The 60,948-nt window shown below is 41.1% G+C and overlaps 1 protein-coding gene and 1 long non-coding RNA gene across 4 annotated transcripts; both read right to left on the reverse strand.

Annotated features, from left to right (window-relative positions):
- Positions 1–30,748: 30,748 nt before the first annotated feature.
- On the reverse strand, positions 30,749–59,960 carry oser1 (oxidative stress responsive serine-rich 1). Of its 2 annotated transcripts, none has more exons than XM_021609102.3 (5): positions 59,539–59,960; positions 48,533–48,704; positions 43,021–43,130; positions 42,731–42,841; positions 30,749–31,857 (listed from the first exon to the last, which is right to left on the reverse strand). In XM_021609102.3, exons 2-5 carry the CDS (start codon positions 48,542–48,544, stop codon positions 31,116–31,118), a joined length of 975 nt encoding a protein of 324 aa, XP_021464777.1. In that variant the 5' UTR covers positions 48,545–48,704; positions 59,539–59,960; the 3' UTR covers positions 30,749–31,115. The 2 variants fall into 2 exon arrangements, with proteins under 2 accessions (XP_021464777.1, XP_021464778.1); XM_021609103.3 differs by having other exon boundaries at positions 59,820–59,949.
- Positions 37,392–40,389, reverse strand: LOC118965284 (uncharacterized). Of its 2 annotated transcripts, XR_016497190.1 has the most exons (3): positions 40,349–40,389; positions 39,608–39,640; positions 37,392–39,261 (listed from the first exon to the last, which is right to left on the reverse strand). It is a non-coding gene; the product is annotated as an uncharacterized LOC118965284 (long non-coding RNA). The 2 variants fall into 2 exon arrangements; XR_005052570.2 differs by lacking the exon at positions 40,349–40,389 and having other exon boundaries at positions 39,608–40,013.
- Positions 59,961–60,948: the final 988 nt, after the last annotated feature.

The raw sequence follows: 60,948 nt of genomic DNA on the forward strand, positions 1-60,948 counted from the left end.
GGGCAATGGACGGCCGTTCTATTGGAAGAGTCACACATAGCACTGTGCCCGTTCATATACGAGTATCAGGAAACCACAATGAGACCATAAGTTAGGAGTGATGGTGTATTGGTACACCATCCAAAGGGTAATTAATGCTCAAAGGGATATTCAATGTCTGCTTAATTTTTTTACCCATCTACCAATAAATGCCTGCTTTCCGAGGCATTGTCAAGCCTCCCTGGTCTTTGTGGTTGACTCAGACCTTACAATTATCTCTGTGTGGTACAGCGACGAGGTAGTCATTCACTGGCACACAGTGAGTCCATGCAACTTATTGTGATTTTGTAAGCACATTTTTAATCCTGAATTATTTAGGCTTGCCATTAACAAAGGGGTTGAATACAGCCCGAGAGCTGGACCAGGAGGTTCTGGTAAAACAAATTGTGGTTAAAACACTATTCAGAATAAATAGATAGTGTTAGTCAAAACATGATTTTAAATGCAGGGTGGAGAGCAGCTCAGTAAGATGCTGAGTTCATGCATTATCAATCATATCACACAAATTAATGTCTAATGAGCTAACAATAGATTATTTAGCTTAATTGACTATGTTGACCAGGTATACTCCTTTGCTTTTCAAGTTCAGGTTTTACTTTCAATTGAGCTCTTCAATTAGGAGGCTGGACACTACCAATCCAACAACCTGTTCTTATTGAACATCACTAAGGCTAAGGGTGGATTCTGGAGTAGCTTCAATAGGCAGAGGAAAGGTTGGTTATGAAATTTGAGGTCTGTGGTGACTTGATAAACTGTACAGGATATTCATGCAGGCACAAACACTGCCCAACTGAGCCCAGTCATAGCTTTGTTTCCCGCCTGCTGCGCACTCCTGCCACCATCACACACGCCTTCCCCCCGTCACACGCATCAGCGACTATTGGACTCACCTGGACTCAATCACAGGTTTATTACCTCCCCTATATTTGTCAGTTCCCCAGCTCTGTTCCCCACTGCTGCATTGATTGTCGTTTGTCTGTGTATCTGTGTGCTGACGCTGTTTCTGTCTTGCTCTTTGTCTGTTCCTAATTAAATGTCAACTCCCCGTACCTGCTTCTCGTCTCCGGCGTTGGTCCTTACAGAATGCAGCAGCCATCATACGAAGCATTGGGGAGTGCTGATGTTCCGGTTGGTGGTGACGTCGGGTCCAGGGGCTGACACTGATGGAACCGGGGGTGCCAAAGCCAGCTCGTCGGGCTATCCCGCCCTGGCTGGCTCGAGGTTTCTTAACCCGGTTGGCTCGGAAGGCGCCCATCCCACGTCAGGCCTCAGCCGGATTGTCAGGTTTTTATGCCCCGCCGGCTCATCAGGCTGCTACGCCTCCGCCGGATCATCGGGCTCCCACACCTCTGCGGGATCGACAGGCTCACTAGGCTCTCACGCCTCGGCTGGCCCGTCAGGCTAACCGAGGTGGAACACTGTTTCTGTCTGTTCCTAATTAAATGTCAACTCCCCGTACCTGTTTCTTGTCTCCGGTGTCAGTCCTTACAGCTTTGCATGCCTTGTCATTCCCTTTTACAGCATTGGCAGACAGTCCCTCTTTAGTCAAGTTCTCCTTTGCAGCATCTTTCTCTTCTCGACTCATCTGTAGGGCAGCCCTCGAAGTGACTCTGCAAGAATTTCCCCTTTGTCTTAGGAATTCAGCATTCTCTGTGCTGCTCTCTCCAACCCCCATTGTCTCACCTCTGAGAAGCAGAGGTTATATCCTGTAGGTCAGATATCGGATTCGAGGTTAATTTGACAGTAACACTATTGTTCAACAGCTTATAAAAAGGTATTGGATTCATTGTTTCTCCTTTTTGTTCCTGAACTGTTGTGGTGAGGTTCGGCATGGCCTTTCAGGCTATGATTTCTCCCTCTCTTACCATGCTTAGAATAATTCCTTGTAATGCTTGTTAATGCTTTGTAACTTAAGCTTTATGCCTTTTATGTCAATCCATCTCAGACATTGCCTATTACTATAACTCAACCATTGTGTTCTTGCATATTGCCGTTTATCTTATGGAGTCAGAATTTTAAAAGGCTAATTTCATAGTCTTATTATGAGTCACATGTGATGTGTATATATATTATACCGTATATACACAACACCTTTCTCTTCTTGCTTCATCTCTCTCTTCTAAGAATTTCCATTTCAACTGTCATCTTAGCCCTTTCACTTTCTGCAACAGGCCTTAGGGAACCCATTGAGTTATCTTCTGGATCATGTTGTGCTTTAACTAGCTCACCTGTCAGTTAGGGAAGTATTATTGGGGCGGCAGGCGAAAGGTTGCTAAATCGAATCCCCGAGCTTACAAAGCAAAAGATCTGTTCTGCCCCTGAACAAGTCAGTTAACCCAATGTTCCTAGGCTGTCATTGTCAAAATAATTTGTTCTTAACTGACTTGCCCTTAAAAAGGGAAAAGCATCATTTGGCTCACAAAAGATGGCAGTACCATTGTCATTGGATGTCCTGGGTAGCCTCTTTCTTTTGGGTGGTGTCAATTGAGGAACCCCTATTGCTCGTTTTGTTGCATTGCCAAAACGGCTGCCTTTTTTTTCACAGCAAGATTCCTATTGGTGGGGAAAAATAAATGTCAGAGTCTGGGTGTAGATGGTCACTTACATGAAACTCTGAAATAATTGACAAACTTCAGTTTTGGTATTTGGAACCAGGGGCGCATCTTTGGTTTTAGGAAGTTGGTCACTTTTATTGTAAATAAGAATGGAATATGTTCAGCGCATAAAATTAACACACCTGCAGGTAGATTTTGGCATTGGCGGGTAAGATGTATTTTTCACTAGCCACTTTGGCAGGTGGTCAGGGCTCCACAGTGCAAGCATTTAATTCGCATTTGTGAATAAAATAGTAAAATATGATCACATTTATAGTAAAATAAATGTTGCAGTAGCTATTTTTCAGCTGTTTTGTTTCATAGCTGGTAAATGTAATCGCACATGGTAAAAGAACCACAAATCCTACATAGCCTATCCCGTCTCGCGCTGCAACACTGCCTGGCTGGGGGCTGTGCACACGTGAGAATCTGAGTCTCAATAATGGCATTAGCGATGTTTAGGCATATGCTGGTGGTCATGTTAATTATAGGACGACTTGAGATACATTATGCATGACTAACAGCACATCTGTGTCAGTCTATTGTTCTGTGGTAGACTTATCTGTAAACGCTGATACATCCTGACAAAATACGATATGAGTGGCCTAATGTAATTTTCTGGACCTTGTAAAGTGTAGAGAATAAACCCATAACTGATCCAAATGGTTGTATAATCAGGGCTTTATTTTGGCATGAAACACAAAAGAATGTTTGATTAGCCCACATCACTGCCTAGACAATCATTGTGTACTAACAATAATACATTCGTCATTGCACTGTGTTGTAGCCTAGGACATAATACCTTTATTTAAAACAATTAAATGAAGGCTTATCTTCCACCGGATAATCTGCTACATAGGCTGAAGAAGTGATGCAGCCTACAACCATGTTGAGTTATTGCAATAGCCTATTAAACTGTTAAATTCGCTATAGACTTCATTTAAAATAGCTAAATAAATAACAACCATGACAGTCAATGGGTTCGATTCCCAGAGCCACGAACAGAAAATTAATGCATGCACAGTGTTTTGGATGAAAGCATCTGCTTAATGTCACTTATTATTTTTGCACACCTAATATTTGTGATACATCGAACATTTCGCTGCATGAAACTTTTGACAGTGGCTATGGGCTGCCTGTCCATTCTGAGAAGACACAAGAAAATAAAACCTTGACCAGATTAGTTATATCACCAACTGTGTAATTTTGCCATAGTGTTTCTTTGTCATAACCCAAGGTTGCATGCCAAATCTTTGATGAACCTGAATATAGACAAGATTCAGACCTCACATCACCAAGTCAACAATAAACTCATATTGTCTCTTTTACAAATCTGTGATTCATAGCAAATGGCAGCATACATGTATTGTCAATTGCCATCAATGATTGCTGAAGTATCCTTAATAGGGAGATAACATTCTCTAAAGGAACCATAAACAGATGATCCAGCAGCGGTGGCCTCTGCTACTCGAGCCGCCTGCCTTGCAGCATGAGCCTGACTTTTCAACGGTCATTGAGAGTCAGTTGGTATCTTTTCTGGCTGGCCTCGACTGTTAACCAACAACTTCAAAATAGGTAATTGTTGCTATTGTATTTGTAGTAGTGTATTTCATCACAGTTGCTAATTAGTTTGACATTGTAGCTAGCTTAATTTCTGGACTGGTCATTGTTGTCAAAGTTTGTTAGCTATCTTAGCCGACTGTGAGAAAAGATGTAGCAAGCTAGCTAAGTCAATATGTTTAGGGCCTAGCCTATGTGATAGCTAGTGTTTGTTTGTGAAACATCCGTAGTCTAGCTAAGACTAGGGAAGTAATCACTCGTTAACATAGCTAGTTTGCTAACAGTCATAGTTAGCTACGCTAGCTAGCTTGCTATGACCAGTGAGTCACAAAGGATTTGCGCAACTCCAACTGGTCTCAAGTGGGGATGGCACAGAGTACTGATTAAACAATGAAAATGGTTTATTTAGTTTAATGTATACTATGGCAGCTAAATGCTGAATTACAGTAACGCATACAATATGTTGTATATGGTCCCGGTGGTTCTGTGTAATGTTAGCTACCTGAATTATTTGGATCTAGCTAGTGGTCAATGACAAAACAAATAATTTTGTGAAACTATTCATGGTTGACCCTATGACCCATTGGCTGTAATCAGCTGCTGTCTTTCATCGAAAAGCAAATCTATAAACAAAGGAAATTAACTATATGTATCATGTAAAACAACATTCTATCGGTTGAATAAGTAGTGTTTCCAGCTGATCCCATTCCTCACTTGAACCCCCAAGTACATGTCTTCTTGTTTGTCTTCCTGCCAGCAGACTCTCTCTCCACCCTCAGCCTCTTTGTCTCTACCTTCCACCACCATGCACCAAATACTCACTGTTCACAGCCAGAAATGTATGTGTAACACAACAGTTATCACTCATAATAACCAGGGATGGGTAGGTTACTTTCTAAATGTAATCAGTTACAAGTTACCTGTCAAATTGTAATCAGTAATTTTAACTTTTGGATTACCCAAACTCAGTAATGTAATCTGATAACATTCTGTTACTTTTAGATTACTTTCCCCTTAAGGGGCATTAGAAGAAGACAAATGTATGTTACCAATTAAACGACATCTATTGCAGGATAAATCCATGTTACAGTTTACATGGCTGGCTATATATACAGTGCCTTGCAAAAGTATTTGGCCCCCTTGAACTTTGCGACCTTTTGCCACATTTCAGGCTTCAAACAAAGATATAAAACTGTATTTTTTTGTGAAGAATCAACAACAAGTGGGACACAATCATGAAGTGGAACGACATTTATTGGATATTTCAAACTTTTTTAACAAATCAAAAACTGAAAAATTGGGCGTGCAAAATTATTCAGCCCCCTTAAGTTAATACTTTGTAGCGCCACCTTTTGCTGCGATTACAGCTGTAAGTCGCTTGGGGTATGTCTCTATCAGTTTTGCACATCGAGAGACTGACATTTTTTTCCCATTCCTCCTTGCAAAACAGCTGGAGCTCAGTGAGGTTGGATGGAGAGCATTTGTGAACAGCAGTTTTCAGTTCTTTCCACAGATTCTCGATTGGATTCAGGTCTGGACTTTGACTTGGCCATTCTAACACCTGGATATGTTTATTTTTAGAGTTTAGAGTTTCTTTTTTTATTTTTACATGGACAGTGCACATTAATCAACGTTTCAGTAAAAGTGCCGGTTTTAGCCAGCCGGCTAATTTTCAACAGCAGTCCCTGGGCAGGTTATTAAAAACAATTACAATATAGACAATAGCAACATAGAACAAGCAAGACATAGCAACATAGGACAAGCAAGACATAGCATACAGACAGAGCAACATAGGACAAGCAAGACGTAGCATACAGACAGAGCAACATAAAACAAAAAGCAGCAAGACAAAATTCATAAAAGTAACAAAGTGTTTTCACACCTCACAAGCTACAGACAACAGACAACATGGAAAGCGGCAACACACAGCTAGGGACCATGTTCACAAATCTGATTGACCTTTAGCCATGTCTTCAAGCATTTTGTGAAAGTGTGATATGTGGTGCAGTTATGTGTGTCTGATGGCAGTGTATTCCAGACATGGGAAGCTCTCACAGAGAATGCAGATTTACTAAAGGTGCTTTTCCTTAGGGGAACTATACAGTCACCTCTCATGGCAGACCTTGTGGATCTGCTGCCATATGTCTGGGTTTTCTGTTTAACAAAAATATTGAGTGGAGGGGGAGCCAGGCCATTAAGGATCTTGAATACAAGACATGCGTCGGTGTATTGCACAAGATTTTCCCAACTCAAGAGCTCATGCTTTCTAAGGATGTGACAATGATGATGGCTATTGGGCTTCCTATCAAGCACTTTGAGAGCCTGTTTGTAGACAGACTGAATAGGTTTTAATGTTGTACAGCAAGCTTGGGCCCAACTAGTCAAGCAGTATGTTAAGTGGGGGAGTATCATAGATTTTGAACCATTCCATTGTAGATTTTGCTTTATGTTTTGGATCATTGTCTTGTTGGAAGACAAATCTCCGTCCCAGTCTCAGGTCTTTTGCAGACTCCATCAGGTTTTCTTCCAGAATGGTCCTGTATTTGGCTCGATCCATCTTCCCATCAATTTTAACCATCTTCCCTGTCCCTGCTGAAGAAAAGCAGGCCCAAACCATGATGCTGCCACCACCATGTTTGACAGTGGGGATGGTGTGTTCAGCTGTGTTGCTTTTACGCCAAACATAACATTTTGCATTGTTGCCAAAAAGTTCAATTCTGGTTTCATCTGACCAGAGCACCTTCTTCCACATGTTTGGTGTGTCTCCCAGGTGGCTTGTGGCAAACTTTAAACGACACTTTTTATGGATATCTTTAAGAATTGGCTTTCTTCTTGCCACTCTTCCATAAAGGCCAGATTTGTGCAATATACGACTGATTGTTGTCCTATGGACAGAGTCTCCCACCTCAGCTGTAGATCTCTGCAGTTCATCCAGAGTGATCATGGGCCTCTTGGCTGCATCTCTGATCAGTCTTCTCCTTGTATGAGCTGAAAGTTTAGAGGGACGGCCAGGTCTTGGTAGATTTGCAGTGGTCTGATACTCCTTCCATTTCAATATTATCGCTTGCACAGTGCTCCTTGGGATGTTTAAAGCTTGGGAAATCTTTTTGTATCCAAATCCGGCTTTAAACTTCTTCACAACAGACTTGCCTGGTGTGTTCCTTGTTCTTCATGATGCTCTCTACGCTTTTGATGGACCTCTGAGACTATCACAGTGCAGGTACATTTATACGGAGACTTGATTACACACAGGTGGATTGTATTTATCATCATTAGTCATTTAGGTCAACATTGGATCATTCAGAGATCCTCACTGAACTTCTGGAGAGAGTTTGCTACACTGAAGGTAAAGGGGCTGAATAATTTTGCACGCCCAATTTTTCAGTTTTTGATTTGTTAAAAAAGTTTACAATATCCAATAAATGTCGTTCCACTTCATGATTGTGTCCCACTTATTGTTGATTCTTCACAAAAAAATACAGTTTTATATCTTTATGTTTGAAGCCTGAAATGTGGCAAAAGGTTGCAAAGTTCAAGGGGGCCGAATACTTTCGCAAGGCACTGTATGCATGTTAAATTTAACTTTATGGGTAAGTTATGTAGGCTTCTTCATCGCTTTCTACTACATATTACGACTAAATGATAGACTTTGTTTTTTAATCTAAAGATATCAGAATTCCAGGCATTCCAATAAATGTTACACCCCTTGATCTTCAACAATAGGACTTGGAAATATGGAAGTATAGATAAGCAAAAATGTTTTCCCTGAGCATGACCCCAAAACTAAGGATTTATTAGCCAGTACTCTGTGTCTGATTTTGTTGTGATGCAGGACTGATGCGCTCCTGGAATGGCATGCTTTTGCCAAGAGTGTGCAAAGCTGTCATCAAGGCGGCTTTGAAGAAAAAAATATTAAATGTTTGATTTGTTTAACACTTTTTTTTGGTTACTACATGATTCCTTATGTGTTATTTCATGGTTTTGAGGTCTCCCGAGTGGCACAGCATCTCAGTGCTGGAGGTGTCACTACAGACCCTGGTTCGATTACAGACTGTTTCACAACCGGACGTGATTGGGAGTCCCATAGGGTGGCGAACAATTGGCCCAGTGTTGTCCAGGTTAGGGTTTGGCAGAGGTAGGCTGTCATAGTAAATACGAATTTGTTCTTAACTGACTTGCCTAGCTAAATAAAGGTTAAATAAATGTCTTCACTATTCTACAATGTAGAAAATAGTAAAAATAAAGAAACCCTTGAATGAGTAGGTGTCAACTTTTGATTGGTAAAGTATTTAGTCAGCCACCAATTGGGCAAGTTCTCCCAATTAAAAAGATGAGGCCTGTAATTTGCATCATTGGTACACTTCAACTATGACAGACAAAATGAGAAAAAAATCCAGAAAATCACATTGTAGGATTTTTTTTTTTTTAATGAATTTATTTGCTAATTATGGTGGAAAATGTGTCAATAACAAAAGTTTATCTCAATACTTTGTTATATACCCTTTGTTGGCAATGACAGAGGTCAAACGTTTTCTGTAAGTCTTCACAAGGTTTTCACACTGTTGCTGGTATTTTGGCCCATTCCTCCATGCAGATGTCCTCTAGAGCAGTGATGTTTTGGGGCTGTTGCTGGGCAACACGGACTTTCAACTCCCTCCAAAGATTTTCTATGGGGTTGAGATCTGGAGACTGGCCACTCCAGGACCTTGAAATGCTTCTTACGAAGCCACTCCTTCGTTGCCCGGGCGGTGTGTTTGGGATCATTGTCATGCTGAAAGACCCAGCCATGTTTCATCTTCAATGTCCTTGCTGATGGAAGGAGGTTTTCACTCAAAATCTCACGATACATGGCCCCATTCATTCTTTCCTTTACACGGATCAGTCGTCCTGGTCCCTTTGCAGAAAAACAGCCCCAAAGCATGATGTTTCCACCCCCATGCTTCACAGTAGGTATGGTGTTCTTTGGATGAAACTCAGAATTCTTTGTCCTCCAAACACGACGAGTAGAGTTTTTACCAAAAAGTTATATTTTGGTTTCATCTGACCATATGACATTCTCCCAATCTTCTTCTGGATCATCCAAATTCTCTCTAGCAAACTTCAGACGGGCCCGGACATGTACTGGCTTAAGCAGGGGGACACGTCTGGCACTGCAGGATTTGACTCCCTGGCGGCGTAGTATGTTACTGATGGTAGGCCCTGCTCTCTGCACGTCATTCACTAGGTCCCCCCGTGTGGTTCTGGGATTTTTGCATACCGTTCTTGTCGTCATTTTGACCCCACGAGGTGAGATCTTGCGTGGAGCCCCAGATCGAGGGAGATTATCAGTGGTCTTGTATTTCTTCCATTTCCTAATAATTGCTCCCACAGTTGATTTCTTCAAACCAAGCTGCTTACCTATTGCAGATTCAGTCTTCCCAGCCTGGTGCAGGTCTACAATTTTGTTTCTGGTGTCCTTTGACAGCTCTTTGGTCTTGGCCATAGTGGAGTTTGGAGTGTGACTGTTTGAGGTTGTGGACAGGTGTCTTTTATACTGATAACAAGTTCAAACAGGTGCCATTAATAGAGGTGTAACGAGTGGAGGACAGAGGAGCCTCTTAGAGGTCTGTGAGAGCCAGATATCTTGTTTGTAGGTGACCAAATACTTATTTTCCACCATAATTTGCAAATAAATTCATTAATCCTACAATGTGATTTTCTGGATATTTTTTTCTCATTTTGTCTGTCATAGTTGAAGTGTACCTATGATGAAAATTACAGGCCTCATATTTTTAAGTGGGATAACTTGCACAATTGGTGGCTGACTAAATACTTTTTTCCCCACTGTATATTATGACTACATTTTGAAGTTTTTGTTTGGCATTTGTTATTTTTTTGTGTTTTTTGCAGTTAGAGCACACTAAATGTTTTCTGGAAGTAAGGCAAAGTTGTAATGTAATGGCGACTGTGCTTCTATCTAAAAGTGCAGCAATGGAAGAGTGTGATAAGGAATTGAAAGTATTTAAATCAAAGAATGGAACAAAACGAGCAAAAGTTGTAGTAGAAGACAAGGACTGGTCAAATTTCTTAATGGACTATGTTTTTTGAACAAGGAGATTCATTTGGGAAATCCATTTGTAATATCGAGGACTGTGAATAAACCAGTGAGAAAGGTGGATGAAGAACAGAAGTATGCGCTGGATCTGGCAAAATAATCCATGTGTTGATCTTCGAAGCAGGGCGCCTGCCAAAGGAGTTATAGCTGGAGTGTTGTTGGATATAGATGATGAGTACAACTTCGTCAGAAAATCCCAGGAGTGGTGAGTGCACGTCGCCTGACCCGTATGGTAAATGGAAGGAAGGAGAAGCCTGTCAACATTGTTATTTGAGGAGACTGGATATGTGAGGTATGTGATGAAAGCATGTGTGTCCAAACCATTACAGTATGGAATATGTAAAGGATATGGTAACATGTCAAATGTTTGCTGACGGGAGAGGTATTATATTGAAGAATCTGTGAATGGAAAATGTTGCAACTGTAGTGGGGATCAGACTACGGACTTCCTTGAAGGTTGCGCAGCGGATCTCCTATGTGGAGGCCGGTGAAGAGTCGAAGGAACAAGAGGCAGCATTGTTGAAGATATAGCGGTGGATGCATTGCAACCTGTTGCTAGTGTTTCAAGTCAAATCGGGTGATCTGGATACACTCATTTTGAAGATGGATTTTGGGACACTTATAGCCACAGTGATTCATTGTACAGCACAAGTGTCTAAGAAGTACAAGAATCTGGGTATTATATCTGCAGCCGAGAAGTTTTTGGGGCTCAAAGACTTCACGACAGAAGTATTACAAGGACTACGAATTGTCCCGCCCTCACAGGAGGCTTCTGAGCCTGTGTTGGGACCTGACTAGAATGAGGTTTTTACTGAAAGCAGGTTGATTTTGTTTAGTTAATACATTTTTTGGTAGTTTGTATGATATTTTATTTATTTTTACCCAAATGGTTTTCCTTTTTGGAATCCTTCTTATCCACCTGCACAGTAGGTGGCGGAATGCACATATAATTGTTACGAACGTCATTATACCATAGAAGGAGCGATTACTTATTTTCATGCAAGTTGTTTTCACAGAAAAATACTGCATCAAACATCTTAGATGTAAATTTGAGCGACTAAGTTCTCTTCAGCAAAAACTCAAATGTCATAATTTTGATATCTTAGATTAGTACTTTGAAGAAGTGTACTGGCTATATACTGGCTACGGCATCTCAAAATGGACAAACTACTATTGCCACTTTTTTTTCTCGTTTTTCGAGCAACGTTTTTTTAAGGGAGTATGCGAGCACAATTGTTCGGTTTGGTTTGCCGAATGAGAAACAAGATTCTCTGGCCAACACCTTGGCCTGAATGCCAAGGGTAACGTCTGGAGAGAACCTGGCACCATTCCTACTGTGAAGCATGGTAGTGGCAGCATTATGCTGTGGGGATATTTTTTAGCAGCAGGGACTGGGAGCCTAGTTCGGATCGAGGGAAAGATGAACGGAGCAAAGTACAGAGAGCTCCTTGATGAAAAACTTGTCCAGAGCTCTCAGGACCTTAGACTGGGGTGACGGTTCACCTTCCAACAGGACGACAACCACAAGCACACAGCTAAGACGATCCAGAAGTGGCTTCGGGACAAGTCTCTGAATGTCCTTGAGTGGCCCATTCAGAGTCCAGACTTGAGCCTGATCGAACATCTCTGGAGAGACCTGAAAATAGCTGTACAGCGACGCTCCCCATCCAACCTGGCAGAGCTTGAGAGGATCTGTAGAGAATGGGAGAAAATCTCCAAATTCAGGTGTGCCATGCCCAAGAAGACTTGAGGTTGTAATCGCTGCCAAAGGTGCTTCAACAAAGTACTGAGTAATGGGTCTGAATACTTACGTAAATGTGATAGAATAAGGCTGTAACGTAACAAAATGTGGAAAAAGTCAACAGGTCTGAACACATTCCGAATGCACTGTATATACAAAGAAATATCAATAGAAAACAGTTCAAACAAAACTAAGTGCAGCCAGTTTGCAGTCTTTCCAGCTTCAGATCTCTTGTGGCATGTCTTGTGGGGTATGCATGGGTGTCTGAGCTGTGAGACAGTAGTTCAAACAGACAGCTCGGTGCATTCAACATGTCAATACCTCTCATAAACACAAGTAGTGATTAAATCAATCTCTCCTCAACTTTGAGCCAGGAGAGATTGGCATGCATATTGTTAATGTTAGCTCTCTGTGTACATGCAAGGGCTGACCTGTTCTGAGCCAATTGCAATTCTCCTAAGTCCCTTTTGTGGCACCTGACCACACAACTGAAATGTAGTCCAGGTGCGACAACTGGGGCCTGTAGGAACTGCCTTGTTGATAGTGCTGTTAAGAAGGTAGAGCAGCACCTTTATTACCGACCCCCCTCAGCTCCCAGCTGTGCCTTGGACACCATTTGTGAATTGATCGCCCCCCATCTAGCTTCAGAGTTTGTTCTGTTAGGTGACCTAAACTGGGATATGCTTAACACCTCGGCAGTCCTACAATCTAAGCTGGATGCCCTCAATCTCACACAAATCATCAAGGAACCCACCAGGTACAACCCTAAATCTGTAAACAAGGGCACCCTCATAGACGTCATCCTGACCAACTGGCCCTCCAAATACACCTCCGCTGTCTTCAACCAGGATCTCAGCGATCACTGCCTCATTGCCTGTATCCGTTACGGAGCCGCAGTCAAACGACCACCCCTCATCACTGTCAAACGCTCCCTAAAACACTTCTGTGAGCAGGCCTTTCTAATCGACCTGGCCCGGGTATCCTGGAAGGACATTGACCTCATCCCGTCAGTTGAGGATGCCTGGTCATTCTTTAAAAGTAACTTCCTCACCATTTTAGATAAGCATGCTCCGTTCAAAAAATCCAGAACTAAGAACAGATACAGCCCTTGGTTCACCCCAGACCTGACTGCCCTCGACCAGCACAAAAATATCCTGTGGCGGACTGCAATAGCATCGAATAGTCCCCGCGATATGCAACTGTTCAGGGAAGTCAGGAACCAATACACGCAGTCAGTCAGGAAAGCTAAGGCCAGCTTCTTCAGGCAGAAGTTTGCATCCTGTAGCTCCAACTCCAAAAAGTTCTGGGACACTGTGAAGTCCATGGAGAACAAGAGCACCTCCTCCCAGCTGCCCACTGCACTGAGGCTAGGTAACACGGTCACCACCAATAAATCCATGATTATCGAAAACTTCAACAAGCATTTCTCAACAGCTGGCCATGCCTTCCGCCTGGCTACTCCAACCTCAGCCAACAGCTCCCCCCCCCCCCCCCCCCCCCCCCGCAGCTACTCGCCCAAGCCTCTCCAGGTTCTCCTTTACCCAAATCCAGATAGCAGATGTTCTGAAAGGGCTGCAAAACCTGGACCCGTACAAATCAGCTGGGCTTGACAATCTGGACCCTCTATTTCTGAAACTATCCGCCGCCATTGTCGCAACCCCTATTACCAGCCTGTTCAACCTCTCTTTCATATCGTCTGAGATCCCCAAGGATTGGAAAGCTGCCGCAGTCATCCCCCTCTTCAAAGGGGTAGACACCCTGGACCCAAACTGTTACAGACCTATATCCATCCTGCCCTGCCTATCTAAGGTCTTCGAAAGCCAAGTCAACAAACAGGTCACTGACCATCTCGAATCCCACCGTACCTTCTCCGCTGTGCAATCTGGTTTCCGAGCCGGTCACGGGTGCACCTCAGCCACGCTCAAGGTACTAAACGATATCATAACCGCCATCGATAAAAGACAGTACTGTGCAGCCGTCTTCATCGACCTTGCCAAGGCTTTCGACACTGTCAATCACCATATTCTTATCGGCAGACTCAGTAGCCTCGGTTTTGCGGATGACTGCCTTGCCTGGTTCACCAATTACTTTGCAGACAGAGTTCAGTGTGTCAAATCGGAGGGCATGCTGTCCGGACCTCTGGCAGTCTCTATGGGGGTGCCACAGGGTTCAATCCTCGGGCCGACTCTCTCCTTCCAGACTCATATCAAACATCTCCAATCGAAAATCAAATCAAGAATCGGCTTTCTATCCCGCAACAGAGCCTCCTTCACTCACGCCGCCAAACTTACCCTAGTAAAACTGACTATCCTACCGATCCTCGATTTCGGCGATGTCATCTACAAAATTGCTTCCAACACTCTACTCAGCAAACTGGATGCAGTTTATCACAGTGCCATCCGTTTTGTCACTACCTTATACCACCCACCACTGCAACTTGTATGCTCTAGTCGGCTGGCCCTCGCTACATATTCGTCGCCAGACCCACTGGCTCCAGGTCATCTACAAGTCCATGCTAGGTAAAGCTCCGCCTTATCTCAGTTCACTGGTCACGATGGCAACACCCATCCGTAGCACGCGCTCCAGCAGGTGTATCTCACTGATCATCCTTAAAGCCAACACCTCATTTGGCCGCCTTTCGTTCCAGTTCTCTGCTGCCTGTGACTGGAACGAATTGCAAAAATCGCTGAAGCTGGAGACTTATCTCCCTCACCAACTTCAAACATCTGCTATCTGAGCAGTTAACCGATCGCTGCAGCTGTACATAGTCTATCGGTAAATAGCCCACCCATTTTTACCTACCTCATCCCCATACTGTTTTTATTTATTTACTTTTCTGCTCTTTTGCACACCAATATCTCTACCTGTACATGACCATCTGATCATTTATCACTCCAGTGTTATTAATCTGCAAAATTGTAATTATTCGCCTACCTCCTCATGCCTTTTTGCACACAATGTATATAGACTCCGCCTTTTTTTTCTTTATTTCTACTGTGTTATTGACTTGTTAATTGTTTACTTACTCCATGTGTAACTTTGTGTTGTTTTTTCACACTGCTATGCTTTATCTTGGCCAGGCCGCAGTTGCAAATGAGAACTTGTTCTCAACTAGCCTACCTGGTTAAATAAAGGTGAAATAAAAAAATGGAAAGACCTCTTCCCATTTTAGCTACTGTTGTATCAATATGTTTTGACCATGACAGTTTCCAATCCAGGATTACTCCAAGCACTTTAGTCACCTCAACAATTTCCACATGATTTATTCCAAGTTGTTGAGGTTTAGGGTTTAGTGAATTCGTTTTCCCAAATAAAATGCTTTTAGTTTTAGAAATATTTGTACTAACGTATTCCTTGCCACCCACTCTGAAACCAACTATAGCTCTTAAGCGTTGCAGTCATTTCAGTCGCTGTAGTAGCTGACGTGTATAGTGTTGAGTCATTTACTCAACGCCAATGGCATGTCGTTAGTAATGATGGAAAAAAGTAAGGGACCTAGACAGCTGCTCTGGGGAATTTCTGATTCTACCTGGATTATGTTGGAGAGGCTTCCATTAAAGAACCTTCTGTGTTCTGTTACCTGTCTAACTCTTTATCCACAATATAGCAGGGGGGGGTAAAGCCGTAACCCATGTTTTTCCAGTAGCAGACTATGATCGATAATGTCAAAAGCAGCACTGAAGTATATATACAATACTATATATACAATACCAGTCAAAAGTTTGGACACGCCTACTCATTCCAGGGCTTTCCTTTTATTTTTTACATTGTAGAATAATAGTGAAGACATCAAAACTATGAAATAACACACATGGAATAATTTAGTTACCAAAAGTGTTAAACAAATCAAAATATACACTGCTCAAAAAAATAAAGGGAACACTAAAATTACACATCCTAGATCTGAATGAATGAAATATTCTTATTAACCTTTCTGATCTCCCCATCCCGGATCCGGGTTCGTGAATACAGACTCAAGCTCATTACCATAACGCAACGTTAACTATTCATGAAAATCGCAAATGAAATGAAATAAATATGCTAGCTCTCAAGCTTAGCCTTTTGTTAACAACACTGTCATCTCAGATTTTCAAAATATGCTTCTCAACCATTGCAAAACAATCATTTGTGTAACAGTATTGATGGCTAACGTAGCATTTAGCATTAGCATTCAGCTGGCAACATTTACACAAAAAAACAGAAAAGCATTCAAAAAAATCATTTACCTTTGAAGAACTTCAGATGTTTTCATTGAGGAGACTCTCAGATAGCAAATGTTCAGTTTTTCCTGAAAGATTATTTGTTTAGGACAAATCGCTCCGTTTTCTGCGTCACGTTTAGCTATGAAAAAACCCCTGTATCCAGGATTGTGTAAATCTATCAGCAAGCTCATTAGCATAACACAACGTTAACTATTTATGAAAATCGCAAATGAAATGAAATAAATATGCCATCTCTCAAGCTTAGCCTTTTGTAAACAACACTGTCATCTCAGATTTTCAAAATATGCTACTCAACCATAGGAAAACAATCATTTGTGTAAAAGTAGCTAGCTAGAGTTAGCATTTCGCGTTAGCATTTAGCGTTAGCATTAGCGTTAGCATCCAGCACGCAACATTAACAAAAACATAAAAGCCTTCAAATAAAATCATTTACCTTTGAAGAACTTCTGATGTTTTCAATGAGGATACTCTCAGTTAGATAGCAGATGCTCAGTTTTTCCAAAAAGATTCCTTGTGTATTAGAAATAGCTCCGTTTTATACATCACATTTGGCTACCAAAAAAAATCCATAAATTCAGTCCTCAAAACGCAAACTTTTTTCCAAATTAACTCCATAATATCGACTGAAAACATGGCAAACGTTGTTTAGAATCAATCCTCAAGGTGTTTTTCACATATCTCTTCATTGATACATCGTTCTTGGAAACATGCTTTCTCTCCTGAATCCCAGGAGAAAATGCCTGCACCTGAAGATTACGCACAAATTTAGACAAAGGACACCGGGCGGACCTCTGGAAAATGTAGTCTCTTATGGCCAATCTTCCAATGATATGCCTACAAATACGTCACAATGCTGCTAAGACCTTGGGCGAACGACAGAAAGTGTAGGCTCATTCCTTGCGCAATCACAGCCATATAAGGAGAGAATGGAAAACAGAGCTTCAGAAATTCTGCTAATTCCTGGGTGATGCATCATCTTGGTTTCGCCTGTAGAATGAGTTCTGGGGCACTTACAGACAAAATCTTTGCAGATTCTGAAACTTCAGAGTGTTTTCTTTCCAAAACTGTCAAGAATATGCATAGTCGAGCATCTTTTCGTGACAAAATATCGCGCTTAAAACGGGAACGTTTTTTATCCAAAAATGAAATAGCGCCCCTAGAGCTCTAAGAGGTTAAATACTTTTTTCTTTACATAGTTGAATGTGCTGACAACAAAATCACAAACAAATTATCAATGGAAATCACATTTATCAACCCATGGAGGTCTGGATTTGGAGTCGCACTCAAAATTAAAGTGGAAAACCACACTACAGGCTGATCCAACTTTGATGTAATGTCCTTAAAAAAAGTCTAAATGAGGCTCAGTAGTGTGTGTGTGTGGCCTCCACGTGCCTGTATGACCTCCCTACAACGCCTGGGCATGCTCCTGATGAGGTGGCGGATGGTCTCCTGAGGGATCTCCGCCCAGACCTGGACTAAAGCATCCGCCAACTCCTGGACAGTCTGTGGTGCAACGTGGCGTTGGTGGATGGAGCGAGACATGATGTCCCAGATGTGCTCAATTGGATTCAGGTCTGGGGAACGGGCGGTCCAGTCCATAGCAGCAATGCCTTCTTCTTGCAGGAACTGCTGACACTCCAGCCACATGAGGTCTAGCATTGTCTTGCATTAGGAGGAACCCAGGGCCAACCGCACCAGCATATGGTCTCACAAGGGGTCTGAGGATCTCATTTCGGTACCTAATGGCAGTCAGGCTACCTCTGGCGAGCACATGGAGGGCTGTGCGGCCCCCCAAAGAAATGCCAGCCCACACCATGACTGACCCACCGCCAAACCGGTCATGCTGGAGGATGTTGCAGGCAGCAGAACGTTCTCCACGGCGTCTCCAGACTCGTCTGTCACATGTGCTCAGTGTGAACCTGCTTTCATCTGTGGAGAGCACAGGGCGCCAGTGGCGAATTTGCCAATCTTGGTGTTCTCTGGCAAATGCCAAACGTCCTGCACGGTGTTGGGCTGTAAGCACAACCCCCACCTGTGGACGTCGGGCCCTCATACCACCCTCATGGAGTCTGTTTCTGACCGTTTGACATTTGTGGCCGGCTGGAGGTCATTTTGCAGGGCTCTGGCAGTGCTCCTCCTGCTCCTCCTTGCACAAAGGTGGAGGTAGAGGTCCTGCTGCTAGGTTGTTGCCCTCCTACGGCCTCCTCCACGTCTCCTGATGTAATGGCCTGTCTCCTGGTAGCGCCTCCATGCTTTGGACACTACGCTGACAGACACAGCAAACATTCTTGCCACAGCTCGCATTGATGTTCCATCCTGGATGAGCTGCACTACCTGAGCCACTTGTGTGGGTTGTAGACTCAGTCTCATGCTACCATTAGAGTGAAAGCACCGCCAGCATTCAAAAGTGACCAAAACATCAGCCAGGAAGCATAGGAACTGTGAAGTGGTCTGTGGTCACCACCTGCTGAACCCCTCCTTTTATTGGGGGTGTCTTGCTAATTGCCTATAATTTCAACCTGTTGTCTATTCCATTTGCACAACAGCATGTGAAATTTATTGTCAATCAGTGTGGTCAGTGGACAGTTTGATTTCACAGAAGTGTGATTGACTTGGTGTTACATTGTGTTGTTTAAGTGTTCCCTTTATTTTTTTGAGCAGTGTATTTATATTTGAGATTCAAACTCTAAAACGTCTTTACCTATCACATCTATAAACAGTCAACTTGTTAATCATTACCATGTTTCATATCATCATGCTGAACAGCCGTATTTATGATTTAGCACTACATAAATTGGTTTCATTATTTACTAGCTAATTAAATGGGAACACATTAGAAACATACACACACTGCACTGGTTATTGACTGGAGACACAATACGCTGAAAACAAGTCCCTAGTGGAATGACAACAACATTGATGCTTGTTAAAGAAGAGATGGGGAGAGACTTAACATTGGTACATTCAGAAACTACTCTCACATACAGTAACCACATACTTTGCACACGAATTGCTGCCCGCTTTGAGTAAGAAATGCCTGGGTTCGCTGGGGATCGAGAGGTGAACAGTGCAGCCTTGGAAAGGAGGTTGGGGCCTCCTGAGTGGTAGTGGTCAAAGGCACTGCATCGCAGAGCTAGCTTTGACACTAGAGATTCTGGGTTCGAGTCCAGGCTCTGTCACAGCCGGCCGCGACCAGGAGACCCATGGGGCGTCGCACAATTGGCCCAGCGTCGTCCGGGTTAGGGGAGGGTTTGGCCGGCAGGGATGTCCTTCTCCAATCGCGCACAAGAGACTCCTGTGGCGGGCCGAGCGCAGTGCATGCTGACACGGTCACCAGGTGTACGGTGTTTCCTCCGACACATTGGTGTGGCTGGCTTCCGGGTTAAGTGGGCATTGTGTCAAGAAGCAGTGCGGTTGGGTTGTGTTTCGGAGGACTCATGGCTCTCGACCTTTGCCTCCCGAGTCTCGTCGCTGCAATTCCCGTACGGACAAGACTAACTACCAATTGCATACCACGAAATTGGGAAGACATTTGTAAGGCTCTGATTGTTCGAAATGGTTCCAACAAGTCTTCTATTGTTGTCCTTCTTTATGCAGTGCCTTGCAAAAGTATTAATCTCCTTGGCGTTTTTCCTAGTTGTTGCATTACAACCTGTAATTTAAATGGATTTTTATTTGGATTTCATGTAATGGACAAACACAAAATAGTCCAAAGTGAAATTGTAATTTTTTAAACGGAAAAGTGGTGCGTGCATATGTATTCACCCCCTTTGCTATGAAGCCCCTGAATAAGATCTGGTGCAACCAATTACCTTCAGAAGTCACAAAATTTGTTAGATTGCACATAGGTGGACTTTATTTAAGTGTCACATGATCTCACCTGTTCTAAAAGGCCCCAGAGTCTGCAACACCACTTAAGCAAGGGGCACCACGAAGACCAAGGAGCTCTCCAAACAGGTCAGGGACAAAGTTGTGGAGAAGTACAAATCAGGGGTGGGTAATAAAAAAAACTTCTGAAACTTTTAACATCCCAACATCTCCATTAAATCCATTATTTAAAAAAATGGAAAGAATACGGCACAACAAACCTGCCAAGAGGGCTGCCCACAAACTCATGGACCAGGTAAGGAGGGCATTAATCAGAGGCAACAAAGAGACCAAAGATAACTCTGAAGGAGCTGCAAAGCTCCAGCGGAGACTGGAGTATCTGTCCATAGGACCACTTTAAGCCGTACACTCCACAGAGTTGGGCTTTACAGAAGAGTGGCCAGAAAAATACATTGCTTTAGAAAAAAAAAGCAACAATTTTTGGTGTTCGCCAAAGGCATGTGGGGGACTCCCCAAACATATGGAAGAAGGTACTCTGGTCAGAGTAAAATGTAGCTTTTTGTCAATCAAGGAAACGCAATCTGGCGCAAACCCAACACCTCTCATCACCCCCACAGTGAATCATGGTTGTGGCAGCATCATGCTGTGGGGATACTTTCATTGGCAGGGACTGGGAAACTAGTCACAATTGAAGGAATGATTGATGGCGCTAAATACAGGGAAAGGGAAACCTGTGTCTTCCCGAAATTTGAGACTGGGACGGAGGTTCACCTTCCAGCAGGACAATGACCCTAAGCATACTGCGAAAGCAACACTCGAGTGGATTAAGGGGAAACATGTAAATGTCTTGGAATGGCTAGACAAAGCCCAGACCTCAATCCAATTGAGAATCTGTGGTACGACTTAAAGATTGCTGTACACCAGCAGAACCCATCCAACTTGAAGGAGCTGGAGTAGTTTTGCCTTGAAGAATGGGCAAAAATCTGTGGTTAGATGTGCCAAGCTTATTGAGACATACTTCAAGAGACTTGCAACTATAATTGCTGCAAAAGGTGGCTCTAGAAAGTATTGACATTTGGGGGTAAATAGTTATGCACGCTCAAGTTCAGTTTTTTTTATTGTCTTATTTCTTGTTTGTTTCACAAAAAAAATATTTTGCATCTTCAAAGTGGTAGGCATGTTGTGTACATTTTAAATGATACAAACCCCCCTAAAATCTATTTTAATTCAAGGTTGTAAGACAACAAAATAGGAAAAATGCCAAGGGGGGTGAATACTTTCGCAAGGCCCTGTAGTTGTCTAGTATCCAGTGACTTGTCATGTAGTCCTGAACAGAATTAGTGGACTTTTCTTTCATTCACTCTTGAGGCTTCTTTGAAGATAGGCTAGCCAGCCGTATCAATGGTTGGAGCAGAGTAACAGGATGGTCCTACTTAAATTCTCTTTCAAAGATACTTTAGCTGTCCTAAGTAATCAGCAGTACCAGTGATTGTCCGGGAGATGAGTTTATCGTCTTCACCTGATGTTGAGATTCAAAGTTCAAAGTACTTTAAATGCGCAGCTGCAGCTTCACGCCTTTGGTCTAATGTGTTTTTTTTTCTTAATCCATCATTTATTCAGATTGCTTGAACGCTGCAGCTCCGGCCAGCTAGTCACTGTGCAAAGTTTGTGGAAAACAATTATCTCTTACAGCTTCTCAAATCACATCCCTCTCTTAACAAAAACACTTTCATCATTGTTCATATTACATGCACAACGCATAGTATGGAAACGTATATGTAGTGGGTATACTATCCAAGTTACAGTATTTCCTTTCTGACATTTTTTTTAATGAAATCACAAAATAACAAACTTACATTAGTAAGTCTGACCATTCCCTATGATCTATGTTAGACATTTTGTTCCAGTATTTGCATTTGAACGCTTCAGAGTTTCAGCTGGAAAAAGTATTGAAAAAGTACATTCCTTTGAATCTTGAGAGCGCAGACCTGATTTACAACAGAGCGTAAGTTGGTCCTCATAAGAGCCAGTTTCATCATAGCGCTTGATGGTTTTTGCGACTGCACTTGAAGAAGCTTTCAAAGTTCTTGTAATTTTCTGGATTGGCTGACCATCATGTCTTAAAGTAATGATGGACTGTCGTTTCTCTTTTCTTATTTGAGCTGTTCTTTCCATAATATGGACTTTTACCAAAAAGGGCTATCTTCTGTATACCCCTCTACCTTGTCACAACACAACTGACTGGCTCAAACACTTTAAGAAGAAAATAATTTGTGGAATTTAACTGAATTTGAATTGTTTGTTGAACCCCCTTATCGACAAGTGTCCCAGGAGCCTAGCTTCACCCTCTCCTCAAGCTAGGTCACTTAAAGCTATTTGTGATGATCTAGGGTGTGCTGATGTCTGGAGAACCTTTCATCCCTCCAACAGAGTTCACCTTTTCTCTGCACCTCATGGATGTCAGACTAGAATAGATTACTTTTTTATGCTCAGGATGTCTTTGCAGTCTGTTTTATCTGCTAATATAGGAAGCATAGTCATATCTGATCATGCTGAGGTGATCCTGGAACTACAACTCAAAGGGGCACCCAATCCATCATGATATTGGAGATGGAATACAACCATTCTTAAAGACCATACACCTACATCATATTTTATTACAGAGTTCAAAGCATTTTTCTCTACCAACTCTCAATCAACAGACAACACCTTGCTCCTTTGGGAAACGTGTACAGCGTACACCAGGGTTCTGATTGTCATACACAGCCACTAAGAGGTGGAAAAAAACATGCAAAGCAAAAAAAGTTAAAGGGTGAATTGGCAACTAAAGAGAAGGACTACATTCAAATTCCCACTCCTGCCCTTTATAAAGCAAATATCAGTCCTTAGATCAATGATGGACTCTCCTAACACAGGACGCTGAAAAGAAAATGAGATTTGTCAGGCAAAAGCTTTATGAACATGGCAATAAACCAGGAAAATATTTGGTGTACCTAGCTAAAAAGAGAGCAGACAGTCAATTGCTACTATAACTGATTCTGATGGCAACCATTTATATGAACATAAATGGATAAATGAGTCATTTAAGAAATTCTATGCAAATCTTTATGCCTCAGAACTGACAAATTATGCACCCAAACTGATAGAGGACTTATTTTCTAAGATTGAGCTCCAAACTATTTCTGAAGAAAAGCGGTCTCTCCTTAATGCCCCTATTATAGAGGAAGAGATAATGTTTGCAATTGAGAATCTGCAAAATGGTAGGGCCCCAGGAACCAGACGGGTTTAGTAGTGTGTTCTATAAGGAGTTCCATGGACTGATAATTGAGCCATTGCTTGATAAGTTTAACCACTCATTTTCAGAAGACCGCCTCCCTCAAACGCTGAGGGAGCTAACATATCACTTATTCTCAAAAAGGGAAAATGCCCAGTCTTGTTCCTTGTACAAACCTATTGCTCTTCTGAACGTGGATAGAAAATTGCCTTCTAAAATCCTAGCCACATTCACATAATTGTGAAAGGGGACTAAACTGGCTTCATTACGGGCCGTAACTCGTGTAATAATGTCAGGTGGTTTCTTAATGTTATTCAAGACTACCAACGAAGTGCTGTGGATGGTCTTGTGCTCTCCCTAGATGCTGAAAAAGCATTTGACAGTGTGGAGTGGTCCTACCTATTCTTTGCTCAAACTAAATTTGGTCTAGGTGACAACTTTTATAAAATGGGTTAAGGTTCTAAATGATGATCATCATGCAGCTGTCCTTACTAATGGGCTATGGTCAAATAGCTTCACCACACACAGAGGTACTAGACAGTGCTGTCCTTTGTCCCCTGTCCTATTTTGTGCTCTTTAAATAAAACATCTTTATTTAACTAGGCAAGTCAGTTAAGAACAAATTCTTATTTTCAATGACAGCCTAGGAACAGTGGGTTAACTGCCTTGTTCAGGGGCAGAACAACATATTTCTACCTTGTCAGCTCGGGGATTTGATCTTGCAACCTTTCGGTTACAAGTCCAACACTCTAACCACTAGGCTACCTGCTATTATAGAACCACTGGCCCAGTCAATCTGAGTAACACCTGCTATACAGTGTCTGATTGGTGATGTTCATCATAAAATAAGCTTGCTAATTATGTTTTGATATTCATCTCCAGCCCAGAGACTTCCATTACATATCTTGTTAATAGGCTATAATTTAACTAAATCAGAGGCTATGCCACTTGGTAGTCTTCACTCTGTACCTTTCCCCCCCTTTCCTTTTAAATGGCCTCCCTCAGGTTTTACGTATCAGGGTATATCCTAAGTTCCAGCAAATGTACAAAGCCAATTTTGTTCCCTTATTTGATACAAAAAGACAGGATCTGGAGCGCTGGAACTCTCTTCTGATTTCATGATTGGGTAGAATCTCCCTCTTGAAAAGGAACATTTTACCTAGACTACTTCACCCAATCCAAATGATCCCAGTCTTTCTTTCCAATAAGGTAATAACATATTTAAATGGCTGGTTAAGTTCCTTCACATGGAGAAAATGCAAGCCAAGACTTAAGATGTAAATATTGCAGCTGCCAGGCTTGATCTGCCCAATATTAGGCTTCATCAGTGGTGTGCCTGCCTATGTTATATTTCTGACTGGATCCCAAATGACGATGACTCTATTTGGTTAGATATTGAGAGTTCTTTTTCAAAATACCCCTTGCAGGATCTTTTATTTTTCCAAAGCTTCAAGTCAGAAAAAGTTCACTGCAATAATCCCATTACACTTAACACAAAGCAAGGAGATTTGTTAAATTTTTTGGGGGGAAGGTCCAAACTAACCTTTGCTCTTACCTCGATTCTTAACCACCCAGATTTTGTACCACGATTGCTGGATGCTGGCTTTAACATTTTGGCTCAACAGGTTATTCTGTTACGATGTCGCCGAAGAACCATCTACTAGCCACGGCCTGCTAGCTTTTCTGAACGCTGTGTCCCCTGCTCGCCTAGCGTAGTAGTGACTACCGAACAGCACCCTGACTCACCGATTGCTGCCCTTTTGACACTATGATCACCCGGCTACACCACTGATGCCCCCTGGACTGTTTCAATAACACAGTACCTGTTGGCCCCAGCCTCGAACTCAAGTACTGTATGTACCTAACTAACCCACTCTGCCCATTCATCGCCATTTACCCGCTGTTGTCTTAGCTCTCCTGATCAACACCTGCGTTTAATTTATGCCTCTAATGTCAATATGCATTGTCTACTGCTGTCTTGGCTTGTTCTTAGTTTTATTTCTGTAGAGCCCTCAGTCCCACTCAAAATGCCTTAGATAGCTCTTTTGTCCCACCCAACACACATGCAGAGACCTTACCTGGCTTAACTTGTGCCTCTAGAGATGAAACCTCTCTCATCGTCACTCAATGCCTAGGTTTACCTCCACTGTACTCACATCCTACCATACCCTTGTCTGTACATTATGCCCTGAATCTATTCTACCACACCCAGAAATCTGCTCCTTTTACTCTGGATGCCTGGTTATTCTTTAAAAGTGCTTTCCTCGCCATCTTAAATAAGCATGCCCCATTTTTTTTAAAACTATGAACAGATATAGCCCTTTGTTCACTCCAGACTTGACTGCCCTTCACCTGCACAAAAACATCCTGCGGCGTACTGCATTAGCATCGAATAGCCCCCGCGATATGCAACTTTTCAGGGAAGTTAGGAACCAATATACACAGGCAGTTAGGAAAGCAAAGACTAACTTTTTCAAACAGAAATTTGCATCCTGTAGCACAAACTCCAAAAAGTTCTGGGACACTAAAGTCCATGGAGAATATGAGCAACTCCTGCTAAAACAGTGAATAAAACACACTTAGGGAGGAGGCTTCTAATGTTAACATACATGAAACCACGGCTTTTACAGGTACAGAAGTCAACAATTGAGAACACCTGGGGAATGGGAGTGGTGTTGGGGGCTGCAGGGAATGGGTTAACCTCTACATCACCAGAGGAGTAGGATAAGGGTACGGCTAAAGGCTATAAGAACTAGTCGTCTAGTGCGTTCGGAACAGAGTAAACGGAGCAGATTTCTGGGTGTGGAAGAATAGATTAAATGCATAATGTACAGACAAGGTAGGATGTGAGTACAGTGGAGGTAAACCTAGGCATTGAGTGACTATGAGAGAGGTTTCGTCTCTAGAGGCACCAGTTAAGCCAGGTGAGGTCACCGCATGTGTGGGGGGTGGAACAAAAGGGCTATTTAAGGCATGTTGGGCAGGGCTGGGGGCTCTACAGTGAAATAAGACAATAATCACTAACCAAAACAGGCATATTGACATTAGGGAGAGGCATGTGTAGCCGAGTGATCATAGGGTCCAATGAGTTGCAATAGGTTAATCAGGGAGCCGTTCAGTAGTCGCTACTATGCTAGGCGAGCTACTATCACTACCGCTCTGAGACCAAGGACTGTCGCCTTGCAGATTTGATCATCTGTCCACCAAAGCCTTTAACGGGGACACGACTGTCAGAATTGGAGGCTGTTTTACTAGCTTCTTGAAGATTACAACTAGCTAACTGGTAAATTAGACTTTTCCCCAAAGCTCATTGGCAAGACTGCCAATACATACTCACCTTGCACAAAAGGCTTGAAATGCTTCAGGTTGGTTATTACTATGTGGCAGTGTTCTCTCTTCTTTTCAGAAAGGTCCATCGCTGAGTTTTTCTCCCAAGTTTTAGTTAGCTAGGCAGGTAGCCTAACTTTAGCTTAGCTTGTTTACTTCTCTAGTGGGGTCATCTCAAATTTACGAGGAAGCATGTGCCTGCAAATAGTATGCATATGACAACCAATCATAAAGTCATTCATTAAAATCACACTTTAACCAACACACATCTATTTTTGTGACGACATGGACCGACCGCTTGGTTTTGAAGTATTGAAACCAAACCATATGGATTTGAATGAAAAGTATTTGAATAAACATGAAAAGGTGAATGTAAGAAGCATAATTTGAAATAGGCTACATCATATTAAACAGCATAAACACACTCTAAACAGGTCAGGAGCCAGACAGGGAGCGTAAGGAACAAAAATAAATGATTTACGCTATATTATTTCAAGGCTATAAGCTACATTGCGAAGCATGTCCGAGTGCTACACGATTGGCTGGTAGGAACATGAAGCGCTCAGTATTTAAACAACATTTTGTTGTATTAAATCATTATAGTCTAAAAATTGCAAATATAAGCTGTCATTTACAAATTAAGTGAAAAATTACTTACTGGTGCATTTCAATAAAAAAAATTGTTTCAAAAAAAATAATTTAAATGCACCAGTAAGTCATTTTTCACTTAATTTGTAAATGACAGCTTATAATTGCAATTTATAGACTTAATTTGTAAATTACAGTTTGTGTTTCACAAGTTTGGCCGGTCTGTGGCTTCAAGCTCATGCAATGGTGCCTGGAGAGCAGGCCAGCAGTGGAGAATACCCTCTCCACACTTGCAGAGCCACTGGGGATGCTAAACACTCTTTTGGCCACTCTAGGCAGAGATACAGTTTTTTGTTGTTGTTTTCTATCTAAAGGTTATTAGGCAAAATAACCCAATCAAAACGTAAAACTCTTTGAATGTGGGAATATACCAGGCGTATTGGGCCAAACTCAATTATGACCTATTGTAAAGATAATGCAACAAAAATGAGCTAAACATTTAAGAGATCAGATTTTTTAGTTATCTACCCAACTCATTCTTTACTTTTATCATGTGCACATAGTAAGTACAACATCATGCTTTAGGGTATGTGTCTTTTCAGATTCCACAATGATTATTTAGTTATGGACACTACATCACCGCACTCCCTCTTTTGCTCTTGTTCCTGTGTCTTTATCAGTTTCTTTATGAAAATGTCAATATTTTGCTAACTCCATGACAGTAGCTAAAGCAGCACACAAGTACACTACAATGCATGCTGGGCCAGGCATGCCCTGAGCTGGTGAATTTAAAACATTTTTATTTATTTAACTATGTAAGTCAGTTAAGAACAAATTCCTATTTACAATGACGGCCCACAGTGGGTTATCTGCCTTGTTCAGGGGCAGAATGACAAATTCTTACCTTGTCAGCTCGGGGATTCTATCCAGCAACCTTTCGTTTACTAGTCCAATGCTCTAACCACTAGGCTACCTGCTGCTCCATGAAGCGAGCGCTACTGTAGTGAAATTGGAATGGGCGAGAAGGCCAACGGTCCAGCCTTTGGGAATCTCGCTCAAATTGAGCATATTGAGCGTCTCCTCACAAATGTATTTTATTTAACTACACAAGTCATTTTAGAACAAATTCTTATTTACAATGCCAGCCTACACCGTCATTGTCACATACTCTGGTTGGGGAATGCTTCCAGCATGGCCGTTGCCTTTAAAACGCAAAACTCGTTGCTTCAAGCCACACCCACCAAACAGAAGCAAACGTACCTCAAAGTCTGTTCAATAACGTACATGAACGTTTTTGGGAAGTGTTTAGTTCAGTACAAACCGTTCCGCAAAGTAGCAAATGTTCAAGCGAACTGAGCGCACCTCAGAACAGTGAGTCACAGCCAATGCTGTATATATAAATCATTGGTCACAGCTCGCAGTGTATATACATTGTTTGCGAATCAGCCAAACTGTATCCGTGCAACGAAACAATGTTAGCTCGCTAGATCAGAATGGTTCGTACGAGGCTAGATGTGCGTACGCATGGTCTAAAGTTTGCGGGGAGCTGAGTACATTTTTTTATTTTTATAAATGCCAACTTTTGGCGCACACACATTTTGGAGTGTATGTTGTAGGTATGCACGGTTTATAAATTAGGCCCCTGGAGTGTAATCATTAGTCCAAACTAAAACAAGTTTATAATGGAAAAATTCAGGTAGATCCCTCGCCGTTTCATTCCATTTGTTTCTGGGTTAAGAAACATTTTGCAACAGAATCGGCGTACTGAATACAGTCATTGTTAATGTGTCAAGTCATTGAGATACCAGTACCTGGTATTTTATTAGGATCCCCGTTAGCTGTTGCGAAAGCAGCAGCTACTCTTTCTGGGGTCCACAAAACATGAAATAATACAAAACATTAATAGATAAGAACAGCTCAAGGACAGAACTACATCAATTTTAAAAAAGGCACATGTAGCCTACATATCAATAGACACACAAACTATCTAGGTTTAAACGGGAGAGGCGTTGTGCTCTTCTCCTGCCCCCAATGAAATATCAACCTATCAGGAGCATTGGAAACTGTAAGGCTGGTGAATGTAAAAATACTTACTGGAGTATAAGTATAGAAGTAGTTGTCCTGTATTTCATAAAATAATAAGAGTTGGCTACACCATAAACAGTTTTCCATTCATACAACGTGTCTGGTAAATTTCCACAGTAGATTTGCCATGGTAAACGAGGAAATACTTTATTCGAGTTGTTCGGAATGATTGTCAAACAGATAAATCGCCTGTAGTCTGCTCATAAAGTATGACTTAGATGTTTTGATGATAATACCAACCAGAGGACGAAATAGTCTGGAAAAATGTTAGCTGCAATCAAGACTAAAAGATAACCTCAACATCCACATTAGGGAGTGGTAAATTTCTGGCAAATGTTGGTGGCAAATGAGATCAACTGTGCAGGAGATTTTAGAGCATATTGATGGTTTGAGAGATCAGCTGGCGATAATCTGGTGGCTTTCGATGGTTACAATTGGCCCTGTATCTCCTTGGACACCAGAGGCTCATCCCAACCTACAACAAGTTAATTCACCTTCAAGAAAATACCTAATGCTTAGGTTTAAATGTTACATGTGTTTGTTACCTGTCAGGTATTTTATGTCTGTAATATCTATTTAACATTTGTAATGTCTTCAATGTAAAATGTAAGCATTTTTATTGTGTTGGACCCCAACAAGATTAGCTGGCATCATGACATTAGTTAATGGGGTTCCTAATAACTTCAAATTCCAGCCTACAATATTACTGAATATCATAACTGCATTAATTTCAATAAATAGTTTCCTCAGTCATTTACTGTAGACATAATAGAACCAATTTCTTAATGTGCTCTAGCATTTCAGTGTGCCAGGTTTTTTCAAGTCCCTTCATTATTTATTTGCATTAAAGTTCAGGCTTTAGTGGTCAATGTCAAATTATATTTCTGAAAAGTTGTTTGTAAGACATTCTTACTGTGGCTCCAAGATGTCGCCCCCGCCTGGCCACCAGAAACAAGAGCCTGCCAGAGGCTGAGGGCTGCAGCTCCTCTCTGGGGCTCCCGCCATGAAGGAACTGCTCTCCATGTGCTACTCCTCCCCTGTGTTGCAGTGAAGCTCAGGCTCCAGTGGTACATTGTGTGCAATTTTGTAAGACATATTTCAGACATAATTTGACTGAATGTGGTCAAATTAACACTTTTTCCTCGCTCACCCTTTTGAAATCAAACATCTGATCAAATTACTGGTTATTCCCTAGAGTTCTTAGAAACAAATACATGTGGAACATGTCCAATTTGAGCCCATTGATCTGGTTGGGTGAAATGTGGTGCTTTATCACAAAAGGGCACAATTCTTTGCTCTAGCTTCTCCATTATTGCAGCACAAACAATATTAATCAAACAATAAACACAAAGGGTAAAATAGTGATAAAAATAAAGTGTGACAAAGGCAAACATCTGTTTTCAACAAAAATGTTTTATTGAGTGAAATGGAAACCTCTTTGGCCGTGGAAAACAATCACACTTGGCATTACAAGTTTGCTTTGCATATACCAACAAATCCCACCTGCACTTTTTGCGATAGAGCTTTGGCAACTTCATTTGTCAACCAGAAATAAGGACAATCATGAAAAATTAAAAGAAAACAAATAATTCAAAAGTAATAAGAAAAATACAATGTGTCTTTCAGCTCTGGTACTGGAGTTGCAAAGAAGAGAATGGAGAAACTGCGGTAATAAACAGTTAAACCTTATATTTAAATTAATTCATGCCTAACCATTCCTTAAGCCACCCCCCAAAATTTATATATTTTTTCAATTACTTATTTAAGTATACATCATCTCTGCCATATGTGACATTTTCTTGGGAATATAAAGATAGTACTCCATGTAACCAGAAAGATCCTCTATTGTGATGTCATCAACATAGGCCCGAGCCTGTTCGGAACAGGAACGCGGGGAGGTTGATGTGGTGGACCCATCGGTCTGAGTTCTCTGTTGCAGGGAGGTCTGGGACGTATCCTCTGGGCTCGCCAGGTTCCTCTCGCACTCTGAGAGGATGTTACGGAGGCCCGTGAAGGAGTAGACCTCTATGCCCTGCCAGCCCGTGCACTGGCACTCGCTCTGAGCGCAGGGGCACGGGCCCCCACCCTCGTGGAGCTTTGACAGGGACCTGAAGTCAGAGGGCACAGCTCCGGTTTTGGCTTCAGCCCCTACGCAGTGAGCTGCCTCTGGGACATCCTTGTCGTCAGACAGGGGCTGTCTGGGGCTGCCCTCCAGCTTGGCTGTGGGGCCTTCCCCAGAGGCAGCGGGGATGTGGGGCTCATAGCCAGCACCGCCAAACACAGGGGAGGAGTGGCCCGAGGAGAGCAGTTCCTTCTTGGCGGGGATCTCCAGGGAGGAGCTGCAACCTTCAGCCTCTGGCAGGCTCTTGTGTTTCAGATGGCCAGGTAAGGGCGACATCTTGGAACCACAGTAGGTGAACTTTGGAGGATGGAGAATGGGAGACTTGGATCTCCGGCGTCTTTGGCTTCTCACGGCTCCTCTTGACGTCTTCCTCATACAACTACTACATAGAAAAACAAAAATGTTAAAACCAAACATAACTATGATGGTAAAATAAAAATGGACCCAAACAGTCATTCTGATTACCATGCCTTTTGAGTGACTAAAATAAAACGCATAATATTTTGGTGGAATAGAAATGCTGTAAATTAGAAAAAGCACTGTCTCGTGGCTAACTACCAGGAAGTTTGAAAAGATAGGCTGAGTGGGCGGGGAGCTTACAGTCATGGTCTCGCCTTGAGTGACAGTTCTTTGAAATGCCCAAGTCAAGAAACTTGCAGTGAACAGTTGCATGAAAATCATCAAGCAAATGTTGTGATACACAAAGCAACTCAAACACTGAAATTGCATCAATGATGTCAATTTTTTTTATACACCACTTGTTTGGCATGTCTCTTGTGATGCGTTTCATAGCAGCACTGACAACTGCATCAGAACTACCCTTTCGCCCTTTTGTTCCATGCTGGCTGAATACCGAGCTAGCCAGTAACTAGTTAACACCATACACAAATGAAAAGGGAAACATTAGTATCTAGCTGAATAGTGTACATTTTTAAATATATTTGCCGACACCCTACAGTCAAATTTTGGGACCAGTAGTATAGCTATCTTGCTATATAAACCCCACCCCTTTGCAAACACACTTTGCGGATGTTGGTAACAAGGCAGTACTTATAAAGATAATGTTACCATTGGTGTATTAATAATCCCACCTCGTGAACCCAAGTGTTTTACATTGGGGGTGGAATTGTAACTTTATGATCAAACTATAGAAGCAACAGCAATTTTTCACACTTTGGTCATCATAGTTTGATTGGGTGTCATCCAAATATCATAACATTTAATGAAAAACATGATTTTGAATGTTGATGAGTCTTTAAAATGGTACAAAGTAAACATTAACTGTACTTGGTTGACTTCCGCAGCAACAAAGAGCACATAGCAAGATGCTAATCTCCTTTGCAGTTCTTGTCATGCAGCTATCAAGCTGCAGAAGAGTGGACCATACTTTCCTGCACATGCGCAGATGCTCTGTGTGGGTGCTTTAAAGTGCTGCCTTTTGCATTGCTCTCACTCTGCAATATCTTTGGTTCACACTGCCACTGGTGGTCATGTCTTATTAACTGAATCTATTGTTTGGTATGAGCCATTGTTTACTTGTGTAATGACATTAGGGCTGTCCATGTATCACAATTTTGTGATTAGAATCAGATTAGTCATTTCTTACGAATATTTGTCAAAGATTTGCGCCCGTTGCTCGTGATATTCAAAATCAGCAAAAATGATTTGAATCAGAGTGAAGGAGTGGAATCAGAATATATTTGGATCTTTGTGGTTAGCCATAAATAACCTCGATAAACAATGAAGTTATAAATTGACAAGTTGACAGATTTGACTTAACAGCGTTACATTCCTTTTGGTATTCCAGAATACAGTATGTGTGAGATGTTAGCCGCTGCTGTGTGTTAAATCGGTTGTTTTTTCAGCTGAAAAAAAAAGAGTTTGTGTTTTCCCTAGGATTATTTTCAGCAGTGGTGACAAAGGAAGCTTGGGGGCCCAGGGGCATGCCCAGCCAATATACTTTTTTTCTGTAGAAAGACTGAGGTCACTTCTGGTGACTTTTTGAAAGGAGACATTCTACATGGCAACAAAAACCAAATGCATGAAAATACATGCAATAAAATGCAAATGAATTACTTAAAAATCATACAATGTGATTTTCTGGATTTTTGTTTTAGATTCAGTCTTTCACAGTTGAAGTGTACCTATGATATAAAATTACAGACCTCTACATGCTTTGTAAGTAGGAAAACCTGCAAAATCATCAGTGTATCAAATACTTCTCCCGACTGTATATCCACAGTAAAACGAGTCCTATATCGACATAACCCGAAAGGCCGCTCAGCAAGGTAGGAGCCACTGCTCCAAAACTGCCATAAAGCCAGACAACGGTTTGGCAACTGCACATGGGGACAAAGATCGTACTTTTTTTGAGAAATGTCCACTGGTCTGATGAAACAAAAATAGAACTGTTTGGCCATAATGACCATTGTTATGTTTGGAGGGAAAGGGGGGAGGTTTGCAAGCCGAAGAACACCATCCCAACCGTGAAGCACGGGGTGGCAGCATCATGTTGTGGGGGTGCTTTGCTTCAGGAGGGACTGGTGAGCTTCACAAAATAGATGGCATCATGAGAGAGGAAATGTATGTGGATATATTGAAGCTACATCTCAAGACATCAGTTAAAGCTAGCTAACAAGTTAAAGCTTGTTGGTAAATGGGTCTTCCAAATGGACAATGACCTCCAAGCATACTTCCAAAGTTGTGACAAAATGGCCTAATGACAAACAAAGTCAAGGTATTGGAGTCGCCATCACAAAGCCGTGACCTCAATCCTATAGAACATTTGTGGGCAGAACTGAAAAAGCGTGTGCGAGCAAGGAGGCCGACAAACCTGACTCAGTTACACCAGCTCTGTTAGGAGGAATAGACCAAAATTCACCCAACTTATTGTAGGAAGCTTGTGGAAGGCTACTTGAAACATTTGACCCAAGTTGAACAATTTAAAGGCAATGCTACCAAATACTAATTGAGCGTATGTAAACTTCAGACCCACTAGGAATGTGATGAAAGAAATAAAAATCTCCTATTATTCTGACATTTCACATTCTTCAAATAAGGTGGTGATCCTAAATGACCTAAAACAGAGAATTTTTACTTGGATTAAAGGTCAGGAATTGTGAATAACTGAGTTGAAATGTATTTGGCTAAGGTGTATGTAAACTTCCGACTTCAACTGTATACGGAACTAGTAAAAAGTTTGGACACACCTCATACCAGGGTTTCCCTTTATTTTTACTATTTTCTACATTGTAGAATAATAGTGAAGACATCAAAACTATGAAATAACATGTGGAATCATGTAGTAACCAAAAAAGTGTTAAACAAATCAAAATAGATTTGATTCTTCAACGTAGCCACCCTTTGCCTTGACAGCTTTGAACACCCTTGGCATTCTCTCAGGTAGTCACCTGAAATGCATTTCAATTAACAGGTGTGCCTTGTTAAAAGTTCATTTGTGAATTTTTTTGAGCCAATCAGTTGTGTGGTACAGAAGACAGCCCTATTTGGCAAAAGACCAGGTCCATATTATGGGAAGAACTGCTCAAATAAGCAAAGAGAAACAACAGTCCATTACCTTAAGATATGTCAGTCAATCCAGAAAATGTTAAGAATGTTTCTTCAAGTGCAGTCGCAAAAACCATCAAGCACTATGATGAAGCTGGCGCTCATGAGAACCGCCACAGGAAAGGAAGACTCCGTTACCTCTGCTGCAGAGGATTAGATCATTTGAGTTAACTGCACCTCAGATTGCAGCCCAAATAAATGAATCAGAGTTCAAGTAACAAGCACATTTCAACATCAACTGTTCAGAGGGGACTGCGTGAATCAGGCCTTCATGGTCAAATTGCTGCAAAGAAACCACTACTAAAGGACACCAATAATAAGGAGACTTACTTGGGCTAACAATCACAAGCAATGGACATTATACCGGTGGAAATCTGTCCTTTGTTCTGATGAGTCAAAATTTGAGATTTTTGGTTCCAACCACTGTGTCTTTGAGACGCAGAGTAGGTGAATGGATTATCTCTGCATGTGTGGTCCACACTGTGAAGCATGGAGGAAGAGGTGCAATGGTGCTTTGCTGGTGACACTGTCAGTGATTTATTTACAATTCAAGGTACACTTATTAACCAGCATGGCTACCACCTCATTCTGCAGCGATACGCCATTCCATCTCGTTTGCACTTAGTGGGACGATCATTTGTTTTTTAACAGGAAAATGACCCAAAACACACCTCCAGGTTGTGTAAGGGCTAATTGACCAAGGAGAGGGATGGAGTGCTGCATCAGATGACCTGGCCTCCACAATCACCCACGATCAACCCAATTGAGATGGTTTGGGATGAGTTGGACCGCAGAGTGAAGGAAAAGCAGCCAACAAGTGCCCAGCATATGTAGGACCTCCTTCAAGACAGTTGGAAAAACATTCCTCATGAAGCTGTTTGAGAGAATGCCAAGAGTGTACAAAGCTGTCATCAAGGCAAAGGGTGGCTACTTTGAAGAATCTCAAATCTAATCTGTTTAACACTTTTTTGGTTACTAAATGATTCCATGTGTTATTTAGTTTGTTTTCACTATTCTACAATGTAGAAAATTTTAAAAAATGAAAAGAAACCCTTGAATGAGGTGTTCTAAAACTTTCGACCAGCAAGTGTGTGTGCGCACACACACACACCAGGGTTTCCGTTAGATGGTAAAATACTACTTTTGGCTGATAAAAAAATTATTGCTGGTCAAATTGTCCACGGCAGAAAGAAAAAAAATCCATAGCAAAATAATGCTTTTTATTAATTGATGGAAATACCAGTCGATGTGCTCCAACTTCAAAGGCAAATATACTTCATAGGCTAATAAATCCTCAAGCTGCTTGGAAATTAGTGTTGAGTGCGTGTTTCAGTTTTCACGCAAGGTCCTCTTAAGGGACTTCAGCAAAGTGTACCCCAACTGGGCAAAATTGGCAAAGATTGTTCACTTCCAGTGTGCCCGCCGAGAGGGGATTAAAGGCGGCCTCAAATTAAAGGCGGCCTCAAATCGCACCATCTTGAAGAAAAAGGAACAAGGCTGATGCGCAACGCAAGCTGCTCTGAAGAGTAGGACAGTTTTGACTTCCCAACAGCAGCGACTCACTTTGAGCAGGCCCAGATCCACCGCAAACGCGAGTAAATTAGAGGCCATTTATTGTGTTCGTCAGGCCTGGTCCTAGCACTTCTGCTGCCGCCCTAGGCAAGACCAACATATGCCGCCTGTCTCATGTATAGTATAAATATTTGAAATTGATTGCTACACTAGAGTAGAGAGACTAATGATATGTATCATGTGCAATTGGTGACTTTCAGTTCAGCAGAACCTGGAAACGAAACATCGTTGCCAACTATTCACGTCAGTGACAATGTTGCAATCACAAGGCAGTCAACTTCCTATAGTAGGAAACAGTTATCAATTGAGCCCCACAGTGGAGGAGTCATAACGCCCATAAACCTAGCGGTCAAACCCAAAAATGGTTCCAATAGTTTTTCCACCATGGATTTGAAAAACAGTGTTTTGTGTAGGTGTCCTATAAAACTGTGCCAATTTTCTCTGTTGTGGTATTTTCTTTCTGTATAAACATATGACGCGTGGTCGGCCGCTGGACACAGTTATCTAACCTTGGATGCTTGCAGCGGTCTCTAGTTCTTTATTTTATTAACGAAACGTGTTCCTGGTTACAAGGGCAAATGTCTGCATAGGATTCCAAATCCTCCAGCTGATAAACGCATTTTCTCATTCCACTACGGATCTCCGTCTACCAGCAGGAAAACACATTTCTTCATTTGATCCTTGTAGGTATGGCAACTAAATCAACAAATGCTAGGATCCATGACATAAAATGAGAGATTTGAGGCGACGAGTGAGGAACTGGCACGTAACCATAAGTTTTTAAAATGTTTTATTTAACCAGGCGAGTCAGTTAAGAACAAATTCTTATTTACAATGACAGCCTACCGGGGATCAGTGGGTTAACTGCGTTGTTCAGGGGCAGAACAGATTTTTACCTTGTCAGCTAATCCATTCAATCCAGCAACTTTTCGGTTACTGGCCGAACGCTCCAACCACTAGGCTACCTGCCGCCCCAAATATTTAACAGCTTAAACTGTACATTTGGTCAAATGTAGAAATTAGGCCATCTTTACATCACTAAATATGCACGTAGAGTCATGAAACTTCGTATTGTACTCTTGAATATGTTAAAGAATAAGACCTACTTTTTATTTGCCTCCGGATGAAAGTGACCCAACATTGGATGAAGCAATTCTGAGGCTATTCAACTCCGACACAGAAGGAGATGACTTCATTGGTTTCAGTGCACAGGAGGAGGAAGAGTGGCCAATGACTTTCTTGGTAGGCTACTGTTCACTGCTATTTTTTTTTTTACAAGCCGTGTTTCATTTAAAGGCTGTGTAAAGTTCATTTGTTTCAATGTACCGGTAGGCACCTGTGGCTTATATACATGTTGCGGCTTATTTATGTACAAAATACATATTTTTTTTTAAATTCAGTGGGTGCGCTTTATATTCAGGTGCGCTTAATAGTCCAGAAATTACGGTATGCATTTGGTCTTGTACGGAATACTATTCTAGTAGCAGTCAGATATTTATAATGTTCCATGAATACTACTTGGTTTTTGAAAAGAAGCTATATATCTAGTTAGCTAGATGATATTAGCAACATACCTTTATTTTACCAGATACTCCTCTCCTTCAGACAGAGGTCTTTATTTAATCCATTATCATTTCTGCCAACTATATGAACAAGGTCAAATCTACTTCAATTAATGCTGTCAGAATGCACTGCTGTATTAAAGCAGTTCAGATCTAACTTGACATGTTCTGTTTGCAGATTCAAAGCCCAATTAACTCATTGCAGAATATATCCATAATCATGAATGAATAAACATATATTTGACAAAAATAGTTTAGTGTCACCCATGAATCACAGACACCCAAAATCCAACAATCACATTGTTTTAAATAAAAAAATAGTTAACATAACATATACGAATATGTATGCATTGTTAAGCAAACATTCAATGCCACACACCTGGGACATCAAAGAGCACCATATGAACTATTATTACTATCTGAGAGCGAACAGATTCTTCTATGTTTCCCATTTTTAGGAATTAGGCCAGCACAAATAATACATGTAAAACAACATATTGTGATTATGGTGGGTGGGTTACAAATGGAAAAACTGGATGCGTAAAGTAGGTTTTATATAAATTACTAGCCAACTCCAGCAACAACAAAAATAAAAGTATGAAAATGTATGCACTCACTACTGTAAGTCGCTCTGGGTAAGATCTGCTAAATTACTCAAATGTAAAAATGTCAAATGAGAAATGCACTTAAGACTCAAAACAAGTTAGCAGCAATATCAACACCCTTCTTGTCAATGTTGCTTGTCAATAGCAAAAACAGCACACCACAACACTTAAATGTGTTACTGAGTCTAGATGTTATCAAATCAGAAGAACAAGTGAAGGAAGCAGCATAGGGGAAATGGGTGAAGGTAGGGTAGAGTTCCAAAGTGTCTGAAGTTGAAAGACAGTGTGGAATAAAGGGTAGCTAGAGAGCTTGTTGGCCATGGAATAAAAATAAAATGGGGTGCTGGTGTGCTTCTGCACCCCTTGTAGGTAGTGGTCACAAATATCCGGACCATGTCCAATCATACTCGTGGTCTCTGCATATGTCCCTCGACATCATTACGTCTCAGTTTCAGCATTCAAATCATGGTCATCTTGTGTCTGTGGATCACAACATTAAAGACGATGAGCGATCACAGCATTTCCAACAAGTTCAACTTCAATTTGAGAGTGGAGCATGTGTTATAGCAATAACCCCACCCAAGTGTACCCATAGTACAGAATGGACAGCTCCAGATCTGAATGGCAAGAGCTTGTATAGGCTTTTGTTCCAGCCCAGCCCATACCTGACTACAAATCATAGCCTTTCGGTATGTTGCTTATTTAAGTCAGTTGTTAGAGCAGGGCATGGACAAAACCCTTCACACGCTCCTGTTCCTCAGGACTTCTTGCAATGACTGAAACAGACAAAAACAGGAGAATGGTGGTCGAGGTTGAAACAGCTTACCTAGTTGAGAAGACTCAGGCACACCAAATGGTTCTGGAATAGACAAAGTGCAAATAAGGTTAGCAATTTGGAATCATTAACATTACAGTAATTCTACCTCAAAAAAACAAATGTGTGAATATCAATGAACTTAAAACCCACCATAGCAGATAGCACCAAATAAGGTTACATAACCTTGCCTACTACCTATACTAATGATCTGCTGTCCAGAGGGTAACAGCACACATAATGTTTTCCTGCAGTACAGTAAGCACACTGACTCGAGAGAATGCTAAATCAGTCCATCTATGAAGCCTCTCAGAATGCCAGACTAAAATAATACAGCTAGCTAGGGTAGCTACAAGTAAAGTAGTACTTGAAGTAGGCTACCCACAGACGCAAACAAACATGATTAAGAACTCCTATCGCTAGAGCTTCACCATCTAAGCTAGCTTGTTAGTTAATTAGCGAGCTAAACTGCTGACTAGTGAGCTATTGTTGGTTTATAGAAGCCAAAAGAAAGCTAAAATTGTTTCTCTGAATTTCTCATGCATTTTAATGGCTAGACAAATAGACGGCTAATGTAGCCATCTAGCCAGGGTAATGTTGCTAACTAGCTAACCATGAGCTAGCTAAATAAAGACATTTTCAATGTAAAACTTGCTCAAGACATTTGGCAATTCTGTGAACTGAAACAATTTTAGCCAATGTATTAACTAATAAATGTAGCTAATATTAGATAGTTAATTCAGAGACGCTTACCTTTGCCTCGATTCGGCAGTCTCGTCTAGATCATCATGGCCCTGGTGAGTGACTTGAAGCTTGAGACAGGAATTGTAGTTCTCTTTGATAGCCACATTGAATACAGGCGAATATATTGATTAAAAAAACCTTGTAACCTTGTCCAGGAGACTTACATGGTTATCAAAACGCCATACCAGGGTAAGTTTCCACGAAACACAGCCCTTATTCGAAGTGTTTCTAAAATCCACAATGGATAAATTGAAATGATGGAAAAACAATTGGAACCATTTCCGTGTTTGACCGATAGATTTTATGGGTATTGTGATTCATACCGTGGTAGACTACACAACCCCACGATAGTTCAAATTACAGTAAATATACAATTTATTAACATCATCCAGTAGAACTGTAAAAAGAGTGACTTCAAGAGCATTGTAAAATAAGCTTTCTCTCAATGAACCAGCCTTAACAAATTTCATTTATGTACATATTGAATTTGATTGCACAACATCAGTTTAATAACGTATTAATTTTGTGGCTGCCTAGAGTGTCCTCGTTCAACTGCTTGTGGAAGGTGGAATGGATGGTGGTGGGACAGCCAAGCCCGGTCATGGCTAAAAGGGATCCCAGCTTTTGTCAAATTAACGTCAAAAGTAAAAAATAAACAAAATTGCATTTTAGCTAACCTTAACCTAATTCTCCTAACCTGCTGCTATAAAGTGATTTATAGCAGGGATGAACAGACAACGGGCAATGTTTTGCTTTTCTATAAAACCTGTCATGTTGGTATAAGAACATCATTCTACTTTATTTTATTACAACTTTACAGGCAAAATTCTATTCTGTTAAGATGAATTACATCTAAATGTGATTTTGAGCACCGTGGGTGGATGCCCTAATGCGTTACGCACCCAATGCATATGGATGTCTGGACAATTTTTCAAATGTCCAGTAAATTAAAATCTTACTGGTCAAGTTGTCCGGTGCCAAATTTTCCTAACAGAAAACCTGACATACAGTGTACAAAACATAAGGAACACCTGCTCTTTCCATGACAGACTGACCAGGTGAAAGCCATGATCCCCTATTGAGGTCACTTGTTAAATCCACTTCCATCACTGTAGATAAAGGGGACGAGACAGGTTAAAGATGTATTTTTGAGCCTTGAGATAATTGAGTCATGAATCTGCGGCGGTTACAGTCAGGACCAAAGTTATTGGCACACCATGATAAAGAAAACTGGGAAAAAAAGATTGTAAACAATAATACCAATTCTGTGCTGTTATATGCGAAACAATTTAAATTATGATTATTTTATACCAATAAATTGCTCAAATGGCAATTTTAACAATCAATACGTTTTTTTCCTCTCAAAAAGATAGGGGTCAAAATTATTTCCACCCGTTTTCAATACCTTTCAAAACATCACCTTGCAAGGATAACAGCACTGAGCCTTTTTCTAAAATATTTTATTGGAGAACACATGAGGGATCTTAGCCCATTCCATCATACAGAATCTTTCCAGATCTTATGGCCTGACCTTTTCAATTCAAACCACAGGTTTTCAATAGGGTTCAAGTCCAGAGACTGAGATGGCCATTGCAAAATGTTGATAGTCAATTAACCATTTCTTTGTGGATTTTGATGTGTGCTTGGGGTTATTGTCTTGCTGGAAGATCCACTTGCAACCAGGTTTTTGGCTAAAATGTCCTCATACTGGGTAAAGTTCATAATGCCATTGACCTTAAGGGCTCCAGGACCAGTGGAAGCAAAATTGCCCAATAATATCAAAGATCCACCACCATACTATACAGTAGGTATGGGGTTCTTTTATGCTTATGAATCCTTATTATTTCAACGCTAAACCCACCACTGATGTGCGTGGCCAAAGAGTTCCAATCCAAGTGCCAATGCCGTTTAGAAATCTTCAAGCGTTTACATTTTTTGGATGACATGAAAATAGAGCTCTTTGGCCACACACACCAGTGATGGGTTTAGCATTGAAACAAAGATTTATAAGCAGAAAATAACCCCTAACCTACTGTAAAATAGGGTGCTGGCTCTTTTTTGTATTACTTGCTAGGCCAAATCTTTTTCTCTGAGCATTTATATTAGTATAAAATAATATAATTTCATTTTTTTTTCAATCAATATAGCTCAGTATTTGTGTAATTTGTTTTATACAGCCTTTTTTGCACTCATTTTAAACACAATGTGTTACATTTTTATTACAAAATGTGTACATTTGACAAATATAGAATTTATAAAACTGAATCTGGCCCTAGGGGTTCTAACAAGTTATTATACTTAAATAATAAAAAAGGAACAGACAATAGAGAAGCATAGCAAGAAGATACTTATAAAACAGTGGACAATGATTGTAAGAGGGCCTTTCCTTACCCATGCCAGTTCTCCTTGGGGCAGCTAAGTTTGGGCTTGGCACCCTCTAGAAAGGCTCGGCTAACCACTCTTGGAGTAATGGTCTCACAGACGTGCAGCGTAGCAGGCAAGCTAAAGAAACCAACAAAAACTCAGACCACAATATACTGAACAGCAGAAGAACTTAACTGAGACTTCAAATTTTCAAGAAATATTACATTAATCCTGGAAACTGACCCTAGATCAACCAGTAAGGAAGGACCTAAAACGTGAAAGAGTTAAATGTAATAGCCATTAACAGTACTACGAACCTTTCAGCATCTACCCGGAGCTTTTTAAAGGCAGTTTGTAGGGTCTCGTCCTCACAGTCTTTTCCTCCTTCCTCCATAGTGGGAGGAGGTTGTAGTGACCAGCCACCCAGCTATAAAACAAGAACACTTCATTAGCGAGGTATTACTGCTGACTCAAGATGTGAGTGACTGACTTGCTAGTGTAAGGTTTGTTATAGACATGCTGGCTAAAGTTGTCATGTTCTCACACTATAGCATCTAACAACTGGCTTAAATACTTTCTTGTGAACTGCTCGTGATGATGTAAGGCATGCAGATTTAATGAAAACTATCTACCGACTACGAATATTCCTTCCGAAGTGGGATGTCGCTTAACAGGTACAGACTTAAAGGGATAGTGCGAGATGTTGGAAATAAAGCAATTTTTCTACTTACCCAGAGTCAGATGAACTCATGGATACCATTTTTGTCTCTGCGAGCAGTTTGAAGGAAGCTGCTAACTAGGTTTGCACAATGACGAAGTCTATGAGGTCAATTAGCATCCATTCACTCGCTAAACTACCTTCACCTGACTGAATATCGCACTATCCATTTAAATCAAACACATTTGTAATGCCGTTTGGAGATGGCTGCCATTTTACGATCCCCTTACCAATTATACTATTGTGTTTTTTTGCGTTATTTGTAACTTATTTTGTACATAATGTTTCTGCCACTGTGTCTTAATGACTGAAAAGATCTTCTAGATATCATGACAGCGATTACTCATCCCGCACTGGAGGAATAGTTTTTCTTTAACGAGTCAGACGGGAAGGATTTATTTCAGACTTCCGACAAGGCCCTCATCCACCTCATTCGCTGGACAAATAGACAGAGATATTGGGGACGAAGGTCTGGGTGGCTTGTAAGGATCCGACGACAAGTGGGTAATCTGCCTTTACCATCAGTCCTATTAGCCAATGTACAATCATTGGATAATAAAATAGATGAGCTACAAGCACGTACATCTTACCAAAGGGACATTAAAAACTGTAATATCTTATGTTTCACCGAGTCGTAGCTGAATAACGACATGCATAACATAGCTGGGCTGGTTTTAAGCTTTTTCGGCAGGGTAGAACAGCGGCCTCTGGTAAGACAAGGGGTAAACAACAGCTGGTGCACGAAATCTAAGGAAGTCTCAAGGTTTTGCTCACCCGAGGTAGAGCATTTCATCTATATTCTTCGTAGCTGTCAATTTACCACCACAGACCGATGCTGGCACTAAGAACGCACTCAATGAGCTATATACGGCCATAAGCAAACAGGAAAACGCTCATCGAGGGGCGGCGCTCCTAGTGGCCGGTGACTTTAATGCAGGGAAACAAATCTGTTTAACATAATTTCTAACCGCATGTTAAATGTACAACTAGAGGGAAAAAAAAAAATATATATATATATATATATATATATATATATATATATATATATATATATATATTTAAAAAAATTAAACTCTCGACCCCCTTTACTCCACACACAGAATCACATACAAAGCTCTCCCTAAATTTGACAAATTTGACCATAATTACAAGCAAAAATTTAGGCAGGAAGCACCAGTGACTCGGTCAATAAGAAAGTGGTCAGATGAAGCAGATGCTAAGCTACAGGACTGTTTTTCTAGCAGACTGGAATATGTTCTGGGATTCTTCTGATGGCATTGAGGAGTACACCACATCAGTCACTGGCTTCATCAATAAGTGCCTCGATTACATCATCCCCACAGTGACCATACGTACATACCCCAACCAGAAGCCATGGATTACAGGCAACATCCGCACTGAGCTAAAAAGGCTGCCGCTTTCAAGGAGCGAGAATCTAACCCGGAAGCTTATAAGAAATCCCGCTACACCCTCATACGAACCATCAAACAGGCAAAGAGTCAATACAATTGAATTGTACTACACCGGCTCCGACACTCGTCGGATGTGGCACGGCTTGCAAACTATTAGACTACAAAAAAGGGAAGCACAGCCGCGAGCTGCCCAGTGACACAAGCCTTCCAGACAAACTAAATTACTTCTATGCTCGCTTCGTGGCAAGTAACACAGAAACATGCATGAGAGCACCAGCTGTTTCGGAAGTCTGTGTCATCACACTCTCCGCAGCCAATGTGTGTAAGACCTTTAAATAGGTCAACATTCACAAGGCTGCGGGGCCAGATGGATTACAAGGACATGTACTGCGCTGACCAACTGGCAAGTGTCTCACTGACATTTTCAACCTGTCCCTGACTTTGTAACACCAACATGTTTCAAGCAGACCACCATAGTCCCTGTGCCCAAGAATACTAAGTTTACCTGCCTAAATGACTACCGACCCACAGCCCTCATGTCTGTAGCCATAAAGTTCTTTGAAAGGCTGGTCATGGCTCACAACACCATTATCCCAGAAACCATAGACCCACTCCAATTTGCATACCGCCCCAACAGATAATGCAACCCCTATTGCACGCCACACTGCCCTTTCCCACCTAAACAAAAGGAACACCTATGTGAGAATGGTATTCATTGATTACAGCTCAGCGTTCAACACCATAGTGCCCTCAAAGCTCATCACTAAACTAAGGACCCTAGGACTAAACACCTCCCTCTGCAACTGGATCCTGGACTTCATGACGGGCCAACCCCATGTGGTAAGGGTAGGTAACAACACATCCACCACACTGATCCTCAACGCGGGGGCCCTCGGGTGCGTGCTCAGTCCCCTCCTGTACTCCCTGTTCCCTCATGACCGCATGGCCAGGCATCAAGTTAGCCAATGACAACAGTGATCACCGACAACGATGAGACGGCCTATAGGGAAGAGGTCAGAGACGTAACCGTGTGGTGCAAGGACAACAACCTCTCCCACAACATGATCAAGACAAAGGAGATGATTGTGGACTACAGGAAAAGGAGGACCGAGCATGCCCCCATTCTCATTGACGGGGCTCTAGAGGAGCAGGTTGAGAGCTTCAAGTTCCTTGGCGTCCACATTACCAACAAACTATCATGGTCCAAACACAAGAAGACAGTCATGAAGAAGGCAAGACTAAGCCTATTCCCCCTCAGGAGACTGAAAATATTTGGCATGGGTCCTCAGATCCTCAAAAGATTCTACAGCTGCACCATTGAGAGCATCCGGAGGGTTGCATCACTGCCTGGTATGGCACTACGGGGAGAGGGTAATGCGTACGGCCCACTGGGGCCAAGCTTCCTGCCATCCAGGACCTCTATACCAGGCAGTGTCAGAGGAAGGCCCTAAAAATGGTCAAAGACTCCAGCCACCCTAGTCATAGACCGTTCTCTCTGCTACCGCACAGCAAAATTACATTATAAAATGTCACAATAACGTGGGCATTGCCTGACAAAATATAAAGCATGCTCACGACACAAACACACTAATGAAGAATGTACGTGTGGTAGCTAGTCAGTCATGCCGTTTGAGATGTTTAAAGAGTTATTGATGAGTTATTGTATCATGTCCTAAAACGAGAAAGCGACCAAAAACTGGGTTCCCATTCTAATGGAAAGCATTGTATGTAAAAACCAAGTTGAGGCAAACATTCAACGTTGTCTTGGTAATAATAAATGGACATGGTTTTACCGCACCAGAATAGTTACTCCCTTAAATTGAACCATTTTGGTAAAAACGGTCCCACCCATTACAGGTTAAAATGTAATTAATTGGTTGATTTCACTGGCACTCCAAAGTTCTGCCCTAATACAGTTGAACAGCAGATGCCTTCTATCTAGCTTTTGATGGCCTAGCCAATGGCTGATTTAGCTAGCTAGATTTATCCCCCCCAGAGACCACCAAAGAAAAATTGCAAAATGCAAAAACCAGCTGTTTGAGAGTTGCGCGTGTGATAAATAAATCGACATAAGGAACAGTTTAAGGAATCAATCTGTTTTTTATAAATTATATAGCCTAGATTAAAAATACCATTATTACAACATTTTGTTCACTGGCCCAAGAGGGTCACTGATGGGGATGATCGAAGGGTTTCCAAAACCTCCCCTGTATGTTGAGTCCTGACACACAGACAGGGGCACTCCCGTGCCGTTGTTGCCTCTTCATAAAAAGTTGGTTTATTATGGTCAATTGCTCATCATAATGACAAAAAAATTGCAAATTGAACCAAAAACTAATGTGACCATGTAATTTATTTTCACTGGCCAATTCAAAATGTGTGTCGCACTGCCAAGTCAAATAGCTTCAAATGTGACTGTTTTTGTCGCAGTATCGAACCCTGTAAACCTGTCTCTGATATTCACACCTCTTCTCAATACAACAGATTGAATTTAACTCCACACTTTCTACTGTATAATAGAAAAGGCTACTGCAGAAAATAGCTGATTTGCTCATATCCAAAAGGTCTACTTGTGATTGGGCCGGACAGACATAGTAAGGAATAGAAACGCATAATTAGCATTTTCATTTTGGCAATAAGGGGAAACACACTAGCCCTACATGAAACCATCTTTAGCTTACTCTTCAGACACTTTTACACACAGCATACATACTCCCCCACCCACACTACTCTTTCTCACACACTGCTCCCAAAAGTTAGGAACCAAACAGAATTTAATTAACACCAAAAAAATTGATTGACTTTTGATTCAGATTTAGCTTAAAAATTACGTTGGCATATGCATCCTACCTTTGAAGTATCTCTTTAAGTAGGCTATCTATCCCGTTTCCCTGTGCCATTCAAATGTGTGCATAGCCAAGTTAACAAGTTGTTAGCTAGCTAGCCAGCTAACATGACTAAACAAGGTTGTTTGATATCAAACCAAAAACTCAGCCCATGAGTAGTTAATTCTTAGTAATAGCTACTGTGAATTGGACAGTGCAGATATATTAACAACAACTTCAGCTTTCAGACGATATAAGACACTTATATGTACCAACATTTGTTGTTTCTCTAATCTGCGATCGTGACACAAGGCACTGCATGATTTACAACTGTCCCGTTGACGGGACACCTATCCCTAACAAGTTTTAAAAGCTTTTTATCTTCTATATTATAAAACATGTGCGCCAAGGGTTTGGGCTAGAAACTTGCGTTTTTCTGTGACAAAGGCACAAGCACGTGTCACAGTGCTCTGTTTTAAAACAGATGGCGATGCACAGAAACAACAGACAACAGAGAAGCAGCTGAGTAGGCTAATGGCTGGAGATGCGGCTGGCTACTCAGCTGTCACATGTGATATTGGATGGAGGACTCATTCTGATATTACATATTACGATCTGAACTCTGATATTCTATTTGTAGGACACGTAGGAATGCATTCAGCGCTCACTCAATTTCAATATGAGTAACATACATCATTATTCATTGACGAGTGGTAATGTTAGCTGGCCATCTTAGTTGCTGACTTGGCTAGCTAACGCCAGCTAGCTAAAGTTTACTTTGAGTAATAATTTGCTCTATTGAAACATATATGCAACTATAATTGACTTCTTATCAACTATAACCACAGCATTATTTTGACCATAGGTTGCTTACCTCGAGTTGCATTCCAAATATCCCAGTCAAGGACAATGTTGCGTGGAGTGTGTGATGACACAGCTGACAGAGAAGGTAATGTGATCACACAGGGAGAAGATCTGATCGCCCCGTTCTTTTATAGCTCCATGGGTGATGCACTCTGCGTCTGTTTACTTTTCACGTGGATGACCTATTTTGAAATCAAAACAGCAAATATCATTGAAAAGTGATGAGTTTGCATTCCTGTAGCTAGTAGCAATAGCCTAATCAGATTTAGGAATAGCCTAATTAGCAATAGCCTAATCAGATTTTGTATGAATAATATGAACCATCTCTGGCCATAATACGGTGAATAGGCTTTACAAATAGGCTCTGCTACTGTGAGGCAACCGCTTTCAAAACAGCAGCGTGCAGACCTTAAACACAGACCAGTTTAGAAAAACACCACAACAGCCATGCACAATGATTTCATTAGCTAGCTATCACAATAAGCACAGCTAGCGGATAGCTAGGTTAATTTCTATTTAAAATGAACCCATGAGCACCAACATGTGAAGTTCATAGGTTCATTTCAAATTGGGTGTCAAATGAAAGCAAAGAGTATATTTTGGGGAAATGAAGGCATAGATACATTTTTCAACTATTTTCCATCTTAAAAATTGGTTAGTGCTATCTGGGCTCCTTGGGAAGTCCCTAACCTAACCCTTAACTTCTTATGGCTGGTGGGCAGTTGAGTAGCTTGGATGAATAAGGTGCCCAGAGTAAACTGCCTGCTACTCAGGCCCAGAATCTAGAATATACATATATTAGTAGATTTGGATAGAAAACAGTCTGAAGTTTCTAAAACTGTTTGAATGATGTCTGTGAGTATAACAGAACTCATATGGCAGGCAAAAACCTGAGAAAAAATCCAACCAGGAAGTGGGAAATCTGAGGTTTGTAGGTATTCAAGTCTTTGCCTATCCAATATACAGTGTAAAATTTGGTCCGATTGCAATTCCCAAGGCTTTAGAACCTGTGTTCCCTTTTACTTCTAAAGACAATGAAATTGTCCGGTTGAAACATTATCGAAGATTTATGATAAAAACATCCTAAAGATTGATTATATACATAATTTGACATGTTTCTATGAACTGTAATGTAACTTTTTTGACTTTGTCAGACCTAGTGAACGCGCCTTGTGAATTTGGATTTGTGAACTAAACGCGCGAACAGAAAGGAGGTATTTGGACATAAATTATGGACTTTATCGAACAAAACAAACATTTATTGTGGAACTGGGATTCCTGGGAGTGCATTCCGATGAATATCATCAAAGGTAGGTGAATATTTATAATGCTATTTCTGACTTCTGTTGACTCCACAACATGGCGGGTATCTGTATGGCTTGTTTTGGTCTCTGAGCGCTGTACTCAGATTATTCCATGGTGTGCTGTCGCTGTAAAGCTTTTTTTTTAAATCTGACACAGCAGTTGCATTAAGGAGAAGTATATCTTTAATTCCATGCATAACACTTGTATTTTCATCAACATTTATGATGAGTATTTCTGTAAATTGATGTGGCTCTCTGCAAAATCACCGGATCTTTTGGAAGCAAAACATTACTGAACATAACGCGCCAATGTAAACTGAAATTTTTGGATATAAATATGAACTTTATTCAACAAAACACACATGTATTGTGTAACATGAATAAGTCCTATGAGTGTCATCTGATGAAGAGCATCAAAGGTTAGTGATTCATTTTATCTCTTTCTGCTTTTTGTGACTCCTCTCTTTGGCTGGAAAAATGGCTGATTTCTGTGACTAGGCGCTGACCTAACATAATCGCATGGTGTGCTTTCGTTGTAAAGCCTTTTTGAAATCGGACACTGTGGTGGGATTAACAACAAGTTTATCTTTAAAATGGTGTATAATACTTGCATGTTTGAGGAATTTTAATTATGAGATTTCTGTTGTTTGAATTTGGCGCCCTGCACTTTCACTGGCTGTCAAATCGATCCCGTTAAAACCTGTTAAGGATATGGCAGACATACGCCCCCTTTGGAGAGATTGGGTACCCCTAGTAAACTGGAAAAAAAATATAATATATAATATAATATAATATAATATATGCAAATAAAAATTATTATTGGATAGAAAACACTCTACAGATTCTAAAACCGTTGGAATTATGTCTGTAAGTATAGCAGAACTCACAGGGCAGGCATTCTTCCAAACTAGTTTTTGTGGCCATGAAAGTTGGAGCAACTTTGACGTCATGGCCCCCACCCTTCCCAACCAGCTATGATTCTGGGGACACTTTCTATCTCTTCCGCTAGATGTCCTCTTTCATTAGAGCTTCAAATCCCGCGAGAATTGACCCTATGGGAGTGAAATTAGTGCGTGCCACGAGAGAATAGGCTGTGCGTATGGGCGCGAATTGGTCCCAGCCATTCCTTTGTTTCCAGCACTCAAGAGAAGGGCAGACGATGGCCGATTGAATTGAAGTTTGTTTTGCACGTCTAAAACATAATAAAGCTTGCTTCTGCACTTAGTTTGACCTGTTTAGTCGACATATAATGTGTAATTTTGAAGTTTTGATGCGCAACTTATCCGGACCAGAGGACGTTTTGGGTGCATTTCAGCTGATGTTATTAGCAGTAGCTAATACAAAGACGCAAGACTTGAAACCAAACGATGTATTGGGTAAGTATGAAGCCTTCCAGAACATTCTGAACGAAGACCATCGAAGGTAAGGGAATATTTATGCTTAAATCTGTGTTTCTGTTGACTCCAACATTACGTGGAAATGTAGCTTGGAACTGAGCGCTGTCTCAGCATATGGAATAGTGTGCGATTTCTGTAACGTTAAAAATAAATCTAACACAGCGGTTGCATAAAGAAGCAGTGTATCTTTCTAACTATATGTAGAACATGTATATTTAGTCAAAGTTTATGATGTCTATTTACGTTATCTTGCCGCGCTACATAGATTTCCTGCGGGCATTTTTGAGTAATTTCTGAAGGTGAACTCACTGTAAATGGACATTTATGGATATAAATGGCATATTATTGAAAAAAAAAAATATGTACTGTGTAATATGTCATATTACTGTCATCTGATGAAGATTTTCAAAAGGTTAGTGAGCGATTTATTTTTTAATCCTGCGTTTGTTGATTGCATGTTTTGGCTATTGAAATGAGCTGTGTCTGGTGGTGGTTTTACATATATATGTGCTATGTTTTCGCCGTAAAACATTTTAGAAATCTGACTTGCTGGCTAGATGAACAAGATGTTTATCTTTCATTTGAGCTATTGGACTTGTTAATGTGTGGAGGTTAAATATTTTTAAGAATATTTTTGCGTTCCATGCGCCACCGTTTCAGCTGAACGTGGGAGGGTTGATTCCCAATTGGGAACCAGTATCGTAGACAGGTTAACGGGATTTCAGCCGTAAGAAGTTATTAAGCCTAAACTTAACCCGTACCATTTTAAATGCAAACTTCAATTGGGTAACATCAGAGTTGGGATGTCCCAAGTATTCCAGATAACAAGCACCCTTAAAAATTAGGCGTAAGTATTGGCTTTGATTTCTGGTCAAACTGATCGAAAAGGGGTCTTACAAAAACTCTAGCAGAAAGTCTTAAAAGGTATTAGAAATACATGTAAAGACCCCTGCCAACTAATATCAACAAAAATTGGTTTTGTAGAAATTATTTGCCTTCTGTAAGTTTAAAAAACATTGCCGTGTGTCTTGTAATTCTGTTACCAAAATGTTTCAAAATGTTTGACCCCATGAGGAAGGACAATGAAAGTTAACAGAAGTAACAAGGTAAACCTACCAATTAGTCTGTGTTTGTACTAATATAATTTTTTGTTTATTAAGTGACTAAAACTCGTAATTTTGTTACCAAATCGGTAATAAAATTACCTATGCATTTTTTTATTTTATTTTTTCCCCTTTTTAAAATACGCTAATACTGCAATTGATTTGGCTACAATGGAAAATCATAGTAGTCACAAACCACAGTTGGGTCACCTTTTACTGTTCTTCCTTACACTGGCATACTGTTAGACACTGCATCTCAGTGCTAGAGGAGTCACTACAGACCCTGGTTTGAATCCAGGCTATATCACAACCGGCCGTAATTGGGAGTCCCATAGGGTGGCGCACAATTGGCCCAGACGTCGTCCGGGTTAAGCAGTCTTTGTAAATAAGAATTTGTTCTTAACCGACTTGCCTAGTTAAATAAAAGGTTACATTTGTTTTATATATATGTTCAGCTCATAACTGTTTTCTTTCTCTTTTAGTCATATGGTGGTCAAAGCGAGTGTGAACAGTCTGAAAAAACCCTCGCTCTCTAGATAACCTCTTTCAGCTAGGGGGCACTATTTTTATGTTTGGAAAAATAACTTTCCCAATGTAAACAGCCTATTTCTCAGGCCCATATGCTAGAATATGTATATAATTGACAGATTAGGATAGAAAACAAAGTTTCCAAAACTGTCAAAATATTGTCTGTGAGTATAATAGAACTGATATTGCAGGCGAAACCTGAGGAAAATCAAACCAGGAAGTGGCTTCTATTTTGAAAGCTCCATGTTCCATAGCCTGCCTTTGCTCAATTTAAACGGATATCAACCAGATTCCCTTTCCTATCGCTTCCTCAAGGTGTCAACAGTCTTCAGACAGTTTCAGGCTTTATTTTGAAAAATTAGCGAGAAAGATAACATCGCGTCAGGTGTTCGCATGAGTTTTACTTGCTCAACAGAGCTTGGACAGCCATCATCTCGCCCTCTCCTACTGAAAAAGACAGTGCTGGTTGATATATTATCGATTATATATTTTAAAAACCTGAGGATTGATTATAAAAAACCTTTGACATGTTTCTGTGGACATTACGGATACTATTTTGAATTTTCGTCTGCGTTGTCGTGACGGCTCGAGCCTGTGGATTTCTGAACATAACCCGCCAAACAAACGTATTTTGGATCTAAAAATCTTTATGGAACAAAATAAACATTTATTGTGTAACTGGGAGTCTCGTGAGTGAAAACATCCGAAGATCAAAGGTAAGCGATTAATTTGATTGCTTTTCTGATTTGTGACCAAGCTACTTTGATGCTAGGTGTTCATAATGTTTTGTCTAGTGATCGATAAACTTACACAAACGCTTGGATTGCTTTCGCTGTAAAGCATATTTTCAAAATCTGACACGACAGGTGGATTAACAAAATGCTAAGCTGTGTTTTGCTGTATTGCACTTGTTATTTCATGAATATAAATCTTTTTAGTAATATTATTTGAATGTGGCGCTTTGCAATTCAGCGGTTGTTGATGACAATTATCCCGCTAACGGGATAGGTAGCGTCAAGAAGTTAATGAAACCTCTACCGGCTCTTACTGACACCTACCCATTACCGCCTCTCTTTCCACTTACTGTAACCAGCATCCACACCCACTGAACATGGACGTTGAAGTGGTTGAAGTTTGGTCAGTCCGCCCTGGCCTTGATTTCAACATCCAAACATCTATTTTTGGGCCGGTCCAAAACAGCCTTGATTTGGCCCAAACATAGATGTTAGGGATGCACGATATATCGGAATCGGACAATATTAGTTAAAAATGCCAACAATCGGCCCAATATCTGGTTTAAAGCCGCTGTGCAAAACCGATGTCAAAGCTGACGTGCATACTTATATAATGTAGGTAGATGACGTAATGACGCCACGGAAAATACAGCGCTACACAGAACAAAAGCAGAAAAATACTAAGCGCACACTTCCAACAACTAAACAAGTTCAAGTCGAGCCATCATTTGAAAGAGTAAGAAACTTTCAGAGAGACAACTCAAAGGTGAAATCCATTAACGGCAAGATAATGGGATTCATTGCCCTTGACAATCAACCGTTCTCTGTCGTGGATGATGTTGGCTTTCGCCGACTGGTTGAGCACCTCGAGCCCTGGTACACACCACCAAATAGGTGCTATTTTTCAGATGTTGCCCTACCGGAGTAACACGGTATTGTTGAAACGCACTGAGCTACTTGTTATGGGCATCACTGCTATTAGCTTCACGACTGACATTTGGACCAGCGATGTCAGCCTGCTTGCATGCTGACTGACAGCACAGTGGGTCAATGAGGATTTGGTACTGAGGAAAGCGTTATTGTGTGCTGGTTCTGATACCGCTGCTGCCATTTCAATGGCACGTGAGAACATGTTTGAAACTTGGAAACATGAATACACTCTTAGCTCTATTCGAGCTGAAACGAACAACTGACTCAAGAAATAAGCTAATCCAACTATGTCTGCAGGAGACTCAATACCCTCTGTAATAGCATTGAAACACCTGCTCAACAAAACTGCCGACACATACCATGGGGTTAAAAGTTGCAAAAGTACTCTACGATTTGGTGACATACAGTCTCTTTATTGTGTCGCCACCATGCTCGATGATAGGTACAAGGACCGCTACTTTGATGCATACAAGAAACAGGGTTTACACTAAATGTTACAGGCACAGCTGGACAAGATGGAAACGGACAGAGCGCACCGAGGAAGAGGCCAAGGACAGACAGAGCTGAAAGTTCACTGCATGACATGTGTAACAAAATCCTGGTTGAGACTGAAAAAAAGAACAACGAAACAGCACAGCAAGTGAAAAAAAAACATTTTGATTATGTTTTACTGGTAATGCGAATTGGCGAATAAGTAAATGGCAACAAAATTACTTTTTGGGTCAGTGTGTGTGTCTTTCAACTATTTAACTGTACTAGAATGCATAAAAATCAGCAAAAATGTTAAATATCGGTAATGTTTTTTTTTTGGCAAAGAAAATATTGGATATCAGTATCAGCCAAAAATGTCATATTGGTGCATCCCTAATAAACATCCATGATTGGTGACCAGACCAAATCTGAACCAATCATAGACATCTGTGTTTCACAAGCTTGGACAGCACATTACAGTGAAGCAAAGTAGATCACTGTACAGTATAGTCAAGAAAAGTAGAATATAGTTCAGTAGAGTTCAATACAGTACACTAGAGCACGCTAGAGTATAACTGTATTGTACTGCACTCTACTGTGCTGAACCAAAGATTTTTATAACTAAACCGAGAGACCACAGCCCGTCATTTAAAATGGGAACAAATGAGTCATAGTGTGCAGAACAAGCGGGGGGGGGGGGGGCTGAGCCAAGCACGAGCTAGCGAGATCCTATTGGTGAGTTTTAGCATGCATTTGCATGTTTATGTTAGGGACGGTCTACTCTGAAGTGCACGTGTGCAATAAGTCGATTCGCCTTTGCACTCCTACCCTCTTAGAGCTCCCTTGAATTTTTTCAACATTTTGTTAAAAATCGTGCAACATTTCAACGTCCTGCTACTCAAGCCAGGAATATAGTATATGCATATAATTAGTATGTGTGGATAGAAAACACTCTGAAGTTTCTAAAACTGGTTAAATCATGTCTGTGACTATAACAGAACGTGAACAGCAAGCAAAATCCCAAGAAAAACCTGGTCACAAAAAAAAAATAAAGTATTAATCCGCCAGTCTCTGAATTGTCTATGGCAAGAGAAAATAGATATAGATGTCAGTTCCTACAGCTTCCACACAATGTCGCCAGTACTGTCAATTGCATTGGATTTAATCCTTGGTGGAATGAGAAATAGGCCCTTCCTGTCATCCAGTAAACAGGAAGAGGCTTATGGGAGAGAGACAATGGACGATGATTTCAAGAGTAGCTGCTATTGAATACAGATCGCCCCGTGATCAATTTGATCGACTATTAATGTTTACAAATACCTAAAGTTGGGTTACAAAAGTAGTTTGAAGTGTTTTGTCAAAGTTTATAGGCAACTTTTTTCATTTTAAAAAATGACGTTGCGTTTTGGAAAGCTGTTTTTTCCTGGATCAGACGGGCTATATAAATGGACATTTTGGGTATACATGGATGGATTTAATCGGAAAAAAGACCCAATTGTGATGTTTATGGGACATATAGGAGTGCCAACAAAGAAACTCGTCAAAGGTAATGAATGTTTTATATTTTATTTCTGCGTTGTGTAGCGCCGGCTACGCTAATTATTTTGTTTACGTCCCCTTCAGGTATTTCGGGGTGTTGCATGCGATCAGATAATAGCTTCTCATGCTTTCGCCGAAAAGCATTTTAAAAATCTGACATGTTGGCTAGATTCACAACGAGTGTAGCTTTAATTCAGTACCCTGCATGTGTGTTTTAATGAAAGTTTGAGTTTTATCGAGTACTATTCCTGTTGGCTAGGTGAGACGCTGGCGTCTCAGTGGCTGTAAGAGGTTTAACAACGTAATTTTAAAAAACTTTGTCAAAGGGTAAAGTCTACAAACTGTTGTCCACTCTGTTCATAACAGATTTTAGTTTTGGAAAGAGAACTGTTTTGAGATCAAATGTTTCATTGTTCTATCTGTGGTGTCTCCCTCGCCTGCTGTTCACCGGACTAGATAATTTTTTTTATTTTACTTTTATTTAACTAGGCAAGTTGGTTAAGAACAAATTCTTATTTTCAATGACGGTCTAGGAACAGTGGGTTAACTGCCTTGTTCAGGTGCAGAACGACGGGGATTCGAACTTGCAACCTTCGGTTACTAGTCCAACGCTCTAACCACTAGGCTACGCTGCCGATTAAGCTAGCACACAGTGTCCTTCTCTCCCGCCTGCCCTCGCCATCATTAACATAACTGTGGGAAAACAGTACCCAATAGGCAGGGACGAAGGACACCGTCTACCGTTGTACGGCTAGCTAGCTATCGTTGTCGCCCCGCCCCTTCTTCTGGGGGGTTTATTGGCAGCTGGCATCCAACATTATTGTGCATTAGCGCCCCCGCCTGTCCTAGCTAAAACATTTACAAATAGAAGTATAAAGAGGGGTTCCTGCAGACATAGGAATGCCCACATGCAGGAACACCCCAAATTGCAGGCCGCAATTACACCAGTTTCCAATAACTAAATTCACACCTTGCACTCCTAAACGGTATTTTTTTTTGGCAGAGGGTAAAATCTACAAAACTTAGTCCACTCTTAGTTTTGGAAGAGCAAACTGTATTGAGATCAAATGTTCCATTGATAAGAAGAATGTCGGCCAAAAGCCATATCACTCCATCTCCCACTGCCGGCCACTGGGCTTCTTCTCATCACCATATCTGAAAATGTCAACCGGATGCTTTACAGGTATACATCCGTGAAATATCTGGCTCATTGTTCTGTGGCTGTACAGTCCAAACTTGTGAAACAGAAATGTCTATGATTGGTTCAGATTTGGTCAGGTCCAACCAAATTTGGTCTTGTTTTGGTGCAGAGCTGATTAGAATAATAGTCAGTGTGTAGAATAATACTCATATATGCAAATAATGATATTGCATATTTCTTCCATGGTGAACCTATTCAGGATAAGTCATCATGAAGATAATGACATTCATATCCGTAATTATGCATTTCTGTGTAGTACAGATCAGGGGCCGGATTCACAAAACATTACTTACAAAAAAAAGTAAAGTTTATGGGAAAAAATACAAAGTTCATAAGATAGTTTGTAAATGTAATTCCTCAAAGTTCTTAGGAACCTCGTAAATATCTTATCTGGCATTGACATTAGTGACGTGCTTGAAACCAATAAATAAGCCTGTGTGACAGGATTTGGTTATTTCTCACACATTATAGCCATCAGACTAGCTATATCAAAACCAAAAATAATAACCAAGGAAAGAGCAGTAAAAACTTCAGCAAACAAGAGCTTGAAGTGACGGTGGAGGAAATAGCAGCCGGGAAAAGGTTGCTGTTGGGGAGACTTGATAACTGCGAGGGGGGGGGGGGGGGTCACTGCAGAGACCAAAAAGAGAGGATGGGCGAGATTGGCCGAGTCTGACTCTGCATTCGGGCAAAATGGCAAGGGACAGTGACGCCGTAAAAAAGAAGTGGTGCGGAGAGACCATGTGGACCAGCTGGAGGAGAAGGTGTCGTCCATGATAGGAGAAACGATGGTAGAGGTACTGCGCGACCGGTAAATTAGGTAGCTACGTTAGCTAACTAACGCGTAACGACATTATAGCCAACATAGCTAGCGAAGGTTAACGTTAGTTAAATTCTTTACAAATTGACGAGATAACGCTAGCTATTTAACACTTCTAGAATATTGTAATATATTGTTAATTACTAGCTAGCTAATGCACTTTAATTTGTTTTCTTTCTGTAATGAAATATCAGGTAGGCAACTGTGGTGCAAGAAAACGTTCATGTTTACAAAAGTATCCATTCAAGTCAAGACAATGGTTTAGCTGCCCTAAAATTAAATGCATTTCCAAGAAGAAATCCTAAAACATTATTCTCAAGAATCCCATTTCTTAATTTCCCCCGTTTCTTCCTAGGAGAATAGGTAATAACACTTCCAATAACTTTGTTGAGGAATAGCAACTTTGCTTAAATGTATTTAAATCTATAGTTAAGGAAAAATGGCAGTTAAGAAATTAATTTAACAAATTATGTAATTCCGTTACCGTAATCTGATACCAGGTGTAAATACACTTCACTCACTGTAGCCTAGTTCAACAACAACAGTATATTTTTTCAAACTCAAGGTGTCATATCATAAGCGGACACCCCATTCTTTCTGTAGACATCTTTAAATCTTAATTCGGTGCAGATATTTAAGAGTTTTTGGTAAACGTCGCTTTTAAAAAAACTAAGTGAGATTTTAGCATAAAGATTCTAAATGTTAGCTAGCCACCAAACTTTGCATCCACAGTTCTTCCAGTAAATTCGTTTTTCTTAAATGTTGTAAATTGTTCAAGGTACTGCTAGTGCATAGACTTGTACGGTTTATTAAGCTTTTAAATCAATAGTATTTGTTTTGTACATTTTAAAGTGAAAATCGTGGAATTGCTCCTAGCTAGCCTACCGTGTGTGGATGAAGTTGCGCATCATTTCCATAATAATCAACGTGGATACTAGCTAGCAAGGCAATATCGAAGTTTGACATCGTGTGAGAATTGGGGTACTCACAACTCAGGATCTCCTGTCCACAGTCCAGATTGAGGATGGCCTGGACATGTAGGGTCTATCAGGCGCTGCGACAAACGGGCCTCAAATGCAGCAAGCTATTAAGCAACAGTGAGGTGGCTAGCTAAAGTAGCTAACTCTGTTAGCAATGTCTCATCGATTGATGAGACGCGACAGACGCGAGCTATTGCATTTTTCGATTAGGTTTAGCGTTCCACAAGCATCACACTACAATCAATTCAGTTTCATTCTAATCTATTATTATTTTCAAAAGCAGTATTTACTTGGCTAGTTCCAGACTTTTCTTTCTCCAACATCTTGTTTACACACGAACCACTTCGCAGTGACTCTGCAACAACGCACTCTGCCCTGACGTAGAACACAGACGCTTCTTCTTCGGTGGGGTTTATCGGCGGTTGGCATCCACCGTTAAGGTGCATTACCGCCACCTACTGTACTGGAGTGTAGGCCAGAGATAGGGATAAACTAAATCCTACCTGCCAGCCCCATTGCTCTTAAAAAATATTACATATTTGTGACTATATCTAATGACGTTCTACTCAATATACTCTTTAAACTAATTTCCTGTATCCCCTTCTCCCTCAAACTAGATCTCATCCTCTCTCTTTCCCTCTAATAATGCCCACATTGTATCAATACATGCTCCACGGTCTCTGTTTCCTAGCAATACTCACATTTTCCTGTTGGATGCTTTCCTATCACATGTAAGGTCTTATTCAACTGGCTGTGTCCCACCCTTAATCTTGAAAATACAGCCTCCTCTCTTCTGTCCTTTCCTGTCGTTCTACCCTCCCCAACTTTCCTCTGTACTTGAAATAAATGCCTGCCCCTAGTATCTCTATTCCACTGCTCCTGCCATTTCTCCACCATCACTGTCCATATCATACTTTTTGCCTCTTCCTTGCTCATTGATACTACCACATCAACATCCCCACTACTTAGTGCTTGTTTAGCCAGCACATGAACTGCCTCGTTCCCCTCCACTCCCACATGAGCTCAGATCCATGTAAATATTTTCTGTATACCCATTTGTTTACTCCTGCCATGGGTTTGTAGCACCTCATAAAGCAGGTCTTGTCTGCTTTGTGATATAAAGGACTGGAGACTCCTCAGCACTGCACATGGATCAGAGCAAATAACTACTCTTTATGACTTAACTTCCTCCACCCACTGCAAGGCCAACAGTATGGCCATCATCTCTGCCATATATACAGCCAGATGATCTGTAATACGTTTCCTGACTCTCACCTCACATTCCTGCACTACAAATGGTGACCCAGTGCGCCCTCTCCTTGGATCTTTTGAACCATCTGTGAATATGGCAACAAAATTTTGATACACAGTATCCAGACGTCTCTTAAACAAATCAGATGGATCAACACCCTCCCTATC

This window comes from Oncorhynchus mykiss, chromosome 7, assembly GCF_057628025.1.
Source record: "Oncorhynchus mykiss isolate SJ-2025 chromosome 7, ASM5762802v1, whole genome shotgun sequence".
In the NCBI taxonomy this organism is placed as follows: Eukaryota; Metazoa; Chordata; class Actinopteri; order Salmoniformes; family Salmonidae; genus Oncorhynchus; species Oncorhynchus mykiss.

What these genes read in the sequence shown, in the direction of transcription:
- oser1 (XM_021609102.3), bottom strand. An exon ending in CTCCGGGTAGATGCTGAAAG is followed by an intron (nt 42,842 to 43,020) that starts GTTCGTAGTACT and finishes TGGTTTCTTTAG; the next exon opens with CTTGCCTGCTACGCTGCACG. An exon ending in CCCAAGGAGAACTGGCATGG is followed by an intron (nt 31,858 to 42,730) that starts GTAAGGAAAGGC and finishes TTTTCTATGTAG; the next exon opens with TAGTTGTATGAGGAAGACGT.